A 72,089-nucleotide genomic window follows, 5' to 3' on the forward strand; every position below is an offset into this window, starting at 1 on the left:
ATCCTCTCGAGTAGCCTCAAGGTATGGCCAGGGACACCCACTCTGAATGCAAGGCTTGGCGCTGATGAAGGCGAAGGCTGGGGGCGTGGCCACCGGGTGAAGAGGCACCAGCTGTGAAGAGCTAAGGCTGCTGGTCCTCGCAGTCCCCCGGTAGGCTTACCGCTCTGTTGGACCCCGCTGTGCTCAACCTGGGAGCGGAGTTAGCTTTCCACCGACTGTGGACGCTCACACCAGGGAGAACGGGGTCGGGCAGGAAATGAGCGGCACCCGCGAAGCGGGTGTCGCGAAAGGTGAGCGTTCTGTGCACCAGGAAATCCTCTCAAGTAGCCTCAAGGTATGGCCAGGGATGCCCAAGAGGCAATCATTAGACATTTGCAAAGAGAAGGTGCTATGTATGATTTCTGAGGATGCGTGGAGAGGGATATTGTGTGGCTTTGGAATGATGGGGATTATATGTGATCAAATGCCATGATGAGAACTGTAAAACAGGTCTTTTAGATGTTATTACTTTTGAATGATCAGCTATTTCCAGAGAAGAGGATGTATTGTGATTTTCAACTGATTATTGCTGAGTTTGGGGATGAGGTCAGAGGGAGGTTTGGAAGGCCCTAAAAACTTCCCTAATTAGCTATCATCCTACTGGAGTCAATGCCTACTCGGTCGTGGTAGGATCTTTGGCTCGATTGGAATTTTTGAGTAATGGAATAAAGTGAAGGTGTGAAGTGAATTTACGATAGCAAATGCTGATTGCATAGGCTTTGCTGACAGTATCTGGAATTCAAGAGAGTAGATAGGGTTTTGATGAGCTTTGTTTAGAGTAGGGGTGGGCGTAGCTTCGCGAAGTAGCGCTACGCGAAGTGCACTTCGCACTACGCGAGCTACGCGTAGCACTTTGTGAACTGCATAGTAGCATGTTCGCAGTGTGCAAGATGTCGTTTTCAATGATTGCACAGCGCGGACAAGCATCCGGCACTGTGCAATCATTGGAAACTGCATCTTGCACAGTGCGAGCTGTACTTTTCTGCCGCTCGAGTAGATTTTTACTCGAGCTGCAGCTTTCTCAACGCGGACTGGTAGTTTCTCATCGCGAGCGGTCGCGAGCATGCGCGACCACTCGCAATGAGAAACCTCACCTCCCCACATTGAGAATCTTGCTGGGAGGTTTATTTTCCATGCTCGCAATCGCAAACAAGGAAAAAGTCTCGCGAGGATGTCATTTTGCTTGCTCGCGGTCGCCAACTTGACGTAGAGGACCGCGAGCAAGCAAAAAATGACCGCTGCACTACGCTACGCTACGCATGTTTGCACTGTGCTATGTGCAGCTCGCGTAGTGCGAAGTTGCGCAAACTCCGCAAACTATGCGAGCGTAGCGTAGTGATTTGCCCAGGATTAGTTTAGAGGCTGAGCTTTGAGTGAAGTGTGAACTTAAGTTTGTTCAGGGAATCATGTGGACTAGTGATTGAAATTGATTTGAATTCCTTGTGCTTGCTAACACAATCAGCCTCATCTTAATGTATTTAGAACTATTTGACAGCAATCCTGATTAGTGGAAATACTGTTACTGCATGGTGAAAGTTGACCCCAGACTGGTTTTATTATACAATTCCAAGATTCTCAGGTCACAATGGGAAGCAACTCACAGATTTTTTTCAGTACAGTAAAACTGTTGCATGTTATTCCTCTCTCCGATCTATTTTTGCCTTGCATAGTCAATCTGGTAATACCTGTAAGAATTTCTGTGTGGGAAGATCACAGGTTCAAGAGAAAGTGCACCTGAGTTGAATCTACGTGCTGATTACCTGCTTCTGGCCCCTAACTGCGACAGGCTGATTGTCGCATTGAGCAGGACACTGCCCGAGCCTGGGGTGTCTCCACTGTAACTGGAGGTGTCTTTCTCCAGGCGCATCGTCCTGGTGGGACTCGCAGTCCCAGGGTTCACCGTCCTTCATCAACTGCCCACAGCTGCTGCATGGGGAGGTGTCACCACCGCGCTTTAAAGCGCCGCCTTGCCCCACACAACGCGGGACACGTGCGGGCGACGCCCGGGCATAGCCCGGGCCAAGGGCTGGCCCGTCCTTGCCCGTCATCGCCAGGAAGAGGTAGGACAGGGCCACCCCCCTTGATTTAATCTTCACACCAGACGACCCTAAAGACCTGCTCCCCGGACTACGCAACTGAACATCATTTGAAATTACTTCCTACCGCAAGTAAACTGGTTGCCTCTTGGTGCTCTCCTTATTGCCACTAACTATAAATGCTGCATGTTTACGGGGATTGACAATATTTGTGCGGACTCTAAGGGGAATAGGCTAACAGGTACTTCCTCCTACAAGTATAACGATCTACTTGGGCACCCTTCCCGAGCATTTTATCAAAAGCCTTGTATGTTTGCCTGCTGCCCCTCGGTCTGTTTGATCTGTACATAGGGTGGTGCTAACATGGAGTGCCCTTTAACATTATAATATGGGGTAACGCACTTGTACTATTAAAAAGTCCCGGGCCCAAGTTAATCCCTCTTCTCCACCCCTCCCAACATCAATAGATAAAATGCTGCAAAGGGCCATAGGTGCTGTTACAACGGAAATTGAATGCACTGAAAGGTGATTGTCAATTACTCCTGACCTTTTTCCTCCAACAGCAGACCGGCCCACTTCTAATACCTCTCCTGTAGCACTCTTATCTACTGGAAATGTTTCCCCGCCCCCTCACTCCAAGCAGATGATCCGACCAGCGTAATTAGGAAGGGAGAAGAGGGCGCAGGCACACGTAAGAATGGGAAACAAAAGCAAATAGTTGGTCGGGCAACTAACAGCAAGAAGGCAAGAAGAGGAATTGACCCAAGGGCAGAAGATCCATTTAATATAAACCCAATAATAGAACCTGCAGATGCCACTAGTACAGACCCATAGTATCTAGCCTGGGCCCAGACGCCATTGGCAGATATCCTGACCCAACTTAGAGCCATACTAAAGGAAGAAGTTACCCCCCTAGTCGACCAACTAAATATCCTGACATCTCTAGGGGGTTCGAGGCAAACGTAAGCCTGTGCTAGCGTAACACAACTTCCACTGAGGGAGGGTGGCTTCAATTCCCAGTCTGATACTAACTCCCGGGTCCCTTTTGACAATCATATAACATCCAGGTCTCACGTCCCCAATACTCAGCAGATCACTAATCGAGACACTAGTTGTACTCCGAAGTATTCTGATGCACAGCCAGATCTAGAGCGGACACCAAATACATGGCTAAGGACACCACGCAGAGTGGGCGAGAGTAACGCCCCAATCGCCAATATGCGGAGTATTCACCAATCCACCATTAGTGTAGCAGGGCTGAGTACAAGTAGAGAAGAGCTGAGGAGGGAAGAGTGTCCTGTGGGCAGGATGGTAGCAGTTGCCCTGCCAACTATAAATCTCCCACCAGCATCTTCTCCCTATGTAATCATTCTGACAGGGGTCCCACCTCTCAATAACACCCAGAAGGAGTCACAGTTAAAACTTAGGAATAAGAGTTTATTCTGGTTAGCACAGCACAGGCAGTTTCTTTATGAAAGGGCTGGGGACATTTTAATGATGCGGAGAGTATATTGGGTGGGACCCATTAAAAAACTAAACCAAGGGTATTGTTTGGTTATTAATTTTAAAAACCCTCAGACTGTTCACATGCTTCTAAATTACAAAAGTTGCCCTACAGCGCCCCACAGAGAGTTCAGAGCTCTTCCGCTTGATTATTGTTACTCCCACTGTCTTAACCCTAGCAGGGCAAACGTAATCCCGGGGCATGAAAAGCACTCGATGGAACACCAGAATCCTGACCACAGACACCCTCCCACTAGACCTTTGTTTTTTAATTTGCCCTTAAACAACCGCTACAGGGCTTTGGAAGAAGTGGATTGACTATCAGCGACAGGGGTCTGGGCTATTCAAAGAGTCCCCCAACGTCCACGAGAGGACAAGTGAAGCTAGACTATGGGAGTATAAAGCGCTCCTCCCTACATGAGACAGGCACAGGAACGTGGGCTTGTGTTCTAGCTACCCTGCAGGGGAGCAAGGCCCATGCGGGCCCATGCTACCTATCGGGGTCTATATCCCCCAATCCTCCTGCCCCTTCCAGTAACATCGTACAGGGCGTAAACCCCTCAAGCATAGTCACACCCTGTACCGATTTCCCAGGAGGAAACTCACGCATAGGTAGTGAGTTGAAGAGCCTCTCTTGGAACGTGGCTGGCAATAAGGGTAAACTCTCTTGCCCTGAATGGGGACTTTTCGTGGATCAGTTTGACATTTGTTTGTTCTAGGAAACATGGGCAAGAGATGAGTGTGCAAGGGTGGGATTTGCAACATTTAATATTCCAGCTGTTACCAGAGAGAGGAGCAGACCATCCGGGCGACTATCTATTTGGGTCGCCTCACACGTGGGTTGCTCAGCCAGCCCCTGATCCCCTCCTCCAATGACATTCAATGTGTAATGCTTAGTTTTGCTAATGATTGAAAAGAAAAGATGCTTAAATTAAACATGTTTTTTCCTTTGTAGTTTTTTGATGGCATGCAATACCTGCTTTGCGCTTCGTCTCTGGGCGCTGTGACAATATAGTGGAACCACAAGGAACCACCAATCTGATTCCCTCAGGCTGCACTGCCAAAGTTTGAATCAAATGAATCAATTACGTTATGTTTACTCTCTTTTTCTTCGTAGTTAAACTGTCCATTTTACACTTTTAGTCTAATGTCATGCTCAATTCATTTTACTCAATATTTCACAGCTTTCATTTGTTCAAAAAAGCTCAGGATTCTAGGATAGGTTCCATGTGCTATGATTTCATTTTGGCAGCCCAATGCATTTCGAGAAATTAAATTCCCTTCATCAGGGGCATCTACAAACACAAGATAAATGTTTTTAGCTAACATGTTTCTCTATGTGAAATACTCAATAACATTTCAGCAAATGCAATTAATCAGTTGTGCAACAAAGACGTATTTACAAGCCTTTTGGAAATTAGTTTAACCCACAATTAGAAACATTTTAGTTTCCTCCTTGATCTTACCCCTCACCTTCAGTACTTCATTTCCCTATGTTTTAACCCCTCTTAAAAAAACATATTACCACGATTTTCTCTCTTTAACAAGCCTCTAAACATGAACTATTCTGCGCTTACCATGGCTTGCAAATCCCGTATTTATTTAAAATTAGAGCCTCCTCCCTTTCTTTCCGACGTGTAACCACGCTCTAGTACAAGTGAAGTTTTCTAATGATCGCAGCATCCTCTCTTATATTCCCGCCCATTTTCATTTCACGTGTATTTAAAAAAAGGCTCTACACTAACATTAAAAACGGACTTCCACCGTTCCCATTCATTGATCATTATCGTGACACTACAATTCCCAGAATGCTCAGTTTTCCCACCAAGCAGAAGTTTGCCATTATTAACGTCTACTCCTGGCCCTAATAAAGCACCCTTGATGACTTAAATTCCTTTATTCCTACTGTACCGTTGAACACAAGGTTAATAGTGGGGGCAATTTTAATTGTCAATTGAGCCCCTTTCCGGCACTCATGATTTGATTACCAATGAGGAGGACCTTCAGTGGGCTATTACGGACCCACAAATTCAACCGGTTAAGTCCTGGTACTCCAAATAAATTCCACTTTCCTAAACCACTCACTGAGAGCATGTAATGGTCGTACAACCTCTGATAGGCCGGTTAAATCAACATTTAATAGAATTGGCCAAACCTCTCTTCTGGACTATATTTTAGTGGAGTCCAGATCATGGCATAGGGTCCTTGACTTTGCTGTTGTACCACGACATGATAGTGACCATAATGCCCTGGCATTGACATTGAAGTTGCTGGATTCAGGTATCCTCCATGTTAGTAATCCCCCCCTGGAGAACAGGTTATTACTTACCAACAACAGATGTAGAATCAAGTGGGGGGTAATTAAACAAACACCTGAGGAGCTGGGTGCTCTTTATGAAGCAGTAATACCAGCTTTGCAAGAACTCAGCAGTATTTCTGCCGATTGGGGCAACCCAGCTTACATTACCCAGGTTGGCGAACTCCATAAGAGTTTGGCAACTCAATTAGCCGACATATTATACCCAATAGTACGCCCCCCAAAAATAAAAATTGTAACCCAGGCGTGGTTCAATGATAATTACCGCAAGGCAAAACGGGCATTGATAGCGGCCATCAAAGAAAAAAAAGCAAATGAACCGAATATTCCCGCAGAAAAGTGGGCTGACCACTTTCGGGCGCTATATACAATGGAAACCATTACCGGTTCATATTGTAGCAGCTACACCGCCACTCAAGGGGACTCGGGTGCTGTTACCGGCCTGGCAGTGGGTTCAACTACTCCCTTACCTAGGCATGACGACGAGGTGTCTGTTGGGATAACCCTCCTTGAGGTCATCAAGGCAATTAAGAAGCTCCCAGCAGGCAAAACACCTGGACTAGACAGGCTACCAGGGAATATGTTCCGAGAAGAGCCAACTATCTGGGGTCCCTATTTGTGCGTACTATTCGGCACCATAATGAATGGCACCTGACACCTGGGCTGGGGCAGAAATTGTCCCGGTCTTTAAAAAGGGCTCTCCTCTATTTCCTGCAAACTATAGACCGATCAGTTTGATCGATGTCACTCAAAAACTGTTTGCACGAGTACTCTTAGACAGAATTCAGAGGGGGAAGGAAGCGAATGATGTTATAAGCCCCTAACAAGCCAGATTCAGGAAGAACACTTCCACCATGGACCAAATGTATAGACTCCAACTTATATTTTGGAAAACAGTGTCAATGGAGGATGGCAGCCTCTATTTGATTTTCGTGGACCTGAAAATGGCTTTTGATTTGGTACCCAGCGAAACTATGGGGGGTACTGAGAGAACGGGGGATTCCCTCTTACCTGTTAATCATGCTTATTAAGCTGCATGACACCAATTATGCCCGAGTAAGATGTGGAAAGGGGGGAGAACTAACCACCAGACTCCCAGTTGGCAGGGGAGTAAGGCAGGGTTGTGTGCATCCACCAACCCTGTTTTGCCTCTGTGTCAAAGCACTTATTGCCCACCCTACAGAGGTCAAGGACAATGATGCCCCCAAACTAGCAAACTCAAAGGCTCCGGCATTGATGTTTGCAGATGACACACTTTTGATGTGCAAGTCACCGATGGGAATCCAGAGGATACTGGACAGTTTTGTCATCTTTTGTAATAACAGGGGCTTGGAGATTAACACCATGAAAACTAAGTTCATGGTAGTCAATTCAGCCAAGAAAGAAGGTTCAAATCCCCACCTAACTGGCATAGCACTGGAAAGGGTTTCTGTATTTAACTATTTGGGGGTCACCCTTACTGAAAACATGGATTGGGGGCCTCAAATAGCCAAAGCCAAGCTCAAAATAGCACAGACTTCCAGTGGGATAGCTAAATTGTCTAGGGAATCCCCCTTCAAACCTATAGTCCCTGTTATTGAAATTTATAGGGCACAAGCAAGGGGTGCCCCGTTGTATGGGGCGGAACTCTGGGGCCACTGTTCTTCCACCCTTCTAAGTAAAGTTGAGAACAGTTTTCTAAGACAAATTCTGAGCCTCCCGCTCAGTACCCCCTTAACCCCATTGCGCCTAGATTAAGGTATAAGGCCGATTGAAGATGAGTTTTCCCTATGACCCTTAACCTTTTGGCGTAGGAAGTGGGTGACCCCGGAAATGGTAGAGTATCAGGTAGAAACTAAAGAGCTACTAGTTCTCCCGGGGTAGAAAATAAAATTGCTTGGTTTGCACATATAAGGGATGAATCTGCAAGGATAGGTAAACCAACCCTCTGGAGTAATCCAGAAGAAACGTGCTTTACAGTTTCACTAGCTGAACTGGTGAGAACTTATCGAATCCACAAATTGGAAGCCATTTATGGATATCCGAATTTAGGTGTTCTGACAGTAGAATTTCTCACTGTAAAAGATAAGTATAAATTAGAACCCTTTTTGGATGATATTCTACCATTCTCAGCAAGAAAATTATACCTTCAGTTCAGATTCAGTACCCTTCCCCTCCGGGCCTTTACCTCCAAATGGTCCGGATCAGCCCAACATGGGTGTCCAGCATGTAATCATCAGGAGGAGTCAGAGTTGCATGTACTGTTCTTCTTCCCTGGGTATAAAGTGGCTAGGCGGAGCTGGCTTATTTAGGTGTGTCGGAACTTGTGGTTCGTGCAATTCCAGTTGGCATTTAGAGTTTTGAAGCACGACACCTCTAAGCCCATTGTCTTTTATGTGTCTCGGTTTTTTTTAATGCTATGTGGCGCAGGCGAATGGCATTTTGGCAATAAGAAAAAATGAAAACTCATGTAACAACAATAACCCAAGCTACTAGTGGATAGATTATTTTATTGTTGTATTAACGGAGAGAGGAAAATATTTTTTTTTTACTCCTTTTAAAGGTTTTTATACCTTTTATTATGAAATGATGATTTTTAATCAAGATGCATTATGTCCAATCCTCTCCAGTTTTATCTATTGTGTGGTTTTAGCAATTGTGACGTACACTGGTTGATCTTGTTAATGAATTAATCTGCTTTCTTGTCTTTTTTTGTGCATTTTCTTTTTCTCTTTTTTGTGCCACTATTGCATTTGCACTTTCATTGAACTAAACGCCATGCTGGCCCGTGCAGTCAATTTGCCCTTGTTCTCATAGATGTTGCAGTTTAATTTTTATTTTTGCGTATGGTGTTTTAACTTCATAATGTTATGTCTTTGATGGTAATGTATGTTTACTTTTATGGTCTTATTGACCGAAATAAAAGGTCTTTGAACTGTACTGAATCCAAAATCTGATATAGATACCTTTGTATGTACCAATACTATTTGCACCAGTGCTTAATTTGTAAAAAAAAAAAAAAAAAGAACCAGGACCCTCCTTAGAAGGCTCCTACAGCTTGCACCATACATTGCACCTGCTAGCACTGCCAATCGCATTACCAACACAATTACTAATCATCACAATCTTAAAGGTGTGACAATTCAGGCTACTCTAGGCATCCAAAGCTAAAAGAAAGCCTTGGGCTGCAGTCAATCTTCATTGTTAACACTTTTACCACGTGGCAGGCTGGTAGAAGCCGCGATGTTAACTATTAAGTGCCAGTGCTGAGCACCGGAAACCACTGGCTCGAATTAAGCACTGATTTGCAACCAACTCCAACTTCATTGCAGGGCTCAAAATGAGCTCATATGTGCTTTACTGTAATGACATCATCTTGTGCTGACTGTTCAGTGTTGTCTACTAATACATAATATTTTATAAATGCTTAAAATATCGTATTCGCTGTGCATTTCTCCCATGATTATAAACCTTTTAATGTCTATACTTTAAAGTAATTGTACATATTAAAAAATGATGGACCATATTTTCTAAGTTTTTTCATAGTTAGGTTTTATGTAAGGTGCATTTATTTTAATGTATATGTGTTCCATATTTGTTCCATCGGATGGGTCTGCCTTGCATATTTCAAGTCAGCTCATTTTTTGTTCTGAATGCCGATCGGATTTTCAACTGAAAACAATAATTTTCTTTCTCCCTTTCAGTTTTTCATGAACATGAAACACTCCCTTCCAATTCAGCATGTCTGGTGGTGCGTTCATGATCATGTATAAAGTACATTCCCCAGCTTTTATTGGTGAACACTATGATTATATAGTTTGTATGTCATTTTCTTGTTTGTTCCCATAAAAACGTGGGAAGTCATGTTTATATCAACGCCTCACCACTAGGAGCCATTTTCTGAAATGAATTGTGCCTCTGACATGGTGCCTGCAGTTATCAGTTTCTTTCTGTCACTGCTATCTGTGAGGGGTATTAGTAGTTCTTTAAATAACATTAACCCAGCACTTTCCATCTTTAGGCAAGTTCTCATTGTGTTTCTTCTCTGAAATACTGATTATTTTTTAAAGCAGTTGGGTGAACAGACGATGCACCATTTCCCCAGTCAAAGCGTTGTTTTCAATTTCTGCAACAAAAAGGCAGCTGTTTATAAGTGCCCAAGATGGAGGTTGTAAAATTGTAGGCATGTGGTGAAAGGCGAACTGGAAAAATTCTGCATAAATCACCAAAGGACATATACATATGCGGCCCCCTCACCGCTTCCAAGTATGGACACTGGCTCCCAGCCGTGAAACTTCCAGCCTGTAAGGTTTACTACGGACTGCCCTGAACAAACAAGGGGATTAGCTACACACATACAAAAGCACAATTTGCAGAGCCTGTCAGAGAAATGGTGGAACTGCGCTTGTGAAGCACATTTGTCATTATATGATTTGTACATCGGATGGAGTCCTCTGTTTTTCACCAGTTTAGGGCAAGAATATGGCTGCTGCTCGAATCGTTTAACGCATGGGCTAAGGCACCCTGCTTAAATGCTGCCTGGATGCCGCAGGTTCCTGGAATCACAAAACTAGCAAAATATTGTTTTACTCCTGCCTTTACTGCTCCTCAGTGGCTTCTTACGAAATCAAGCTCTGCTTCCAAACTACTCTTATTCAAAGGAGGGAGTCCGAAAGTTGTTTTTAGTGGAAGAGGCCTGCAGAGAAATAATCCTGCAACGAAATTTACAGCAAAAAAAAATCGCATTTGGCAGTCTCAAAATATAACTTGAAGTTAGGAAATTCTGTGTAAGAGCAGTCTACTGTACTGGTCCATCTTCTTGGAAACATTGTTGCATGCCCTGTTGCACAATGATAACAATATTAACAACAGCAATTCTACTACTAATAGCACTCCTATCCAAGCTAGGATTACATTCAAATCTTTATGTATGGCTCACAAAGCCATGAATTGTAAGGGCCCAGCCCTACAATTCCGAAAGGTCTCTTAGATCCTCCTCAGACCTGCTCCTGAAGACAACAAGGATAAAGAGACCCAGATGGGGAGGAAGGTAGTTCTCGCGCCTAGTGCCAAGGATGTGGAACTCTCCATCCAAAGAAATGAGACTGCTAAATAATGAACTAAGTTTCAGAAAAAAAACTAAAAATGTGGCTGTTCCCCGAATGATCTTCTAATTCCCTCACACTTCGCCGCCTTCTCCGCAGCACTGGGGAGCCCCTGGGCAACTATGCACTTTATAAATCCATAAACATGCTCCTACGATTAATAACACTAATAATAATAATATCTGTTGTTACATCCAATGTTGTCTTGGCCACTGGCATGACATCACATGCCCTTTCACCTCCACTTTCACTCACACACATGCTCACATATACAAACACATTCACACTCACACACACACTTTCACATAAACACACTGTCACCTGCAAGCATGCACACAACCTACATTTAAAAGCATTTTTTACATTCCACAGCTGCTAGTGAGGGTCATATTTCAGCTAATTGAACTACATTTTTACAACACTAAGGGCCCGATGTAGGTAATTCCTATTTACCTACTCTTAAATACCGAATCATACCGATTCGGTATTTAAGAGTAGGTAAATAGGAAGGGGGCAGATGTAGGTAATTCTTATTTTAGAATTACCGAATCTGTAAGATTCGGTATCTACCGATTCGGTAAATAATCGGTATTCCCTATTGACTCCTATGGGCCCGATGTAGGTAAACGCGATTTTCCGATTTCAAAATACCGAGGCGGGCCGAATCGGTATTCTGAAATCGGAAAACGAGATGTAGGGGAAAAAAAGCGAATGAATACCGAATCGGTCGGCATCGGTAATGAGAATCGGTACGTTCCGATTCGGCACGGTCCGAATCGGAAAGTACCGAACCGGCTAACAACGAATCGGAAATTACCGATTCGGCTACCACCGAATCGGATAGTCCCGAATCGGCGAATACCGATTCGGTAAAAGCCGATTCGGTAAAATCCGATTCGGCAATCATAGATTCGAAGCCATGAAAACACACCCATGGCGAAAAAGCCCATAGGAATGCATTGAAGGAACCGATTCGGCTTTTACCGAATCGGATAATACCGAATCGGATTTTACAGATTCGGCTATTACCGAATCGGTAAAATCCGATTCGGCAAAAGCCGATTCAGCCAATGAGGTGGCTCCCCCTCCCCCACCCAAACAGGGAGTGGCAACCCTGGCAGGTGCAGCTAATTAAGAAGTTTCTGGAGAGCCAGCCTGAGCTCAACACTCACAGTTAGCAGCAGTGGGAGTAGGAGGTTGCCAACTGAACTGGAGAACATGGCAGAGCAGTCAGGAAGCCAGAAGTCCTCCCAGAAGAGGAAGCCGAAGTTCACCACCACCGAACTTCAGGTGCTGGTCAAGGAGGTGGTGAGGGTGCACCGCCAGCTGTTTGGCAAGCTGTCCCTCAACGTGCCAGACAGCACAAAGAGGAGGATCTGGGCCGACATCGCCCAGAAGGTGAATGCTGCGGGTGTCACCCCCAGGTCCATAGAAGAACTGAAAAAGAGATTCTATGACATCCGCAGCCTCACGAAGAGGAAGCTGGCTGACATACAGAGGCAGGCTGGACTCACTGGAGGAGGCAACAACCCGGCGCCACCCCTCACCGAGCTGGAGGACCTGGTCTCCAGCACCATTGAGAGGGAGAGTGTCAGTGGAATCGGGACCCTGGACAGCTCTGCGAGAGCTACAGCTACAGGTAAGAAGCATGCGCATCATGACACACCCTACCAGACACCTCCCCATTAGACACAATGCATAGGCAAACCCCAGCACAGTACTGTCACCAACATACAAGAGACAAGCATCATGGTACATGTAGTCAGCAGAAGTTAGCTAAATATGGCAGTGCAGAATGACAAGACAGGAAACAGTGTGACACAGTGTAAGGAGATGCAAGGACATGTGGAATGCTACAATTGTACTGACTGTAATACATCGGCACTCAGTTAACAAATGCTTCTTTGTACCTAGGGGCCCCATCAGGCGGAACAACAGTGACAGCAGAGGGAGCAGCACCGTCCGACACTGCAGTCGCAGGGCCGAGCACCAGCCAGGCTGGCCAGGAGGAGGAGGAGGAGGAAGGAGACACCACAGGGCTAGGTATGGAGGGAGTCCTGGTCATTGACTACGATGCACTGCACTCCCCAGTAATGGCCAGCACACCCCCCTTGCAGTTCTCCCCAGAGAACTCCCCTACAAGGGACACCATCCCGCCTACACCAGCTCCTGCCACAACCGTGGCCTTGCCACCTGTTCAACCTGTCCTGGGAGCAGGGGCTCAGGGACCGGCCAGCTTCACACCCCCACCAGTGGCACCCCAGCCCACTCAGCAGGCCGGAAGCAGCAGTGCCCGGCGCCGTACCATCACCACCACTGCTGCACCAGCACGGGAGGGCAGTGTATTCCTGGGCCTGGAGGGACAGATGGTGAAAATTCAGAGGCAACAAGCAAGATCCACTATGGCCTGCCAACGCCAGCTCCTGCAGCACAACATGCAGATGGGAGAGTTGGTCAAGGGATTCCAGGCCGTCGTGGAATCGAACAAGGAGGTGGCAGCAGGGTTAGGCAGGCTAACCACTGCCATCACCCACTCATCAAGCAGACAGGAGGAGCATGAGCTGGTGCGCAGGCGGGATGCCCGGGTTTTGAACCGCGCCATGGGCCGCCTTGCAGCGGCGACGGCACAACTGTGCCATCGCAGCGCCAACCAGGAATCTGTCCTTAGTCAGCATACGGCTGAGCTTACTAGGGGGATGGACCGGATCACCACTGCCATGGAGGCCATGATAATTTCAAACACCGCCTCCAATCCGGCCCTGGACCCGGGTGATGCTGGGGACAGCAGCAGCCGCAGCAGCCCGGCCAGCGCTGCGTCTGAGCCACGGAGGAGCACCAGGCGCTCCGCTGATGCTGCTGGGCATTCAGAGGGGGCTGAGGGACACCCCAGTGGGTCTGGCAAGCGGGCAAAGAAATAGCCTGGCAAGGGCGGGTGAGGCAACCAGTACCTTGGACTTTATTTTATTTACCATACTCCATTTTTTGTTGCACATCAGTGCTGTAACTGTGGTGCAACACTATTAAATTTGTTTTTTCCAAGCAACATTTAGCTGTCTTTGCATCTGTACTCAGTCAGAAATAGTTCTCAGTGATCTCCTCACGTCTGTATCTGCCATCACTTGGCGTACACACCCCAGCTGGCTGTGTCAGTGGCACAGCTTCGTCGTCGTCATGGTCCTCGTAGTCAGACAACTCCACCTCAGTGCCCTTCTTCACCGCAAGGTTGTGTAACATTGCACATACAGCTATGATCTTGCAGCAGGTGATGGGGGTATACTGCCTTGCACCTCCACTCTTGTGCAGGCATCTGAATCTACTTTTCCAGATGCCAAAGGTCCGTTCGACAACATTCCTTGTGCGTATGTGGGCCCGGTTATACCTCCTTTGGCTGGGTGTGGAGGGGTTGAGGTAGGGGGTGAGTATGAATGAGCGGAGGGCATATGCACTGTCGCCTGGAAGAGAAAGGGGTCACATTAGACACATGCATACATGTATTCCACCTACCTACTATGTGTTATGGGGGTCTGATGATGTGTCTCACCTAGGAGGTATCCTTCTCCAAATTCGCCAGCCATCAGCCGTGCATATATGCCGCTCTGTTGGAAAATATAGGAGTCATGGGTACTCCCTGGAAATTTTGCTACCAGGTCTGTGATGGTGCACTTTGCATTGCAGATCACCTGCACGTTGATGGTGTGTGTAGACTTGCGATTGCGGTATATGTATTCGGTGTCCGCTGGTGGGCAAATCGGAATGTGCGTGCCATCTATGCAACCGATGATTTGGGGAAATTGTGCCATCTGGTAGAAGTCAGCTTTGGTTTGTAGGAGTTCTGCGTGGGTTGCAGGGAAAGAGATGTATTGGTCCATCCTGTGTATCATGGCGTCAAGGAATGTGTGGAAGAACCTTGACAGGCTGCTCTGGCTCACCCCTCCTGCTGCTGCTACACCACTTTGATAGCTGCCAGACGCTAGCAGGTGTAGGCTGCATAGCACCTGGATGTGCGCAGGGATGGCGTGTGCCCTTGGGGTGTGGTGGTCCAAGAATGGCTTGAGATCCCTGATGAGCTCAAGTATGGTGTCAGAGTCCAGCCTGTATCTCTGTAGTATCTCTGCCTCTGTGAGCATGAACAGGGTTATCCTCTGTCTGTAGACCTGTTCATTTCTGAGCCATTCCCTCTGTCCTTCCTGCTGTAGCCGTAGCCGCCTCGCAATGACATAGAAAGCTGCCATCCTGCAAGTTGCAATGCATTTTGGGACTGTTTATATGGGTTGGAGTTGGTTACCACTTGATTGCAATCCATGGTAAATACCGAGTGAATTCTACCGATTTTGAGCCGATTTCGGTGTTTCGGTGCCTCCCTACATCTCCCCAACTGTCGGAATCGGGGAATTTCCCGATCGGCGATTCCTACGAATCGGCATGTTTTCCGATTCGGCTCATGTCCGAATCGGTCTTTCTACCGAATCGGTACATGGACCGAATCGGTGAATTCCCGAATCGGTGTCACTAACGAATCGGTACATGGACCGAATCGGTGATTTTCCGAATCGGTGTCACTAACGATTCGGTACATGGACCGAATCGGTGATTTTCCGAATCGGTGTCACTAACGATTCGGTACATGGACCGAATCGGTGATTTTCCGAATCGGTGTCACTAACGAATCGGTACATGGACCGAATCGGTGATTTTCCGATTCGGTGTCACTAACGATTCGGTCAATGGACCGAATCGGTCTTTGCATCCGAATCGGTGTTTTTCCGAATCGTTACATATCCGATTTTCGGTATGTACGTATCGGATTCTTTCCCATTCAGTACTCATTCCGATTCGGTTTTCACTCCGATTCTTTATGTTTTTCGTTCCCTACATCTCGATGGCTGTTTACCGATCGGTAAGGGCAAAAAATCGGTATTTTCGGCCGTTACCGATCGGTAACGCCCTACCTACATCGGGCCCTATGTGCCTTGAAGCCCATAGGAATCAATGGGAAATACCGATTCGGTATTTACCGAATCGGTAAATACCGAATCCTGCAAGGGTGAACGGGGTGTCACTTTGACACCCTGTAGCACCCCAATTCCAGGCTTGTGTGCCATGTGGCACACATACATGCCCTAAGGGCATGTCTGTGTGTCACATGGCACATGTGTACATGCACAGATGTGCATGTACACCTGAATTCGGTATTTTACCACCCAATTGTATTGGTTGATAAAATACCGAATTCTGAAGGCCTGTAGCACTGTAAACAGTGCTACCTACATCTGGGATTTACCAAATCGGTAAAATTACCGATTCGGTATTTTACAGAATCGGTAAATTTACCGATTCGGTAAATGTACCGGTTCTGTAAAATAATGGCCCCTACATCTCAATCACCAAATACCGGTCGGTAACGGCCGAATTCAGCCGTTATCGACCGGTATTTGGTGACTTACATCGGGCCCCTAAGAGTGAAATATATAATATATATGTATGTTCAAGTCCCCAGGTAGGGATGAAACGCGTTATGGCTGCCGTCTCTGTCTGTGAAATCTGAATTAAACAAAACGGTATTCAAAAGAATCTTGTGGTCCGTGCTCTTCATACTAAAGTCGAGAAAAAGTGGAGAGGAAGAGTGTTTTTTTATATATATACATATATAGACACATAATGCACTATTAGTGTAATAATATGAATGACAGAATACAAAGAGAGTGCAGCCCCAACTGACGTCCATAAGGATGAGCTGCTACTGTGTTCCTAGCACTGATGTTGCCATCTTTGAGGTCAGGGGTCTTAAAGGCAGTGCCAGGGGTAGCAAGGGGCAAGCCATGGGTCACAGTTGCGACCCTTAAATGAGGTCCATGACCACTGGGTACACCATCTTCCTCCACACTCTAGATGAGTCAGAGGAAGGCAGAGGTAGGCAGTCTAAACATCTGAGGTTTTTGGTAGATGTACTGCCACCACCCACCTTTAAGTGATAGCCTGCATTGAATGAGGGCTTTTACATTGAGGCACAGCTTCATAGCAATAGCTGCCCATAAAGCTGCCTCTATGACAGCAGTGGAAAGATGGCTATCATTGATTGGTAAGCAGAGAAGGTTGGATGTAGGTGCCAGCACTAGAATTGCACAGATGTTTGTTTGCCTTCTCACATTGGTGCTGGCATCACAGCATCTACGTGGAATGCAACTCAGTATTCCTGCAGGGAGGTGCCCGGAGTGGGGTTAGTCACAGCAGTTCTGTGTTCTGCTTCATTGCAGTTTAGACCCCTCAGCTTTTTCATACATATGGATTTACTTTTATCGAACTAGGTATATCGGCCAATGCATGGTTGAAGTCCTGCATGCTGTCTGAGAGAACTCCTCAAGCGTAAGTGTGGAATTTGGTGTTGCTCCTTGTTGACATGCAAGGTGGTGGGATGCTGAGCATCTAACTGCACTTTCTGGTATTATTTTTGCTGGTGCCAGCCATTGGCGACTGGCATGCACCAAGGGTGGTGGGGCTCAAAAAAGTGAGACCTACTCACCTTTAAATATAATATTCTGGTTCACAGTTTACATTTGTGAGAAGCAAACTATAAGGGATTTGACACCACTTGGGAACGCCAGAAGGAGGTGTTTTTCATAGGTGTAGTAGACACCACCGTAGGTTTTTCATATTTATTGTACTTTTACATCAAGATTAAGATTTTCCCACATTTGGGCTTGCTTTGCTCATAGTAGTACTTGCTTTGCTGTTCGTGTGTCTAGCTCCTCAAAGCTGTCTCTTCCTACCACAAAGTCACACTTGTGTGCCGCCTGCCACTAGAATCCCTGACTCATTCCTGATCCTATTAGATGGAGGAAGAAGCGGAGGAAAAAGGCACGTGCTACATGAAGGGAATCATGTAAGACAACACAAATTGGGAGATTGATACAGATCTTAAATATACGGCTCCTCTTTGGGTCCCTAAGATATTGAGCAAAAAGAAAATACATGTGTAGGCTCTAGGTTCACAGTTAGACCACATCACTAGCTAGAAAGCATTCTGAAAAGCTCAAACATGTTGACCTATTTGGCAAGGCTTTCATATGTATTGTTCATGTTATGTACAATTCAGACCTAACTGTATGCTAACATGATTTGTGTTTGTGCCTTTAAAATTGATGCAGCTCATGGGTCAAGTATAGGGCAAAGAAAGCTGGCTAACATGTTCTTTGTGAAACTAATACATGTGTGTCTCAATTGCCATGATTTTCTTGATTCACAGTAACAAAATATAGAAGAGAGATTTCCATTCTATGGCGCACAGTCTGTATATAAATGTGCCAACTGAGATATGGCTACTGTTAGATTTGGGGGTCTCTAGTTGGCACAGGTAGGTACGTGTGACAAATAGGGACCCACTCCTCTAGTCAGGATAAGGGGATTACACTCCTAAAATAATCCCTGCTCACCCCCTTGGTAGCTTGGCACGAGCAGAAGGGCTTTACTTCAGAGGCGTTGTAAGTTAAGCAGTTGTGAACATATACAGTAACCCAGTGACAACACTACAAATGGACACCACAGAGGTTTTATATAAAAAATAAGTAGACTTTATATAGAGTTACCACAAGACCATAAACGACAAAAATGCACACTAAGATTACTTTAATATGGTAGATTTAAGCTTAGTTCAGTTCAGTTCTTAGATGCGACACTCTGCATCAATGTACCTTAGGTTGCGTTGCGCTTCCACGATAAGCAATGTCGCAGAGAGGGAAATGCGGCAAAGTTCAGGTGCAAAGAAATAAAGACGTGAAGATCTTCCCGATGCGACATGCTTCTCGGGGATGCGAGAAGGTCTCGGTTCAATGCGTGGACAGCAGTGGCGACACCCTTACGATGCGACGATAACAGCTCCAGCGGCGACGCTGTTTTCCCACGATGCGTGAAGCTTCCGCTCGATGCGACAACTACAGCAGCGACACCCAAGATGCGATGGCAGCAGCTCAGATGGGGGCGCGCTTCTCGGGGATGCAAGGTGCTCTTGGTCAATAGGGTGCAATGCAACAGTTCCCCTCCTTCAGAGTTGCGACGGCAGGCACAGCGACACGCTCCGACCTCGTTGTGAGATTCTTCTCCAGATGCGGTGAAGTGCGACAACTACAGCGGCGACACCCTCCCTCGGAGTTGCGACGCAGCAGCAGCGACGGCGACACGCTTCCTCTTCGTTGCGGCCCGCTTCTCTCCGATTCGGTGCAGTGCGGCAATTCCAGTGGCAACACCCTCCTTCGGAGTTGCGACGTCAGGCCCAGCGACACGCTTCTTCTCGTTGAGTCGATCTTCCAGCTCCTTGCGACATGCAGTTCCTCAGAAGGCCCAAAACAGCAGCGGGCACTTCCAAAAGAACTCTGGGGTGCTGGGGGTGAAGTCTGTTGTCCCTGAGACTTCAGCAGGAGGCAAGCTCTTTTCCAAGCGCTTGGAGATCCTTCACAAGTTGAAATCAAAGTACACAAAGTTCCTTTCTCCTTCCTTTGGCAGTAAGGCAACCACTGCAGGCCAATCCCCCAAGCAGCACTTCAGCTTGGGAATAGTCTCTCCTCAATTTCTTCAGGTTCCTCTGCTCAGTAAAGGTTTCTTCTTGTAGTCCAAAAGTGATCTAATTTCATGGGATCAGGGTCCCAATATTTATACCCCAAAATCCTTTGTTATCTGAGGGGAGAGGGGCCTTTGCCCAGTCCAAACCAGTTCTGAATCACTCTGTTTACCAGACTTCTTCTTTCCTTTCACAGTGCAGGGCATGCACATCAGACACCCCACAGGAGGTGGAGCCAGCATTGTGTAAGGCAAGTACAGTCCTGGAGCACTTTGTTTACAGGACTCCTTCTCTTCTTTCAGTGTGCAGGGCAGAGACATCAGCTGCTCCCCAGGGGGTGGGGCCAGCATTGTGGAAGGCAGGCACAGCCCTATTCAAGGTTCAGGTGCAACTCCTCCCTCCAATCTAGATGCAGATCTCTCTATTCACCACTGGGTGACTCAGCCTGTCTCCTTGAATTCCCCAGCCCTGTCACTCACAAAACCAGACATAGGAATACACAACCTAGCAGATGCAGGTTTGAATGGTTAGACAAGCTAATACCTACTTTCTAAAAGTGGTATTTGTAAACACAGACTATTAAAATAAACTTTACTAAAAGATGTATTTTATTATTCGGAGTTCAGGCACACTAAACTCGAATTTCTACCATGTTCTCTGAGACAGTTAGAATTATAAAATGTAATAACTCTAACAGCCCATTCTGGCCTGTGGAGAATAGGAAGCCTTGCGATAGTGAAAAACGAAAATGGCTGTAATTCACTATTAGGACATGCCATACAGATCAGGGCTTGTCCTACCTTATACTTACAATGCAACCTGCCCTTGCGCCTACCATAGGGATGACTGATGTGAAGAAAAGGAAAGGTTTAGTGACTGGTAAGTGGGTGCACTTGCCCAGTCAGCATGACAGTACCAGACTGCACACAGGCTCTGCAATGGTAGACCTTAGGCACATTTTACAAGGCTGCTTCTGTGGGTGGCACAACCAGTGCTGCAGGCCCACCAGCAGCATTTGGATTTACACGCCCTGGGCACACTCAGTGCACTAGACTAGGGTCTGACAAGTAAACCAAATAGCCAAACATGGAACCACTGATTAATACATCAATTTACAATAGGGAGCACTTGCACTGTGGCACTGGATAGCAGTGGCACAGTGCCCAAAGCACCTAGTACCAGCAAAAATACATGAGGCAACAGAAAAAATGGACGGGAGATCCATGCCAATGGTGCCAGGTCTAACAGCTACAAAGGAGGATGATCTTCTGTGCTCCATCTTGTAGGAAGATGGAAGTAAAATAGAAATGAATTTTCATGTTTATTTTGTACAGGTACAACTGTTCAAATATTCTGTCAATGTTAGAGGAGAAAAACATGAGCCGACCCCTCCTAAGGTATCTATAACATTCCAATGAAATTGGTGGACAAGATACAAGGACCTATTGTTGGTTGGATGGGGATGCTGAAATACAGAGCTCTGATTTCAGGTCTGATGGCACAATAAGGTATGCCGGAGAGATTATATAACTTGGCGTATTGTGAAGAACTAGGCCGAGGATGCTGTTAGCCAGCAGGTTAAAGCTAAATATGAGAGGAATGTGTGATGAAATATGGTTGGGGCCTATTTAACCTTTACCCTAATATATAAAGTTATTGTTGAACTGTTTTTAATACCTACACGTTTTATAATACACTTGGCTTATGGGCGAATAGCGTACAATAAGTTATCATACAGTGTGAAATACCAACTATTTAACTTGAATACTGATCTCGAGATGCATGGGGAGTCTCTATGTATACCATCTGTAAAAGAGAGATTCTATGAGAGGTGTGTCTGACTGCTAACGCTCCAGCTTCACACAGCACAAGGCTGTAAGAGAGGAGTGAGCAGTGGCGGCTGGCATGGCTCGCGGCAATGCTGTAAGAGAGGAGTGAGGAGTGGCGGCTAGCATGGCTCGCGGGTGGAGGGCAGGCGCTAGTGGTCATGATTGCTGGAGTGAGCCAAGTTTTGAAAAAAATATTAAAAAATCACTTACCTTGCTGCCCCCGGGTCCTGCAATACTGCTCCTGCTCGCCTGACTCTGACTTCAGGGACAGGAAGCAGGTAGTCAGGCTCCCTCCCCTAAGCCAATAGTGTTGTCATTGGTCTGAGCGCCATGACACAGCGCTCAGCCAGGGGCTGGAGGGGTGGGAATCCACTCCATGCAGGCTGTAATGCAGCCTGCATGAAGAATGGGGAAAGTACTCATGACTGGTTTGAATGGCCCGGCCTGGCCGACCAAACAGTCATTGCACACTTAGGAGTGGGCAAACCACTGCTCCCCTGCCCAGCTCCGAGGGAAGAGCAGCCTCACAAGCCCGAAAGGCAGCACAAATATGAAATGATAATAACTGAAAGTTATCATTTTATGTTTTTGCTTCTTGCACTGCTTGAACGCAGTGGGGCGATGCTCTTCCGCCATAGCAGAGGAGCCACCACTATGAGTGAGAGACTCCTGCCAGCTCTCTTTTTCTCTGAAAAGGAAACTTTTACTATTTTAGACTTAGGTGATCTACCAAGTGTGACTGCAATACCTCCAGTGTTTTTTATGGTTTCACTATAGGATGTGGAGATTGCATTTACTGAGAGTTTTTAGCCAGTATATATACACCATTCACCTGAAATAAGGGGATTTGTGAGTCATAACAATGATTTTCTCCTGATCAAACATCTTACGCTTTTACCTACGGTCAAATGTGCCCCCCTCCCTTGACAAGTAGGGCATACGTTTGTATTTTCTTTGAGGTCATCATCATAGGGACCATATTAAACAAGTAACGGAAAGGCCAATTTAAGATTTTATTTAATTTCCCAATTTGTATTGCCTAACATAAGACTCCCTCCATGTGAACTTTGTGCATTCTTTCACCCCTCCTTCTTTCTCATAACAGGCTCAGGATTGAGTCCAGCATTCCTGTCCCCCCACGGGGTAGGCAGGGACAGCTTTGGAGAGCTAGGCTCAGGGGTAGTTTCTCCTTGTGTTATGTACACAGTGAAAGGACACCAGTGAATAGAAGCCTGTGTTGTTAAATGATACATAAGTGAAATCCCTTTTTTCTAGAGTTCCACTTCCTGAAGTGAAACATTTGACACTCATGTTTCTGTGACTCTGTAGATCTGGACATTTTCTGCCACTAAAGTAAAAAGAATCAGTTATTCCCTCACCTCAACTTGGCACATTTTTTTCGCTATGGGCCTTTGTTGGTTGTAATCTTTTCTGCATCTCAGGTTAGCCTACTGTTAAAACGGTCAATCATTATTGTGCATGGGTTGTGATCTTCTGTTGTGAAATGGAGCTGTCACCATCCACTACAATCTATGGCAATGTAGGTCCCAGCCACTTCCATCTGTGGTATGACCTGCACAACATATGCTGTATTCAATGCTTGTTCCCGTCCCTGATTTGTTGCAACACTTTCTTTTCCTACACAGAGGAGTTTTTGGTACTTGACCTTTGCGACTTCCGCAGTTTCCCTGATCATCTTGAACATCGCTCTTGCAGTTTTCCTGCTTTTCGTTCTGTGAGGATGCACATTCTTCACTTGCCATTTCGTGAGGGAACAGGGTGCAGCTTTCCACATCATGAATATTTTCAGACCAACAATGGTTGGATAATTTCTGTGTTTCTTCTCGACATGATTTATGTGGTATGTTTTACTTTTTTTCTTCTTTTCTATTTGTATTGGCATGGCATTTAAAATAAACATTGTCGCTTACAATTTACTATAGAAGCTCGTTTACGTGTATTCCACCAGAGATTAGCTGTCCAATATACATTAGGACAATAATAGGATACATTATCGTGTTAAACAGGTATCTAATCAGTGGTAGACATGGATAGATATAATCTTCCATGTGTGTGTCATCATTTACAACATTATCCTCTGTGTTGGTGTGTGCTGTATGCGAGGTATCACGCCATCGCCCAACTTATCTTGTATCCATACAATCTCTTTTGTCCGTTGATTGGACCAATCAGTATATTTCGGTACTCTCAGACTCAGAGCCAAGGTCACTGGAACAGTCACGTTTATGGTGGCAACAGTATAAACAATGAAAAAACAAGGATTACATTATATTTCCATATTCACCCTTGACATCCATTTGAGGACTATGCATCGTCTTGCTAATATCAGTGGTAGGTCTATGAATCGGGTGCCATTCTTGCTTGCTTTAGGTCTAGGGAAGAGGCGAGTGTGGTATGTTTTACTTATTTATTTAATTGCCATCTTTTCATATTCTGTTCATTTACGTGCAGACATTGTTGCTTTATAGTGTCAAAATATGATTCAGTTATGTGCACATTTTACATATATTTAGCAAAGCACTTAGTCGTAAGAGCTCTGGAATTATACAGGGGAGGCCGGCATGGCTCGCAGGAGGGGGGCGGGTGCGGGGGCTGCGGGTGCAGCAGGTGTCACATGGGTTGTCACGGGGATTGTCACGCGGATAGCAGGGTTTCCGAAACTTACAACAACAAAAACCTTACCTCGAGGCCGGGTCCTGCGTCTTCTGTGCTCCTGCTCTCCTGAGTCTGCTCCAGGAACAGGAAGCAGGCAGCCAGGTTCCCTATCCTAAGCCAATCACAACGCTGCAGTGCAGGGTTGTGATTGGTCTGAGCGCTGTGACACTGCGCTCAGCCAGGGGCTGTAGGGGTGGGCATGTTCTCCATGCAGGTTGAATTGCAGCCTGCATAGAGAACAGGGAAGTGCGCATGACTGCTTTGGGTGGCCCGAGCGGGCCGACCAAACAGTCCTTGCGCACTTGAGTGGTGAAACCACTCCGCCTCTGCCCTGCTCCGTGAGCAGAGCAGCCCTGCCCACCTTCCCACCCGCAAAGGAAACTTTCAGTGATTATCATGTTATATTTCCTCTTCTCACACTGCTTCAAAGCAGTGGGGGCGACGCTCCTCCGCCATAGAGGAGGAGCCGCCAATGAAATTATAAATATAATTAAGGAACATAAACTTGCACATGTGCCGTGAAAGAAACAGATTGATAATTAGTGGCTGTCATGAATTAAAGGTGTACAAGTTACACTGCATTTATGAAAGTTCTAGAGTGGGTTCAGTCAGTGAGCCACAACAGCTTACTTTGTGGTCGTCTGTGCAATTTACACACCCTGTGATTAGTCTTAAAGTATACCTGTAGGCATTCCCAGGGCTGTATCAGAAGAGTGGTCAGGTATTCACAAACAAAAATTGTAATTGCATTTCCCATACTTATTTGCAGCCTCGACTTACATCTGAAAGGCCCAAGTATAAGTGCTGCTGGAACTGTGGTAATGTGCACCTGTTACCCATATTTTCATAGGTGACATGTAAACATGGGCGTCCGCAGGGGTGGGGGCAAGGGGGGTCGCTTGCCCCCCCCCCCTGGATCGCCGGTCTGTCCTCTGCTGGCCCAGTGACAATGTGGTAATTACAGCAGGCTGTGCTGTTCTCGTGCGAGAAGCCCCAGGAGTTGAAACGTTCTCTCACTTGGGGCCTCTCGCACTTCTCTCTGAACTCTAAACCCCTTCCGAATCTCATGCAGACTGTGGCGTGGCCCATTGTCATTCTGTCAGCTCCTGATCATCACATAAAGAATGACAATGGGCCCTCTGCCTTTAAGGTGCCTTGCAGTGCAGACATCCTACCTGTGTTTTTAAAAAAAAAATTAAATAGTGTCAGCTGAGACCAATGCAGCAGTGCTGCGATTCACAACTTAGCCCATTAACAAGTAAATGGTCTTTTAAAGACTCCCTGTCTGTCTGTTTCCCTCCCTCACTCTTTGTGATCTGCGGGCCAGGTGTCACAAAGGCAGTGTTATGGGTTGAAAGGCACGAGCCAGGGGTCACAGCCTCGGCCCCTGGTGACCCCAATATGACGTCCATGGTGCTGTGGCAGGATGCAGTGTGCAGAAACGCAGACCTGATGGAACAAGAGAACGCTGCAGACGAGTCTTGAAGTGGCCATGTTACGTGCCTGCAACAAGCGGTGGGGTGAGGGGGATTCACTGGCATGCTTCACTGCAATGGCAGCATCCACATGGGTTCAGATGTGTGGGCAATGCACGGACCGCACAGCATCCTTCCACAGAAGCAGGCCAGAGCCTTCCAAGTCACCTTCCTTTTGTTCCTAATTAAAAAGACCAATTCGTTGATCAGATCTGCTCTTCTTTAACAGAAAACACTTTGATAGGTGAAGGATTAGGAAAAAGACATCCAGGGATTTATTAATGTACTAGGATTATATTTTATGAATAGATCCTGAAATAAATAAATGGCTTCTGACGGAGGGAGACAGAGGGCGACAGACAGAGGGAGGGGGCGACGAAGGAAGGGAGACAGACGGAGACAGATAGAGGGAGACAGAGGGAGAGAGACAGATAGTGGGAGGGAGACAGAGAGAGAGGGAAAGAGAGGGAGACGGAGAGAGAGGGAAACAGGGAGGGAGACAGAGGGAGAGAGGCAGAGGGAGGGAGACAGACAGAGGGAGAGAGAGGGAGGGAGACAGAGGGAGGGAGACAGAGAGAGAGGGAGACAGACACAGTGAGTGAGAGGGAGAGCGAGAGGGAGGGAGGGAGACAGATAGAGATAGAGACAAAGACAGACAGAGAGAGATGGAGGCAGAGACAGGGGCAGACAGGCAGAGAGAAACTGAGAGGGAGACAGAGGGAGGGAAACAGGGACAGACAGGGACAGACAGGGACAGGGACAGACAGCGGCAGGGACTAAGACAGACTGAGAGGGAGACGGAGACTGAGGGATAATTAGAGAGGGAGGGAGACAGAGGGTGATACAGGGAAGGAGAGGGAGGGAGACAGAGGGAGGGAGACAGAGAGAGAAAGACAGAGAGAGAGGGAGACAGAGAGAGGGAGACAGAGAGAGGGAGACAGATGGAGGGAGACAGAGACAGACAAAGAGGGAGACAGAGAGAAAGGGAGGGAGACAGAGAGAGGGAGGGAGACAGGGGGAGAGACAGAGAGAGAGGGGGAGGAAGACAGAGAGAGGGAGAGAAGAGAGATAGATAGAGGGAGGGAGGGAGACAGAGAGAGAGAGGGGGAGGGACACGGAGAGAGGGAGAGAAGAGAGATGAATAGAGCGAGGGAGACAGATAGATAGAGGGAGAGAAGAGAAGAGAGATAGATAGAGGGAGGGAGACAGAGAGGGAAAGAGGGAGAGAGAGAGATAGGGAGAGGTAGAAGAAAGAGAGGTAGGAGAGAGAGAGAGAGAGATAGAGAGAGATGTGTGTATGCTTGGTCTGGTGGCCCAGTGGATGAAGGCGTCCGCTGCAGGGGCATGTGTTCAACCTCATGGTCATAGTTTTTTTGTTGCTCTAGCCCCAACCCCCTCCCCGAATGACCCCGCCCCCAACGGTGCAGCCCTCGGCCACAAACCACACTGTAAATTTGCCCCCCCGAGAGAAAGTTTGTGAGTACCCATGCTCTAGAACCACGTCAACCTGATTTAGAATTTTATTGTTTTTTCTGGCCACTTTTAGTTTTTCCCTCTGTGTTATGGTAGTTGCCACGTCATCTGCTGTGGCGCCTCACAAGATTTTTCTGTTCCCCCTATCGGTTTCTTTGTTTATTTAAGCTCTTTGTCTTATTAGATTTTTATTAAATGTATTTAATACTTGTGCTCAATCATGTCGGAGGATGGTGATGAAGTTAAAATTTTGCCCCCCCCCCCTTGGAAACATTTCTGCGGATGCCCATGCATGTAAACCCACTGGTGTAAGGCTACTGCCAAGTTAAATGTTTCTTTACTAACAATAATCAACCACTAGAACGGATGGCCATGTTTGGCTATCTAGGTATCCATTTTGATAGCAAACTAAAATAGTCCTAAAAAAGCTGCTACTCTGAGATGTAAGCAGAAGATTGGGGTCAATCCTTTTCCAACCTGCTTTATCGTCTCAAAGACATATCAGCAGCCTCCCACAGGTCTGAGTTATGGAGCCTTATGGGTACCTTGACACTGTAAAGATTAAGAATCAATTTTTACGATCTCTCCGGAATTTAGGTACATGCACCCCCTGAAATGTTATACCTGGAAGGGTTTACGTATTTTTCTGATATTATTTCCTGAATCCCAATGTTACGCATGGTTCTCCTGCAAAGGAATGATCAGGAAGGTATGTGTCTGAATTATCATATATATAATAATGGTGGAAATCAGGTGCTCTGATAGAAGAACTACATTGTTGTGTCAGAAGCATATAGCAAGGGCAGTGAAGCTATGGTAGAATCCCTCCATTATCAATTCAGATATTCAAGAGAATTTAAAGACGCATTTGGGCATCATGGAATAAGATACATTTATAATAATGCAAAGATAGGCTCTTTGCTACATAAATTAGTTTTTTGTCTGAAAAACGCACGTTGATTTAGCGGCCTTCCTCAACAAGATATATCTGCAGTGCGTTGTGGGCTGTATATCAATTTCAGGCGCGCTATTCTGCCCAATGAATCCTGCACTGCGAAATGGGGGGGAAAAAAAGCTAATAACACGCACTGGACCGCGACAGTAGGGATATTGAGTCCATTATAGATTACATATTTTACTGCCCTCTAAAACTAAAGCCCCCATCCACACAGGAATGTATGTCCTGTAATGAGTACATATAATCTCACTAACTACGATGACACTCTGTACATATGCCGTAGCACTGAATAAAGAACGTATCTACCAAGTAGTGTCTGCTTACATGTGAGCTACACAGATTAAAACTGGTAGGATATTGCATACATTATTTTAAATAAAAGGATTGAAAATCTATGCTTCTTAGGGCGCTTTTAAATTATAGTTTTATTGATAATTTTAGGATAGGGAGAGGTGTGACGACGGCCAGGGCGGCTGATTCGGGAGTGTAGGACTCACGGTTCGATCCCCAGCGCTGGAGGCAGATGAACTCAGTATCATGTGACCCTGGGCAATAGCTTACTCAATCTCCCTGACATCCCCCTTTGCCTTGAGACCCTTAGCGGTGATTAGCATGGACAGTGATTGGCTGCCGCCCCCCTCCCTATGACCACACCAACCCACGAACGCAAACATGAAACAGGTTATCTTTGGAAGGCGGGGGGTCGCAAGACCCCCCGGCCGTATTTATTAAGATATAAAACAATAAATTTTTAATTGAACGATAATCAGTTTATACAAAAATCAGCAGGACATTAGATACATGATTGTCAACAGGTGTGAGAGACTATCCTTAACAAAAACTCTAATACAGCTTGTTTCCTAACCAAATCTAACATCCTCATCTGAATTTTGTATACTAACATTTCTGGCCATATGGCAAGGTCGCTAACCGGTGTCAGATCCTACTAGCTGCGCCTCACCTAAAGATGTGCGCATGGGCAGCCGGGCCCGGTAATTACCCGGTCCACGCCGTGAACTCCATTTACCCGCTAAAGGAGGGCCCTTACTCTGCGCCATCTGTTGAGGTCATAAGTATGCGCGCGTGGGGTGGCTACCAGCCTAAGGAAAGCCTGACTCCTCCAACCCGCGCCCCTTTTAAGCACCAGTTACCTTGCCCCTGAAGTTCTAGGAGGGGCCAATGGCCCCTCCCCCTGGGCGGGGACCTCCATAGGATGATGCCCGCCCCCTCAGACCTTAAAATAGCTGCTCACCGGTCATGACCTTACCGCATACCCCATACCTAATAAATACGACGACCTAAGGGAAAAAATTCTAAAGGACAACTACACTGACTAATTAAACCATCACGCATAACACCGTAAAGCTAAAAAGAGGGGAAAAAAGGCCTACATAGCATTACAATCCAATAACATATTACAATACCATTAACTAAACGGGGAGAAAAGGCCTAAAAAGAAGAAAAACATTACAAGCAACATACACAAACCAAAACAGTTTTCTATGCATGGAAAAATTGCCTAACAAACATCACAGCAAATTACAGACTGAATCAGACAAAAAATTGCATCCTACACCGCATTGTTCCAGGGATGGTGGGTGGGAAAACAAGAAGCCCCGAGCGCGGGGCACCACCAGTGTGGGGGAGCGTACAGGCAACAAGGAGTCCCCTGGGCGCTCCCCGCTTCTTTATCCACGAGGGGCCCAGGGGGGAGGGCGGCACGCCCCCACCTCCCGGCCCCTCCTGCAGCCCGCCCCCCTGACCCGGATGTCGCTTAATGCCATCCGGGTCAGGGAGGGCGCCGACCAATCTGTGGTAGAGCGCGCCCCAGAGGACACGCCCCACCACCGAGAGGTATTGAAAGAGAGGAGCGGTCGCCACACCGCCATGCGGGCGGGGGGGCCAAGAGCCCCCCCTTTTCACATGGTCAGTGATTGGCTGCCGCCCCCCTCCCTATGACCACACCAACCCACGAACGCAAACATGAAACAGCTTATCTTTGGAAGGCGGGGGGTCGCAGGAAACTTTCAGTGATTATCATGTTATATTTCCTCTTCTCACACTGCTTCAAAGCAGTGGGGGCGACGCTCCTCCGCCATAGAGGAGGAGCCGCCACTGAAATTATAAATATAATTAAGGAACATAAACTTGCACATGTGCCGTGAAAGAAACAGATTGATAATTAGTGGCTGTCATGAATTAAAGGTGTACAAGTTACACTGCATTTATGAAAGTTCTAGGAGTGGGTTCAGTGCCATCCGGGTCAGGGAGGGCGCCGACCAATCGGTGGTAGAGCACGCCCCAGAGGACACGCCCCACCACCGAGAAGTATTGAAAGAGAGGAGCGGTCGCCACACCGCCATGCGGGCGGGGGGGCCAAGAGCCCCCCCTTTTACCATGGTCAGTGATTGGCTGCCGCCCCCCTCCCTATGACCACACCAACCCACGAACGCAAACATGAAACAGGTTATCTTTGGAAGGCGGGGGGTCGCAAGACCCCCCGGCCGTATTTATTAAGATATAAAACAATACATTTTTAATTGAACGATAATCAGTTTATACAAAAATCAGCAGGACATTAGATACATGATTGTCAACAGGTGTGAGAGACTATCCTTAACAAAAACTCTAATACAGCTTGTTTCCTAACCGAATCTAACATACTCATCTGAATTTTGTATACTAACATTTCTGGCCATATGGCAAGGTCGCTAACCGGTGTCTGGTCCTACTAGCTGCGCCTCACCTAAAGATGTGCGCATGCGCAGCCGGGCCCGGTAATTACCCGGTCCACGCCGTGAACTCCATTTACCCACTAAAGGAGGGCCCTTACTCTGCGCCATCTGTTGACGTCATAAGTATGCGCGCGCGGGGTGGCTACCAGCCTAAGGAAACCGTGACTCCTCCAACCTGCGCCCCTTTGAAGCACCAGTTACCTTGCCCCTGAAGTTCTAGGAGGGGCCAATGGCCCCTCCCCCTGGGCGGGGACCTCCATAGGATGATGCCCGCCCCCTTAGACCTTAAAATAGCTGCTCACCGGTCATGACCTTACCGCCACAGGCCAGCATTGTTAACCGACGATCTGGCCTCCCCCTTCCTAAACCTAAACCAGGACCGACTTATTTAGCAAATCCCTCTAACCAGGCCCAGAGATTATTAGACCACAGGACGTTCCCTGCCTCAGTCAAGTGCACCCCGTCCCCAAGGTAAAACTGCTTGCCCCAGATACAACCATGTGGAATCGTCTGCAACCGGGGGGCTCGGAATAATTTGTCCAACTGTGTGTTGATCCTCTTTACCGAGTGATTCAACGCCCTGACCGAGTCCCCCCCTCGCCACTGCCACCGAGGGATAAGTTGCGACCATACTACTGTGCAGCCCGGGCAAATCCTAGCCACCCACCCAGCAGTGGAGATGATCTCCTCAATAAGGATGCGCCTCCCCAGTTTGGCCAAATCATTCTCCCCCAGGTGAAGTATTACCACTGACGGGGGGCGGGCTGTTGAGCTAAGAGTCCCTGGAAGAAGTTCCTAAACTGGCTGAGGCACAGACCCCCTATTCCGAAAAATGAGATATGCAACCCCTTTTGCGCTGCCCTGTTCCTACGGTCTCCTGAAAGAAAAACATGTTCAGCACGCCTCACATAAGAGTGGCCCACAATCCAAGTCACCAATTTCCCGTGCTCTCCGTGCTGCTCGTGCTGCGATGGTACAGATCGTTGACGCCCGGCGGCGAGTTCCTCCCCCGCGTCACAGGTTTGAGAAACTGCAAAAAAACAGACATATACCAGGCGTGAGCACCATCCTGTCACAACATGTCAATTCGTACATATCATTTATAGCATTCTGACGACTATCTCCCTATTTTCTTCACATTCTCCAGTGGGAGACCCCTTGCCACTGCTTCAGTTGCTGCCCCAATTCTAAAGGAGTGCGTGCCAAATTCTTTAGGATCAAAACCTGCCTGTATGACCGTCAGTTCCAAGACTCTCCTAAATTGGTACCTGGTCAATGGCGTCCCATCGGCGTGACACAACAGTGCACCCCCCGCCGTGCCCTCGCGCTGCCTGTGAAAGACTTCCACATGAGAAACCGGGCAGCAAGGATTGGCCCGGGCCCGGTGGAGCACTATGGTGTGACCCCTCGACTCCTGGTCAGTTTTGGATCTCTGAACTGTCACCCTCATAGTATCCTCCCTAATCTTTACACAGGCCTCCTGTAGGCTGCCCAGCTTATCTCCCTTTGACGCTGCAACCAACTCGCCGAGTCTCAGAGCCCCATAGAACGCCAGGGCAAATGCTGCCTTAAACAGAAGTACCTCCCACTCTGAGCTACAGACACAGTGAAGCGCCATCAATAAGGCCGTCAGCCGCGCTAACCCGATGGGCCTCCTTCTATCTGCGGAGTGACCTTGTAAACGGCGCCAACCCCTCAAAGCTTTGCGCACCATAAAGGTATTAGTGGGATCTCGCATGCCCTTAGCCTGCGCAAAGAAGGAGACCGCCGCCATATGCCTGCTCGCAGCCGCCACTGAGCGCCCTTCCTTGTGCATCCATTCTAAGTAGGCCGCAAAGCTGTCCTCCTGTGCCCACCTAACCTCCCATTCCTGCCCCAAGAAAGCACGGTAAGACAAAAACGCCCTTTCGAAGCTGTCTTGGTCCTGGGGGCTAAGCTAGCAACCACGAGGTCCTGTAATCTGGGGCACCAATCTGCCAAAGTACTGCCGTGAAGTGCGCTGGCGAGGGGTCTGCTGTCGGAAGATGTTCCCTGAAAACCTGCATTTTAAAGCGAGAAAGGGAGTCAGCTGCATTTTTGAGGACGCCTGGGACATGCCTGGCTCTGAAAACCACGTTCCATTTTAAGCATTGTAACACAATCTCTTTTATCAGGCGCAGTATGAACGGACAGCGTGCCCCCTGTTGATTTATACATTCCACAACTGTCATGTTGTCAGACCAGAACACCACTGATTGATTACACAGGTGCTCCGGCCAGACCTTCAAAGCCACCCATATTGGGAATAGTTGCAGGAAGCCAATATTGGCGGTCAGGCCCCATGCTCTCCATTCTTCCGGCCACCGCTGGGCGACCCACTTGGTCCCCAGTATGGCGCCGAAGCCCACACTACCAGCAGCGTCTGTCCATAGACCCAACTATGCTGATGTGGCAGGAGGACCGGACCACACTACCCTGCCATTGAAGTTCTCCAGGAATGCCATCCATATAAGCATATCTTGGCGAACCTCAGATGACAACCTTGTGCGGTGATGTCTTTCCCGCAGCCCTCTCATAGCTAGGGCAATGGAGCGTGAGAATGGGCGTGCCATTGGGATGACCCGCAGAGCAAAGTTCAGTTGCCCCAGCACTTCCTGCAGCTGTTGCAAGGAAACCTTGTCTTTGCGTAGGCATTGACCAAGTGCTGCTCTAAACCTAGACACTTTGTCCCTGGGCAACTTGAAACATCCCTCCACTGAGTCAATCTCGATACCAAGGAATTCCAGGCAGGTGGACGGACCGACCGTCTTACCTGGCGCCAGCGGGACCCCAAAAGCCCGCATGAGCACGCAAAATTCCTGCAATACCCAAGCACACTCCTGAGAGCTCGCCGCGCCTAAGAAAAGGAAATCGTCTAGGTAATGCATGACCTGCTGGTGGCCCGTCGCCTGTCGCATGACCCATTCTAGAAATGAGCTAAACGTCTCAAAGTAAGCACATGATATGGAACAGCCCATGGGCATGCATTTATACATGTAAAACTTGCCTTCGAAATTGAAACCTAGGAGGTGGTGATCCATAGGATGGACTGGGAGGAGACGGAAAGCGGATTCTATGTCAGATTTTGCCATCAATGCCCCTGGCCCCAGAGCACGCAATAAATCAACAGCCTGGTCAAATGAGGCGTACTTTACACTACAAATCCCTTCATCAATCACATCGTTCAAGGATGCTCCTCTTGGTGCCGATAGGTTGTGGATCAGTCTAAATTCGCCTTTCTCTTTTTTGGGTACTACTCCAAGCGGTGAACACACAAAATTGGGGACAGGCACCTCCTGGAAGGGACCAGCTATCCTTCCTAGAGACAGTTCCTTGCTAATCTTATTGGCCACCACCGCTGGATTATGTTTTACTGACAGTTGGTTCCTGCAATTTGCGCTACCTGTGTAACCCATCGCCGGGATCCTAAAACCTTGTGAAAAATCTTCCTGAAGTAGAGTGGCCGCCGCGTGGTCAGGGTACCTATTCAACCATGGGATCATTGCTAACACGTCTATTGGCGTGGGGGGACCCGAATCATCTGAATTACTCTGGCTTCCCCCTTCCCCTCTGACCGTGGTTGCCTTATTTGGACCTGCAAGTTGTCTCGGGGTGGGATGGGTGACCACAGACTGCACATGCATGTCTAAATCTACAGGTTCCCTGGGCCCTTGTGCTGGAGCGTTTATTAAAGTCCCAGCATACCCCTTTTCTCTCTGACCCCCCCCCCTATTCTTCCCCGGGACCTCACTCCCCTGGGCTGACCGGAAGGGCTGTTGGGGTCTGGAGGAGAACACCCTGACTGCACTGGTGGCCTGGGTTGGGGCTGTGTCCCCTGAGAACTGCTTATACCACGACATAGATTCTACCCTGTCCCACTCCAGTGATGTGTTAAATTCCTTGGCTTTCCTAAAATTAACATCATACTCCTTCCATGCATCCCCAGTGTATTGGTCGCTCCACCCCACAATCCTGCTCTGGTAGCAGGCCATTGCTGCCTGCACATTAGGGGGACGCTCAGCCGTGATGGCCGAAAGGACGGAAAAGGCCCTGATCCAATTCTTCAAAGTCTCCTCTACCCTGAACCTGGAGCACTGTGCTCTCCATTCACTCGGATGCATCCATTCCTTCATTAACTTGGCCTGCTCCATTTCCCTATTGTCTAGCAACAAAGAAAAAATGTATACATATTTTCCCGCCCAAATCAACTCTTTCACAGCCTGGGACACATGTTGCCCCAAATTTTCACTCCTGGATGGCACTGAGCCGTCCCCCAAGAGAGGCAGCGCCACCTCCTTACCATTTACAGGCACCTGGGCCGGTAGAACACTATCTCCATTCGACTGGGCGGGACTGGAACCTGTAAGTGAAGAAGATGAGGGCACCACAGTACTGTCAGCCGCCGTTGCAGCCTTAATCTTTTCTACCAACTTCGCTGCTTCTGCTGCATGATCTGATGAGGCAAGAACCACACCCCCCTTTTGCAGCCAAGGCAATGAGGCCTCTTTCTGAGATACCAACTCAACAGGGACAGGGTCCAGGTTACCAGCTGACACACCTGGGACACCAGGGGGCATGTGCGGTGGCACTGGAGTGGTAGGCAAGAGCGCAGGTGTCGGTGGCACACTCGGGACTGGTATCGGCCCCACGGGCGGGGGGGTAGGCGCCGCAGGAGGGGGCACCGGCGGCATGGCAGGAACCAGTGCCACGGGCACCGGAATTACCGGCAGAGGTGCCAGAGGAACCGGTATCGCAGGTACGGGCATACTCGGGACAGGAACTAGAGGTACGGGGGCTGGGGCACTGTACCTCTGCTTCTTGGCCTTAGATCTCTTTGGAGGGGTAACAAAATCCCCCCTCGGCAAGGGTGCTGCTCTCTGCCGCACAGGCCTGCCTGATGGGCCTGGGGGATCAGGAAACCTCTCATTTATGCAGGCCTCTAATTCATCAACCTTCCCCAACTTCTTATTAATATCAACCATTTCACGCATCATGGCCTGCATCATCGCCTCCATGCTAGACCCTCCTTTACCACCCTTCGGCCCCGGCATGATTAGCACGCCACTGCCCTACACTCCTAGTGTTACGACTCAGGTGACCGTGCGCTTTGTACCTTCACCAGCTGGAGGATTCACAGGGGGCACCATGCAACCGTAACCGCAACGCCCCGGCATCTCCGGTTTGTCAGGGGTGAGTAAACTCTAACGTAGACCCACCCGGCGGCTACCAGAGGCAATGAAATGCAAGCCCCCCGCTCTCCTCTTACCGATCCAGTCCTGCGTCTTCCACTGCCAGTGTCGGGTTTGCGACCAGGTCCGCCGTCCCCCACTCCGGGCTCACCGTGTACAAGATGCTGCGGCTTTTATTGTAAACCCACAAAATTGCGATTGCCTGAAATAGAAAAAATGTTTCATATCTGGGAGTAGCTAGCTAAAACAGTTGCTGAAAATAAAACTGAAGATAGTGGCACCCTGGAATGGAGGATGGATCAAACCTATGTTGAGCACCCCTATGCAAAACGTGGCTGTTTAATTAAACTAAACCATAGCACCACTTGTAATTACACACATATTGCTAAAACGATGTATTCACAGAAACACTTGTAATTATAAACACATTGCTAAAATGATGTATCCTCACTCAGGTCTCCCATCCATGCCCTGCCCTAGTCGACCCTGCTTCGCCCCACCACAAGAAATTCCGATCGCGAGGACTGTCTGGTCCGACCTGTTCTCCCGCTCGTTTATGCAGCAGGAAAGGCGGGGGTTAGCCGTGTAAAACCCCTCAAGGCCGAGTGCAGTGCCAGCTCCGGGGTAAAGATCCCTAGCCCTCTTTTAGTCCGCCGACTGGCTTACACCCGAGCAGCAGCAGCAGGCAAAACTCGTCCGCGCTGCTCGTATCCGCCTGCACCCGCCCCGACAAATACCTTCTCCAGACGCTGGGAAACGGTCGCAGGAAGCGCTTTCCCTCTTAACCTGGAGCACTATTTCGACCGAAACCCCTTTTCCTCCTGTGAATCAATGCTCCACGAGGTTGCTGCCGCCTTTGAGGGATGATCGCCGAGCGGATCCAAACACCGCGCCTCCTAGAAGCCAAACAGAAAATATTAGTAAAAAACAAGAAGCCCCGAGCGCGGGGCACCACCAGTGTGGGGGAGCGTCCAGGCAACAAGGAGTCCCCTGGGCTCTCCCCGCTTCTTTATCCACGAGGGGCCCAGGGGGGAGGGCGGCACGCCCCCACCTCCCGGCCCCTCCTGCAGCCCGCCCCCCTTACCCGGATGTCGCTTAATGCCATCCGGGTCAGGGAGGGCGCCGACCAATCGGTGGTAGGGCGCGCCCCAGAAGACACGCCCCACCACCGAGAGGTATTGAAAGAGAGGAGCGGTCGCCACACCGCCATGCGGGCGGGGGGGCCAAGAGCCCCCCCCCTTTTCATTTTGCGCTTTACAAATACCAGGTTATTATTATTATATCAATACGCTTTATAGCTAATAGCATATATTAAATCTGATTATCTACATGTATTACAAAAGAGACTGGATATACTTAGTATTTTATTTGAATTTTATTTTATAATGATACCATTTTTGGAATCTTGGTGTTTCAAATAGTCTTTTCAATATAAAAACGATGGGGCAGATTTACAATAACTGGCGCATCCCCAGGGATTTCCCCAGTTATTGTGCGCTGCAGCTCCGCCACCCATGGTGCGCTGTATTTATTATGCACAACAGGGAAGAAGTGCCAATACTGATCCTCTATTTGTCTTCTTAATCTAACACCCTAAACAAAGTCACCTTATCCAAGATGGGGCATACTATTCAATAGATCTTTTATTTTTCTTCTGTGTTCACAGGTGACATTCATTCCTTGATCTCTGGATAATCTCCATAGTGGTAAGCAGAGGCTACTCTGGGTGTTGTAGTGCTCATTAGAGTTCTCCTTTTCTGTTAAAACAAATGTACACAAAGTTCTTTTCCTCTCTCTCTTTTTCCAGAGCGACCTGGCCCTGATGAGAATCCCTTCCAACCCTTAGGGATTCGAAACGCTTAGGCCCCTTCACGTTCAGCGTCTGCTCTTCTTGGTTTTGCCCTAGTGTTAACATGCTGTCACACTAGATGCTTTGAATTCTCCATTTATTTTTACCTATTGTTCACTTTATTATGATTTATTGGATTCAAATCTAAAAAGAATGAGTATATATTTTACAATTCACTGTAAATAATTTTGTATTTACGCAGCAGACCTAATACCTAGCCCTTTTGTTTATCCGTATTCAATTGAGCTAAGTATTGTGGTATGAATGTATGAATGTTTGTGGTATGACTGTGATATGATTGATTTTGGAATGTATGGTTGATTTTATTGCCCTATTTTTGTGTCCTATTTTTCTATTTTGTACAAAAATGTTCTGTTTTTTGACAATATATGATGAAAGTTGAAATAAATGTGCTTTCAAAATGATTTTGTAAAATAAAAGAGCTATTGAATAGTATGCCCCATCTTGGATAAGGTGACTTTGTTTTGGGTGTTAGATTAATAAGACAAATAGAGGATCAGTATTGGCACTTCTTCATTGTTGTGTAGTTATTACGGCTCAGCCTTACTGATTAGAGCCAGGCCCGGTTGTTTTTTGGATTGTGATAGCGGGAGTTGTCCCGCGAGGTATTTGCATTGGATATCCCTACTGAAGTAGGTCCAAGAGGATTTAAACTCTTGTCTTTCAATTGGTGGCGGTCTCAGCTGTCTCTGTCCACCTTCTATTATTCATTGTTGTACATGTCCTTTTTAGGTTTCGGCTACCGTCCCACTGCATAAGCAGTGGGTGGGCGGAGCCGAAATCTTTTGTTAGTAGTATGGGGGCCTGAACACGACCCTCTTCTCCATTGGCTGGCCTCGTAAATGCTGGCCAGCCATTGGAGGAGAGGAGCGTCACTGAATTCAGGGCCCTCCTTGACGCGATTCGGGGGCGTTTCCGTGTCTTTTTTTAAGTCACGCCCTCTCCTCTTCCCATTGGCTGGAATTTTACCTTCCAGCCAATGGGAAGGGGAGAGGGCGAAAAACACCCCCGAATCTCACACTGACCTTGTTTATTTTTTTTTAGATAAGACGCAGTAGCTCAGTAGGAGCTGAAACATGCAGAAAGTTCACCTCAACCTTGCTTGGTATTAACCAGACATTAAAAAAGACACGTCATCAGGTATGCACCCACCTACGTGTGAGCCCATCTCACGAACGGGCACGAATTACGAAAGGTTGTCCACGGGCGTCAGAGTCCGTTTTTTCTTTCTTTCAATTTCATGAAAGCACTGACAGGTAACCGAGCGCAAAAGTGTATCCATCACAATTCACTTGAAAGAGGCCTTGAAGCAATGCCCCTCCTCCCCCCCCGCATGGAGACAGCCCCCCCCACCCGGCCCCCCAAGCACTGAGACCCCCGCCCCCACGCAACGCCCCTCCCCCCCGCATGGAGACCTCTCCGCCCCGGGCCCCCAGGTATGGAGACACCTGCCCGCCCCTCCGCATGGAGACCGCCCGCCCGGCCCCTCCCAAGCATTGAGACCCCCGCCCCCCCTCCCCTGCACCAGACTGACCGCCAGAGCCTTCACCAGCAAATGATGCCCCCCCCCACAGAAGCAGCAAAATACTGGTTTACGCGTTTATAAGCAGAGCCCTTAATTCCATCGTCTGCGCCCCTCTGAGACCCCCAGTGTTTTCATCCCACTTAACCCGGCCCTCCCTGCCTCTGCGGGCTGGGGGGCGGAGGGGGGTGGGGGGGGGGCTGAGGGCGAAATCCAAGAATTCAGGAATAGGCAGGCTACCAAAAAAGAATCTGAGACGAGCATTTAAATAACCCCTCATTTCCCAAAAGCGGACATTGCATTTAATGCATCTAAAAAATATTTACAGGGAAAACCGCTCTACAAATGACAGCATAATTCCGCCACCGAAACCACCCCGCACCACTGTTCGCTACACACCACGGTGCTCCCCGCCAACATCCATAGATCTCTGCTGCAGGTGCCTCAACCCCCTGTGGTATCTCACATACAGCCTCTCGGAGCAGCGTTCCTCGCACAGGCGGTGTCACGGGTTCAACGCTGGCTGCTGACAAGTGCAGTCATCAGCATGGGCCGAGCTCGAATCCCTCTTACAATTCAGGCTTCTATTACCCCTTCCGGAAAGGAAGAGACGGTTATTATTTACTGCATTTTAAATGCAAGTTGCTTTTTCATAAATTGTCTGATGTTCAATTCGTGCTGCTGGTTTGCTTGCTCTTCCTCCGTGAGAAGCAGGACTGGTTCCCATGGGTCCTCCCCCACATCCACGGTGCACTGCAGAGTCCACCTCCCACATCTGGAGCAGGTGTTCTTTCATGTCTTCTGCTCTAACAACGTAAAATAACAAGCTTTACCTGTCGCTTTCTAGACTGCTCGGTGGTTCTACATCTGGCCTCATCCAATGAGTAAAGGGACAGGAGTTGTGCCAAAGCACTGATAGTTTAACAAGTTCAGAGAGTTCACTCACTTCAATTCGAGGCAGGCGACGAGCAAAAACGTTTATTTATCTTATGCAACCAACAACCATCGCCAAAGCCAACAGTCCTTGCTTTTTTGAAGTGTAATGCTCCGGGTTATATTCTATATCTGGATGCAATGACCGAAGCAGCAAAATACTAGTTGACGCGTTTTTAAGCAAAGCTCTTAATTCCATCGACTGCGCCCCTTTAAACCCTCCCCCCCCCCCCAGTTTTTCCATCCCACCTAAACCCCTGCCCGCCAGATCTACCCCCTCCTCTCGCCGAGCACCTTTGCTTATACTTACAGACACTCCTGCTCTTCTCCATTCTAAATAGGAGGGAACGGAGGCTGCAATGTCTTCTAGCGCCAGCTCTGCAAGTTTGCACTCCTGCTGAGGAGAACTGTATACAGTCTGTATACAGTTGAATTAACTTTGATTCCCCACTCTCTGACATGCTGTTATTTAACCAACACATCGGAGTCGTGAAACAATTTGCGGCATCGCCCCTCCAGTCTCCAGCCCGCCCCCTCCCAGCACAAAAACACACAATGCTTTTAGCGCTGTCACTGGTGATTGTTATCCGAGCAGCGCCACATTACAGGCTGCTGTGATAATACCAGGGCGCTCGTGTGTGAGGGGTTGTGGCGTTGCCCCTCCTGCGGCAGGAGACCGGTACACTGCAGGGGGGTCGGGGGGTGGGGTTGGCAGGCTTGCATACTCACTGTGGCTCATTCGAAAGTGGGGTGAGGGAGGGGGGTTTCATCATTGAAGAGAGGCGGGCCCAGTCTGAAGAGATGGCAGAGAGGGGCTGTTTATGTAACACGGAGACATCCCTGACACCAATCACAGTATCTGCTTAGCTGGCTGGTGAGGCTGTTGAAGATCCACTCCTATGTCAGGAAGGCCTGACATGCAACTACGTCCTCTGCACACGCCAACGTTAGAGCCAGCTACCTGTCAAGCATTATCTCCGTTTCTCCACAGGCAGTCCATTTCTAGTCTCAGCCTCTTATTTGTTTCGGACATCGTTCGGATGTGGCTGAGCATGCCACCCAATGTGGTGCTAATGGTATCCGAGCAAAATCCTTTGGGACATGGAAAAGGTGTCATGCGTCATACGGAATGGAAGTTTGTGCGAGAGCACGCTTTGTCCCATTGATTCTTCCATTGTTGTCTGTCCGTGTCAGGTGTGCCTGCTGCATTGTTAGTGACTGCAGAGGCTATTGGCAATGTAAATGACAATGCCACTTATTTATGTTTTCAAAACCAACACATAAATGCAAATTTTGTCATTTACAATGCCAATAGCTCTAACTTCCAAAGGCGAAACCATTGCATTGTAAATGCTTGTTTCTGTTGGTTGTACTTTCTTATTACTATTATTATTTTTTTCACCATATTTTATAAATACACGATACGGCAGAGAAGGACACCTTTGCTTATAGCGAAGATCATATCAGGAATCTTTTGAGCGCTCCACCCATATTTTCCTCAGTATCCCTAAGCACATCGGCAACTTCACAGAACGAATCAGATAGACTTTTGAGATGAAAAAAGAAACAAATAAGAACTGACCTACACGGGCATTTTTTGCTAAAGCATCTTCATGAGGGTACCATCCCAGGAGGGCTCCAGATAAAAAATATCCCTGTCATATTCACTGAGGATCCCTTATTCAAGAAGGGATTCAGTTTCATTGAAACAAAGTGCAGTAGGGACCTTATGGTCCTTACAATTGAAACAGCGGCTAGGATTTCTAAGAGTGAAGTTGAAGAAATCGCTAAGGTAGAGGAAGTAATAAGTAACAATCAAATGATTACGGATTCAAAGTCTCTACTAGAAAAATTAGAAAAAGAAATTCAGGAATTCAAGGACTTCACCAACACACAAAAATCAAACCAATTTGAGAAAGACAAAAAAAACTTTTCCATTGAAAACATGTATCCTTTTCTTCAACCGGATTTTTATACAAAAACGGACTCTAGGCGATACCTCCCTGATAACCGAGGTAGGTCTCGCAATAAGTTCATTACATTTTCGGATACATCATCTTCAGGGGAAGACAGTGATACCAACAACAGCAGACAGAATAGGAACCAAAAATGGAACCAGACACACCAGCCTCTGGGACAATCTTCAAACTCTTTTTTAGGAAGAGGCCAAACGAGCTCAAGGGGAAAGCAAAGATACAATCAACCATGGGAGATGACCACCCACCGCCAACACTACAAAAACTAGTGGTATCCCCAATTTTCAATCTCTCAAATAGTCAAGTCAAGTCAAGTCAAAGGATTTATATAGCGCGCTACATACCCGGAGGGTCTCAAGGCGCTTGAGGAAGGGTGGGGAGTTACTTGTCGAATATCCAAGTTTTAAGTTGCTTTCTGAATGCTAGGTGGTTCTGAGTGAGACGAAGGTGAGTGGGGAGTGAGTTCCAGGTTTTAGCTGCGAGGTAGGAGAAGGATCTACCTCCCATGGTGGTTTTATTGATGCGGGGTACGGTAGCAAAGGCTTGGTTGGAAGATCGTAGCTGGCGGGAGGGGGTGTAGAAGGAAAGTCGTGTGTTGAGGCATTCGGGTCCAAGTTCGTAGAGTGCTTTGTGTGCGTGGGTTAGGAGGCGGAAAGTAATCCTCTTATTGACGGGGAGCCAGTGGAGGTTTTTCAGGTGGCTAGAGATGTGGTCTTTACGCGGGATGTCTAGTATGAGTCTAGCTGATGCGTTCTGGATGCGTTGGAGTTTTTTCTGGAGTTTTGCGGTGATACCGGCGTATAGGGTGTTTCCGTAGTCCAGGCGGCTGGTAATAAGAGCATGGGTGACCGTTTTTCTGGTGTCGGTGGGGATCCAGCGAAATGTTTTTTTGAGCATGCGAAGAATGTTGAAGCAAGATGATGAAACGGCGTTGACTTGTCTGTTCATAGAGAGTGAGGAGTCCAGGATGACGCCCAGGTTCCGTGCGTGGTCCGTCGGGATGGGTGCCTTTCCAAGGGCCTCTGGCCACCAAGAGTCGTCCCATGCGGAGGGGGAGGTACCTAAGATGAGGACTTCTGTTTTGTCTGAGTTCAGTTTCAGACGGCTGTGCTTCATCCACTCGGCTACTTCTTTCATTCCTTCATGTAGGTTGCTTTTGGCGGTGTTAGGGTCTTTGGTGAGTGATAGGATCAGTTGAGTGTCGTCCGCGTAGGAGATGATGTTGAGGTTGTGTTGGCGAGCGATGGCCGCGAGGGGGCTCATGTATACGTTGAAGAGGGTGGGACTGAGTGAGGACCCTTGGGGTACGCCGCAGATGACTTCGGTGGCCTCTGAGTTGAATGGTGGGAGGCGGACTCTCTGGGTTCTTCCGGTGAGGAACGAGGTGATCCATTCCAGTGCTTTTCCTTGGATTCCGATGTTACTGAGGCGCTGTAGAAGGGTGCTATGGCAGACTGTGTCGAAGGCCGCGGAGAGGTCGAGGAGGATGAGGGCGACTGTGTCTCCATTGTCCAGTAGAGTTCGAATGTCGTCTGTTGCTGCGATGAGGGCGGTCTCCGTGCTGTGTTTGGCTCGGAAGCCGGACTGTGAGGAGTCGAGGGATTTGTTGGTTTCGAGGAAGGCGGCGAGCTGGTTGTTGACGGCTTTTTCGATGACTTTGGCCGGGAATGGAAGGAGTGAGATGGGGCGGTAGTTTTTGAGTTCGGTGGGGTCAGCTGTGGGTTTTTTCAGAAGGGCGCTGAGTTCGGCGTGTTTCCAGCTATCCGGAAAGGTGGCGGAGTTGAGGGAGCAGTTGATGACGTCTCGGAGGTGTGGTGCTATGATGGAGTCTGCTTTGTTGAAGATGTGGTGAGGGCATTGGTCTGTGGGGGATCCTGAGTGGATAGAGTTCATCAGGCGGATGGTGTCCTCAGTGGAGATTGGGTTCCAGTCATTAAGGATGTTCAAGGGGGATGAAGGTCCTGCAGAAGGTTGGGTGGGTTGGTCTCCGGGTCGGTTGTCGAAGCTGTTGTGGATGTCTGTGATTTTGTTGTGGAAGAACGAAGCTAGGGAGTCGCAGAGGGCTTGAGAGGGGGTGATGTCGTTGGAGTTGGCTGAGGGGTTGGTAAATTCTTTGACGATGTTGAATAATTCCTTGCTGTTGTGGGCGTTGTTGTCTAGTCGGTCTTTGAATGCGGTTTTCTTGGCAGATCGGATTAGTTGGTGGTGTATGCGAATGGCGTTTTTGAAGGCGTCCCTAGTGCTGGTGTTTGGGTCTTTTTTCCAGGCCTTCTCGAGGAAGCGACAGAGTTTCTTCGATTTCTTAAGATCATCGTTGAACCAGGAGGCGTTTTTGCTGCCTAGTTTGATTTGACGTTTTTTCAGTGGTGCTAGGATGTCGGCGCTGCTGGATAGCCATTGGGTGAGGCCTAACACTGGCCGAAGAGAGTATCTTGTCCAAAGGACTGTCGTTTGTACCGTCTAAAAGAACTGATTTTGTTAAGATGAAGACTGAATTCATAGAGTTTTGCCATAAATTGCGCCTCAGTATGTTCTTCTCAACAAATCCTACCCCAATGCCATCCGAAGTTACAGGACTTATAAAAAAAACTACTTTTTGCCCCCCCCAGGAAATAAAGTACCAAAGGAAATTGTAACTTTTGAAAGGACAGTCCTCTCGGCCATCTCCGAGATGGAGAATCAAAAAAAGTTCATAAAATTCAACATCTCGAAAGAAGAAACGAAGGCCCTAACAACTTTAAGAAATAACAACACAGTAACAATCAAACAAGCTGACAAAGGCGGCTCAATCGTCATTTGGGACACCAACGATTATACTGCCGAAGTCATGAGGTAACTAGACGACCACACTTGTTACCGCAAAATTGGTAAGGACCCCACATCAGAATTCCAAAATCTTTTATTTCCTATCTTGAAAGAAGGATTTGAGGAAGGATTTCTAGGCCCTAAAGAACTGGAATATTTACAGAATAAACATCCTAAAAAATACCCATGTTCTATGTCCTACCTAAGGTCCATAAACATCTGACTAAGCCACCTGGTAGGCCTATTGTGGCAGGATGCAATTCCTTACTTGAGCCAATAGCTAAGTATGTAGATTGCTTCTTAAAACAATTCATGGACTGTGTTGCTTCGTATTTACAAGATACAACTGACTTTATCAATAAGTTGGAAGGTGCTGAATTCGATAGAGACAATGACTTGTTCGTCACTCTAGATGTCACACAACTTTATACGCAAATACCCCAAGATGAAGCTGTGGCTGTACTGGAATATTTTTTGGACTCAAGACCTAGACCGGTGCAGGTGCCAACTAAATTCCTAGTGAACCTAGCAACATTCGCTCTAAAAAAGAACTACTTCAGCTTCGGAAATGAATGTTACCTCCAAATAAAAGGAGTCACCATGGGGTGTCCCTTTGCCCAAGAGCTGGCGGTGCTGTTCATGTCGCTCCATGAAGACACCTATGTTCACAATAACAATCCTTTCAGTGAATACATAGCCACATGGTGGCGCTTCATAGACGACATCTTCATGATTCGGACTGGCGGAGAAGAAAATTTAACATCTTTCTTCAATTGGCTTAACACGAGAACAATAGACATACAATTCAGCATATCACATTCAGCAACTAAGATCTCGTTCCTGGATGTAGAAGTTTTTCCATCTAATGGTAAATTGGCAACATCTTTATTTACCAAGCCTACAGATCGCAACAAAGCATTACTTTTCTCCAGCAACCACCCGAGGAGTCTAAAAGAAAATTTGCCATTCGGCCAATTTCTACGAATTCGTAGAAATTGTTCTTCCAATGAGGACTACAAATTCCACGCAGAAAATCTAGTATCCAAATTGTGTGATCGCGGCTACCCAAAAAAATTGGTCCGCAATTCAATGAAACGGGCAAGATGGATACCGAGGGATAGTCTTCTTGAACGGAAAACAAAATCCAAGCTCAAGCGGCAGGTTTGTGTAACCACCTATTGTCCCAATGCGAACAATCTTGAAAAAATTATTGGACTAAATTGGCATCTAATTAAAAAACTTGGATGAAAGTCTACACGCACCCCCGCTGTTCGCCTTCAAAAAGGAGAACAGTGTTGCCAACCATATAATAAGAGCAGGAATGAAAAAAGAAGAACAACCATCATTAAGACGAATGATGGGATTGGCCCCCATTGTCGGCCACCACAAGTGTGGCACGTGCTTGTGTTGTGATCTGACCATGGAAGGATCATTATTCCAACATCGGGGTATCTCATGGAAACATGAAACCTTCAGCAATTGTAAGTCCAAGTTCGTAGTATATGGAATTGTTTGCCCCTGTGGACTCCTATATATAGGAAAGACGAATCAAGAAATTCACCACAGAATTGCCCAACACAAATCTAGAATAAAAAATGGAGTAGAAACTGTACCGCTGGTGAACCACTGGATACGTTGTAAACATCACATAAATGACATCAAATGAACTGTCATCTCCCGTGTCGAAAAAGACCCACGTGGTGGAGACTTGGATCAAAAACTTTAAAAAAGGGAAGCCTATCTAATCGTGAAGTTCGACACAGCAATTAGGGGACTTAATGAATTATCAGAGATATATAACTTTAGGACTCCAGTGCTTGGCTTGTTGCTGTGAGCTCACCTGTTTCTGTACAATTTTTGTTTTTAGTTTTGATATGTAAACTACACAAGCACTGCACTGATCGTTTCTTGAACAGTGGCCCACCAAGATGCATTCCCGATAAATTAAAGCTTTCATCCCGTAATACAAAGGCTGATCTTTGTATTAATAGACCATGCCGCTTTGGAAGGCTCCTGAGCGTGCAGCTGCACCGTAGGAACAGACCATGCTCCGTGGATATATCTGCCCATTCCTAAGCCCTATAGATCTTGACACATAACAACAATACGCATGCGCCACAAAGCAGTGCCTCCGTTAAACAGAGAAGCCCCATTCCAGCCGACACACTCCACGCATGCGCGAGGGAGTAGTGCGATTTTGGACGCCGGTAGGACTCGGCAATGAAGACTAGGACTTCACTAGCTGGTAAGCCCATGCCGCTTTTAGATCCCGACATTTTACTAAAATATTCCGTGTGAAACCGAAGTCTGACATGTTGTCCTTCTCTTCCCCCCCCACCTTACTTCAGAGAGGCAATGAGAAAACCGTCTTGCTTTGACTTTGGAAACGATTGAATTAATAACAGACCCCCGTCTTCCAGCGCGGCTTACGAAAACTTCCTGGTAAGAAGATCGTCCACTAACGTCATTCAGAGGGTTATTCATTAAAATCATCTAGGCACTAAATCGCATGCATTTTTTACAGGCTGCCTTGACCTTTCTGCCCTAAAGTCATACGCCTGGACACACCACCATTTATATCTGAGGTAAATTCTTGAATGTGCCTATGTTTTGGGTATGGCATGTATACAGAGCTGTAGCTTACGCACACTTCTTTTCTATTTTTCTTTTTCTTCTGTGTTCACAGGTGACATTCATTCCTTGATCTCTGGATAATCTCCATAGTGGTAAGCAGAGGTTACTCTGGGTGTTGTAGTGCTCATTAGAGTTCTCCTTTTCTGTTAAAACAAATGTACACAAAGTTCTTTTCCTCTCTCTCTTTTTCCAGAGCGACCTTGCCCTGATGAGAATCCCTTCCAACCCTTAGGGATTCGAAACGCGTAGGCCCCTTCACGTTCAGCGTCTGCTCTTCTTGGTTTTGCCCTAGTGTTAACATGCTGTCACACTAGATGCTTTGAATTCTCCATTTATTTTTACTTATTGTTCACTTCATTATGATTTATTGGATTCAAATCAAAAAAGAATGAGTATATATTTTACAATTCACTGTAAATAATGTAGTATTTTCGCAGCAGACCTAATACCTAGCTCTTTTGTTTATCCGTATTCAAGTGGGCTAAGTATTGTGGTATGAATGTATGAATGTTTGTGGTATGACTGTGATATGATTGATTTTGGAATGTATGGTTGATTTTATTGCCCTATTTTTGTGTCCTATTTTTCTTTTTTGTACAAAAATGTTCTGTTTTTTGACAGTATATGATGAAAGTTGAAATAAATGTGCTTTCAAAATGATTTTGTAAAATAAAAGAGCTATTGAATAGTATGCCCCATCTTGGATAAGGTGACTTTGTTTTGGGTGTTAGATTAAGAAGACAAATAGAGGATCAGTATTGGCACTTCTTCCCTGTTGTGTAGTTATTACGGCTCAGCCTTACTGATTAGAGCCATCCCCGGTTGTTTTTTGGTATTTATAATGCGGCGCACCCTGGGGAAAAAACGGCACAGATGCGTGAAGCATCTGTGCCGTAAAAGTAGCGCATTGCTGGAGTTGCGTCGCAAGCACGACGTAGCTCCAGCAATGCTCTGGGGGGGCCCTATCTGTCCAATGCTGCGTCAAGCCTTACGCCTGCTTCAAGCAGGCGCAGGATTTTGACGCGGCATTGGCCTAAAAGTGACTGAGTGAAATCTTGTAGATTTCACTCAGCCACTTTTAGGAGGCGTTCCTGCGCAGGAACGCCCCCCCCCTGCGCCGGGACGCCTCCTTATGGCGCAGGGCTTTACAACGTGACGCATCTCCCGGATGCGTCACGTCGTAAATACCCCGCACCATGGTGCATCTTTTGCGCTGCCGCTGCGTCACAAAAGTGACGCAACGCCGGCGTAAAAGCAGCGCAAGGGGCTTGTAAATCTGCCCCTCTATTTCATCACAGGTCTACTTCAATGGCTTATTTTATGTAATGCATATATTGTTAAATGCCGAGAACAAATAAATTAATGTGTATAACTGGTGTAAGGCAGCTTAGATTCTTTACTGCTACAAGATCAAGTGCAAGCCAAGGTGTTTTTTTTCTTTTCGGTAAAGAGAGAAATATAAGAAATGTGATTGAATAATAGAAGTAGGGCTCTCCAACAGCCAAAATCATTTTAGGAGTTCACATCTACCTCACAGTGGTCTGACCATGTATCTCATTCTCCATTTTCTGTCACTGGTGCTGAAAATGACCTACAGTCCATAGGCCCTGACCCTAAGACCACAGTGCTGCTATTTCTGCAGAATAAATGTTATTTTTGAATGACAGATAAAGTTAAAGTTTATTACAACAGAATAAAATCAATCAATCAATCATGGTATTTGTAAAGCGCACCACACACCCCGAGGGTCTTAAGGCGCTGGGGGGGAAGCTGCTACAGGTCTTGAGAAGTCTTCTGAAGGTCAAAAGGTCTTCAGTCTGCCACAGGAGGATGAGAAGTGTGTTCCATGTCTTGGCGTCGAGGTGGGCGAATGATCTGCCGCAGGAAGTCACTCTTCGGATGCGGGGGACGGTGGCAAGGGTGCGGTCTGCGGAGCGGAGCTGGTGGGTGGGGGTGTAGAGGCTGAGAGGGTTGTTGAGGTACATTGGTCCTGTGTTGTGGGGTGCCTTGTGTTCGTGGGTGAGGAGTTTGAAGGTTATCCTCTTGTTGATAGGGAGCCAGTGTAGGTCTCTCAGGTGGGGTGTGATGTGTCTGCGGCGAGGGATGTCAAGGATCAGGCATGCAGAGGCGTTCTGGATGCGTTAAAGCCGTCTCAGGAGTTTGGCCGGGGCTCCTGCGTAGAATGCATTTCCGTATTCCAGTCTACTGCTGACGAGGGCCTGGGTGACCGCCCTTCTTGTTTCGGTGGGGAGCCACTTGAATATCTTGTGAAACATGCGGAGGGTGTAGAAGCAGGAGGAGGAGACGGCGTTGACCTGTTTCGTCATGGAGAGGGTAGAGTCGAGGATGACCCCTAGGTTGCGTGCATGGTCGGTGGGTGTTGGGGGTGTTCTTAGTGCAGTCGGCCATCAGGAGTCATCCCAGGCCGAGGGGGTGGATCCGAGGATGAGGACCTGCGTCTTGTCCGAGTTCAGCTTCAGTCGGCGGACCCTCATCCAGTTGGCGGCGGCCTTCATTTCTTTGTGGAGTTTGGTTTTGGCGGTGTGGGGGTCCTTGGTGAGGGAGAGGATCAGCTGGGTGTCATCGGCATAGGAGATGATGTTGAGATTGTGCCGTTGTGCAACGTGGGCAAGCGGTGCCATGTAGATGTTGAACAACATTGGGCTGAGGGATGAGCCTTGGGGTAAGCCGCAGATGATCTCGGTGGCATAGGAGCGGAAGGGGAGAGTCGAACTCTCTGTGTTCTGCCGAAGAGGAAGGAGGTGGTCCAGTCCAGGGCCTTCTCTTGGATTCCGGCGTCGTAGAAGCGTGTTCGTAGTGTGCAATGGCAGGTCGAAGGCGGTTGACAAGTCGAGGAGGATGAGGGCCACGGTTTCTCCGGTGTCTAGCAGGGACCTGATGTAATCGTGGCGGTGATGGGGGCAGTTTTGTGCGGTGATTGCTGCGGAACCTGGACTGGGACGGGTCCAGGATGCTGTTCTCCTCGAGGAAGGTGGTCAGTTGTTTGTTGACGGCCTTTTCAATGATGATCTTCGCTGGGAACGGGAGCAGGGAGATGGGTCGGAAGTTCTTGAGGTCCTTGGGGTCCGCCTTGGGTTTCTTGAGTAAGGCGTTGATCTCAGCATGCTTCCTGCTCTCCGGGAAGGTATCTGTATCGAAGGAGATGTTGATGGTTTTCCTGAGATGGGGTCCGATGGTGCTGCTATCTTTGTTGAAGATGTGGTGTGGGCAGGCGTCTTCTGATGATCAGGAGTGGACGGTGTTCATGATCTTGATGGTGTCGTCGTCATTGATGTTGGTCCAGGAGATCAGGTGGTTGGTGCTGGTGGTGGTTTTGAGAGCGGGGTCTCAGTGGCTGCATGGGTGGTGGAGGCGTTGAAGCTGTTGTGGATGTCTGTGATCTTGCGATGGTAGAAGGTGGCCAGCAAGTAGCACAGGTCTTGTGAAGGTGGGATGTCGTTGGTGTTGGAGCTGGAGAGTTCCTTCACGATGTTGAAGAGCTCTTTGCTGTTGTGTGCTTTGTCTTCTAGGCGGTCTTTGAAGGAGGTCCTTTTGGCAGATCTGATGAGGTGGTGGTGTCTGCAGGTGGCGTTCTTGTGGGTGGTGTAGCTTACCGGTGTTCGTTCACGGATCCAGTTTTTTTTTAGTTTTGGGCAGATTCGTTTGGAGGCCTGGAGGTCTTCGGTGAACCAGCTGGCTTTCCTGCTAGTGTGGGTGTGGGAGGGCTTCTTGAGGGGGGCGAGGGTTATGGCGCAGTCGTTGATCCACTGTTTGAGGTTGCAGGTGGCGGTATCGGGGTCGGTCGTAGCTGTGGGTGGGTTCCGGGCAAGGGAGGTGGAAAGCTGGTCTTTGGTGACTTTGCTCCAGCAGTGGTACAAAAGGGGGTGGTAATGGACAGAGCATCTGAATCAATCAAACACTCACACCCAGTCAAAAGATCTGGGTTTAATCCATCACCGTTCTTTAGCCCACTCTGCCACCCCAGTTCAGACATGGCTATATGCAAATCAGTCTGACCCTGTGCCTCATTGGAACAGTCCAGCCCGAACTGCCAAGCCATGTCTTCCCTGGACCGGAAACAAGCTTCCGAGGACCGGTTTCTGGCATTCCAGCCGTCTTCAGCCCGGCTTGCTTGAATCCAGTGGCAAAGTGAGCAAGGGACTCACTTCTGAGCATACCCTGCCACACTTATGGCGGCCAACAGCGGTAAAAAAGGGGGTGGTAATGGACAGCGCATCTGTATCAATCAAACACTCACACCCAGTCAAAAGATCTGGGTTTAATCCATCACGTTCTTTAGCCCACTCTGCCACCCCAGTTCAGACATGGCTATATGCAAATCAGTCTGACCCTGTGCCTCATTGGAACAGTCCAGCCCGAACTGCCAAGCCATGTCTTCCCTGGACCGGAAACAAGCTTCTGAGGACCGGTTTCTGGCATTCTAGCCGTCTTTAGCCCGGCTTGCTTGCATCCAGTGGCAAAGTGAGCAAGGGACTCACGTCTGAGCATACCCTGCCACACTTATGGCGGCCAACAGCGGTGGCGCAGCATTTGTTGGGTGCTGTGGTGCGTGGTGGGTTTCTGGAAGGTGAAGAGGATGCAGCGGTGATTGGTCCAGTGGAGCTCGGTGGTGTGGTTGAAGGAGACGTTGGTGTGAGAAGTTGGCCTGATATATGATGTCTCTAATTCTGGGGACACCTTGTATCAGTCCAAACAATCCCTTATGGTGGTGGTTGTAAGTCAACCTTATAGACAAGCTATCCTAGGGGTAGCATGGACTAAGCAGCCTTCAGGCTAAACTCAAGAGGGCATGTGAAGCCAGCTGTTTTACCAATCACAATCCTGTAATATCAAATGAAAGGACACCACACAAGTTATATATTATAAAAATATATGTATTTATTCTCAGAATAATCCTCTATACTCTTTATGAGTCTAGAAGCACAAGCGTTTAAACAAAAGCACAGTAAAACATATGAAAGTTGCACAATTTTGGATGAGGCCCAGGGGCCACTCAAACCATATACTAAAATAGTGGTATAAGTATCACTAATCGTACAGTGGTAAGGCCTGAGGCCTTGGGAATCGCTGGGGCTATTCGGGACTAGTAGTAGTGAAGTCGGGAAAAGCCTGCGGGACTCGGGTGCAGCGCTTAAAGCACACGCATGCACCAATGCAAAGTCAATGGTGCGTAAAAGTTACAAAGTTACTGTTTTAGGAGTCTTCCGACTGGACTAGAATTACCAAACTTTAGACTTAGACACTAGAGGTGTATACCAATGCAGGAGCACCGGCGTTCACGAGTTACCTCACCCACAGGAAGCGAGTGCATAGGTGCCAAAGTGTGTCGGGTTTCGTCACGCAGTCTGATGGTGCCTGGAGATGAAGATGCTGCAGGCGTCCAGAAGAGAAGTGTCCGGTTGGATCCAAGGGTGGATCGAAGTTGTGAGGTACCTGAAAGCAGAGGGGACAGAGTCTGGATCACTCAGCAGTGACCAGGGTGGAACCAGGAAGGAACCAGGCAATGTCCGGCGCAATCCGGTGGTTGTCAAGAAGCTTGTCTCCGCTGCCACGTGGACTCTGGGGTACCGAGGATGTCCAGGAGTGGATCTCGAGCTGTCCCACAAAGACTCTCGCTGTCGGCGGTGTTGGCTTCCGGATCGGAGCAAACAGAACTTGGCAAATGCAACCCACGGAGGATTCGAAGATCACTTCTTATTCGGACCAGCAAGGTTAGAGCGGGTGCTCCTTTTCAGGGGAGCGAGGGCCAGTCTGGAGCAACCAGACTAGAGCAAATTCAAAGGTTCGTCGGTACTGGGGCCACCAGCCAACGGGCAAGCTACTGGACCAATGCATCAAGCAGGAAAATGCAGAAGGGCCCCACGCAGCACTCGGAGAGTGTGGAGGGGTGAGCTTTGGTGCAAAAGCAGCTCGGGTCTGGGGTTTTTCAAACCCCAATGCACAGCATCGAGGGAGCCTCGGGAGCTGCACGGTCAGCACTTTGTGGTTTTTCCAAGATGGCCGGCCCCATGCTTCAGGTCGCCTCCACAGGTCTCACATTTGCTGGGACTGTGGATTGGGCTGTTGGAAGGCGGGAAAGCTGGGTCTAGTTGATCTCTGTTGCTCGAGTTCTGGCGGGAACTGCAAGACAGCAAATGGTGAGGCGCTGGATGGTGCCTGTTTGCACAGGGTGGTCACTCCTTGACCACAAGGGAGATTCTTCCATCTTCCACGTCGAGTGGGATGTCGAAGGGTCCAGAGTTCTGTATCAAAGTTTCAGTCAGGATAATCTGATGTGCGCTGGCACTGCTCCCACCTTTATTCCAAATCAGTGGGTTGGATTACCTGCTAGGTCCCTCCTATGGGTGGGACCAGGGAAGGGGGTGGTTACACCCCTTTCCCTTTGTCCAGTTTTGCACCAGGACTGGGGCTGGTGTGCCGCAAAACCAGTTTGACTGGATTATGCAAGGGGAAGCCTTGTGCTCCCCATGCCATGTCTAGTTTCTTTCAGCCCTCCCTGCTCCAATCCACTATCTAATGTCTGGGGTGGTGTAGCACCTCCCCGCGACAGGAAACCCTTTGTCCAGGCCTCCTCTGCCAAGTTTCGGTCAGCAGCAGGAGGTCAGACTTGTGTCGGGCAGCAGCATCCATTTTGTGATGCTGAGGCTCTGGTTAGGATTAACCGCGTTTCAGTAAAGTAACATGTCTTCTCCCTCTAGAAGGGTGGAATGCTACCCCAGTCACCAGGACTGGCGAAGGGGTAGTATTCTAAATCGTATGACACCTTACACGACATGTTTTGATAAAGCCAAACCAAAGTTAGCACATAACCCCGAGGATTATAATGCACTTAAGAGTATATGGTATGGCAATATCCCGGAACAGCTAAGGGAGTTGGTCCCTACAGCTGCAGACAGGCTCAGCTCATGCTAGAGCACCATCTCACATAAAACCAAGCACTCTGCCTCCAGGATTGTTAAGGCCTGCCATAGGAGTGACTTACAGGGGTGGCAAAAGATATGCTGCAGCCCCTGGTATGCCTTGGATGCACCTATGCCCTGGGCACCTATAGTGCACTGTACAGGGGCTGATAAGGTGTCCAGTACCAGATTGGTTATGCACCTAGGGTAAATGGAGTCCATTTTACAGAGAGAGCAGATAGCATGGGGCTCTGATTAGCAGGGTCCCAGGCCAACTAAGTCGAAAACCAGCTAAACACTAGGCAAAAAATCTGGGGTAACCATAGTCAGGTATCCACCCTCCTACAGTTGGAGCTTGCAGAGAAGATGGGCCAAGCGTGTGGCCAGCGGAGTGGGTGGGTTTAGTGACGAGTTGTCTGAGTCTGAGGTTGGCGAGGTTGTCGATCAGGGTTGAGGAGTTGGTGTTGTTGTTTTCCTCCAGGAGGAAGTTCAGGTCCCCCAGGAGGATGTAGTCCGTGGGGGCGAGGGCGTGTGTGCTGACGAGTCGGTGATGGAGTCTCTGAACTGTGCTCATGGTCGTGGGGTCTGTAGATGAGGGTTCCTCTGGGGGTGGTGTTCGAATCGGTGAGGATCTGGAAGTGCAGGTGTTCGGCGGTGCTGAGGGTGTCGTCGGTGTTGGTTGAGACTTTGAGAGTGTTCCTGTGGACGATGGCAATTCCTCCTCCTACTCCATTGGTGCGGTCCCTGCGGGAGATCTTATAGCCTTCCGGGATGGCTATGGTGATGTTGGGTGCCGAGGAGGGGTTCAGCCAGGTCTCCGTCAGGAAGGTGACGTCTGGGTTGTTGGAGTCCAGTAGGTCCCAGAGTTCCATGGCGTGTTTGCTTGCGGAGCGGGTGTTGAGAAGGATGCATCTGAGGTGGTTGGGGCCTTTGGTAGGTGGGTTGGCGGGCCGGATGCTGGTGAAGATGCAGATCCGGCAGGAGAAGGGTCCCTGGGTGCGCTTCGGGGTGGCCAGGAAGCAGGTGCGTGATCGTCCGGTGTTGAGTGCGTAGAGGGTGCTGGCGTCGTAGCAGAGGTGGGCGTCGTGGCATTCGTGGGGGTCAGGGGTCCTGGCGCTGGGCGTGGTCCAGGCACAGACGGGCGCAGACGGGCTTGCCTTAGGCGCGCATTTGGTATGCCAGCGGCGCGCCCTCTGCGCATGGCCGCTGTATATGGGGAGGAGGGAGGGAGGAGCAGCTGGGAGGCAGGGGCAGCGAATGGCAGTCAGGGGACGGGTGACAGGGTATGCAGCGGCGGGAATGGGAGTGATGGATGGCGTGCGCGCAAGGGCACAGTATCACAGGGGCACAAGGGAGAAAACGGGGCACAGAGCAAGTGGCACAGAGGAAAAAACAAGGCACAGAGCGAGTGGCACAGAGGAAAAAAAACAGGGCACAGAGCAAGTGGCACAGAGGAAAAAATGGGGCACAGAGCAAGAGGCACAGAGGAAAAAACAGAGCACAGAGCAAGAGGCACAGAGGGAAAAATGGGGCACAGACCAAGTGGTACAGAGGAAAAAACAGGGCACAGAGCAAGAGGCACAGAGGAAAAAACGCAGCACAGAGCAAGTGGCACAGAGGAAAAAACGGGGCACAGAGGAAGAGGCACAGAGGGAAAAAAGGGTCACAGCGCAAGTGGCACAGAGGAAAAAACAGGGCACAGACCAAGTGGCACAGAGGAAAAAATGGGGCCCAGAGCAAGTGGCACAAAGCTAACCTCAGCAGCAGCAGCTGAGGCAGGGACAGGACACACAGGCGGTGCTGTGCGGAGGGGGAGCGACCAACCTAATAAATAGCTAATTACTAAAATAGCTAATTGCTAAAAATACCTCATAAAAGGGGAAAAACATAGGCATAGACAAGAAACAGTATACTAACAAGCTATTGAAAGTGGCCCAGAGACAGACATTAAGGAGTTACAGTGGTCTCACCTGGCAAGTTCGGAGAGCTGCGCCAAAGACTCTTAATCATTACGTGTGGTTAGAATTACAACAGCGAGTTTCATCCCATGCTTCATCTTACCTCCAAAGCTGCCTGATCAATACAGGGCTATCACAGTTCTGGGAAACACCCACCAATAACACAACATTAAAAAAAAAATCGTATGGAACAGTCAAACTTCTATCGTTGACCGAGGACAAAGCTTCCCTATCAAGGAGGGCCCTTGGCTGGATGACCCGGAGTATTTACATGGCCCTTGCCCCTCAAAAATACTTTGACTTGGGGTATGTCAAAACTATCAAAACCAAATTTCTTAAGTACCGACTAGGCCTGTTACCTTGCATACAGCACCTCGCACATTGGGTCAAAGAACGAGCAGGCTCCACCTGCCGCTTATGCGGCACAGCGCCGGAGTACTTGCTGCACCTCTCATGCACATGTAAAGATCTTCTGAAGGAAAGGAAATAACTCTGAAACCTTACTTCAATCAACAAGGGATTCGCACTTGGAGGCAAGCCGTGCTGGCCTGCTTCACACCAGAAGACCCCCAGCTGAACTGCTGTTTGGTAAAGTTCTTGAGACTGGTGGCAAAAAAATGCCGGAGCACTAATCAAGGGCCTTCCAGCCGGAACAACCAAGTAAACCTAAAGCTATTCTGAGGATATCATTGGACTCACGTCACTGTACCCCTATGTAATGGCCCCACAGCACAACAATACTAAACAAAACAGCCATGTCCCTAAAGATGAATAGAAAATTACTGCAAAAACACAATCCAAAATTAAAAAGGACAACAATATTATTTTAACTATTTTTTTATAACTTTTACAAAATTTTAATGATGTGTCCTGATGCAATGGTTTTAGGTAACTATGCTAATAAAACTGAAACTGAACCTGGCAAGTTGCACTCCTTGACCAGTGGCAGATTTATTAATACTTTGCAAACAAAAGTGATGCACACTGGCACAAAGTGTAGGTTTGAGATTTACTTTCCAGCTGAAATCCTGATTTGCATTGTAAAGTAGCCCTAAATTAAATCAAAGTAGTTATTTGTGTCACTTTTTATTACTTTGCATCTATGGGGCGCTCCATGGGTGGTACAGGGCCATACCCATGCAACCACCCATGGCATATGGCTCAGGGCCCTAACTACTAAAAAAGGTAAAAAGGACTTTGCACCAAAAATTAACACCTCCTTGAGGCAGGTGTGAAGTTTCAGAAATGTTTTCTTTTCTCAAAACATTACCAACTGTTCAAGTACTCTGCAATTCACAGCACACATACAATGTTAGAGCAGTGTTGAACTGAGTCTAAGTACAATATATTGTACCAAAAGGGTCCCCTTTTAGTACAAATCCTTTGCTTGTGTCACAGAAGGGTTCCTCAGGAGCAGTACCCTCAAGAAGCCCATCTTCGCCAACACACATATCCTGCCAAGCATCCTGCCCCGAGACGACACACTCGGGAAAGAAACGGAAAGGTGAAGCAACGCTCGTACTCACCAACTGACCCGGGGGCTCCTGCGAGCTGCGGATCCGAAGCTGTGCTCCTGCTTGGTCCGGGGCCTTCGCGGCGTGGAGACCGGGGACTTTCCTGTGGAGGTCGGCCGGAGTGACGGTGTCGGCGGCGGCCCCTGGTGGAGGAGAGGGGTCGGCTGGGGGAGGCCGTTGTGCGGGTATGCCAGGGGAGACTGACCGGGCCCGGTCCAGCGGCCGGGGGGCCCCGTGGTAGGGTGCGGCACGCCGTGGATGGGGAAGACCGTGCAGGCGGATACCCCCTTTGTTGCCCTGTCCGGCCATCTTGAAGCCCTGCGCCCGGAGTCGGCGTGTGGCGTCCGTGGGGCGGTGGCGCTGGCGGACCCTCCTTTTGGTGGCTCTCCTTTCTGCACCCAGGTTGTCATTTCTGGGGCTCGAGTGAACTCCAGCGGTGGCCTTGCTTGAGAGCCCGCTCCAGAAGTTGAGGCGTGTGGAGACGCGGCTGGACCCGCAAGATGGCGGCCGGCGCCCTGGGTCACGGATTTACTCAGGGCGGCGAACTTGTGTCGGTGAAGTGCACGGGGGCCTGGTCCTGTGAGCGTGAGCCCACGCTTGGTGATGTCCTTGAAGCCCTACAGTCTTTACATGCGGCCATGGCCCCCGACGCCCCTGTGCAGGATAGAAGGTCTGCCGCCATTTCTGTTGGGCCGTCCCTCATGAACGCGGCTCGACTTCGAATGTGCGCTGCTTCGTCCCCCTCAGTTGCTGCGGGGAGTGCTGCCGCCGTGCATCGACAAGACTGTACGCCTGCGGCCCCGAATCTCCAGGTAGCTTTGATTGTGGCTGGCACGGGCGTGGGCTCCACGCTGGGGCCCGTTCCTGCTCGAATGTTCGGGGAGCGATGTGGATTGCCGATTCGAACTGCCCCGGTGAGGTCCCGTTGTTCCCTCGCGGGGGAGACTTTACTTTCCTGTGCGGCGAGACTGCACCCACACTGTTTGCTGTTCCAGTAGTCGCTAATGGAAAGTCTGGACTGCCGCGAAAAGTTCTTGCTTTGCTGCTGGTTGCCGGGGTCCTCTGGTTTGCACCCTTGTCCCGTTTTGTTCCGATCAAGCGGCCTCTCCACCTTGAAATGTTTGCTGCCCACTACTCTATCACGCATGGTGGCGATGACTAGGAAAGGACAGGGGTGAGCCGGTCTGAACCCGGAGGACTACTGGTTAACGGATGGAGATGAGGAATGCCCCCAATCACGATAATATGGACGATTCCATCAAAGGTTTATGATACCTGAGACTGTGTCGATCTCGTTTTGATGTTGCATAAATGTGTGGGAAGGCGGGGGGCAGGGGCCGAACGACTCGATTGATGGTCTCCTCCCCCCCTGGTTCTTTTCCCTTTTTGCCTCTTTTGTTCCTTTCCCTCTCTCTGACTTTTTCTATATTTCGGGTTTCCTATTTAGGGCGACAGGCACGCTGCTGGGGGGGTAGGCCGTAGCCTCTGCAGGGGTGCAGGGCGGGGTGGGTGGGTTGGGGTCTCTTATCTGTTCTTTTTCCCTTTAGTTCTATGGCTCTTTTATATCCCTTTATCGGGACGCCATGTCTGTGCGTGTCTCCCATGGTGTGATTGCAGGTGGGGATGGGGCCGAGTTGCCTTTCTTTCTACGGTATTGATTGCACATATATTATGACTTGCACGCCCTACCCCCTGATAGCGGGATCCTCAGTCACTTTGCCCGCCTTTATCGCTGTGGGGCGCGTGCAGCAGCGCGGCGTTCTTTCTTTTCTTCTTTATAATACTTCCCCTCCCCCTCCCCCTTTTTTTCTTATTACTTGGGTTAGTATAGAGGATGATTGTAACCACTGTTGCTGTTCTGGTTCCTCCGTTATGTATCTGTACGATTATTAGGTGGTCGATGGGCAAGCGACGGGCCACAGTGGGCACTGATTTGAAATATGGCGTCTATATTCTGATTGATGTGAACTGTTGCTGATAACCGTCTTTATCGATGCCTTTATGTCTTGATGCTTGATTCGAGGCCCGCTATGGGAACTCAGAGGATTAAAAACTGCAACTGATCCTGCTATACTCCCTATTATAAAATTAACCTTCTTTGATCCTGTTTTCAGTGGTCGTGCTCAGCTTTTCTCAGAAAGAACTACTTGCTTGCACAATGCTGGGTACTACCGGGAAACCTCCTTATTGATTTATGTGCTTCTCATAATGTGTCGTGGCCGGCCTGACTGGTTGTAGGCCCGTATTTGTATGCTCCTATCTGCACAATAAAGGTTTTCAAAAAAAAAAGAAGCCCATCTTCCAGTAGCTCCGACTCTGCATGGTAATTAAACAGAGGTTCAGAGTGGCTAGATGTAGGGAAAGGAATTAAGGAGGGTACTGCAGAGAGGGAGATCTGGAATTGAATAAAGGCACAATAAGTTTCAACAATCCAGTAACAACTAGTAGATATATATTCCATTCATAAGTAGGAAAGACCAATACCTGTAGAAAGAAAAAAGTACACTGCATCACATATTCAGTGTCTTGGAAATCCTTAAACATCTGTCTCTGGTTCATCTGGTTCATTGAAGAAGCTTTATTCTCTTATTCTCTAGGTTGACATCCTAATTTCAAATGGGCCAATGAAACAGGGATGGAATGTGTACTTGTTTTTAAACCTCAGATATATTGTGGATGGCCACACCTTGTCTCCAGGTTGATATAGAGATTTTGGTTGTCGTTTTCAATCTGCAATTTTTTTGATCTCTCATCTTGGTTCTCATAACATTTTGCAAAGACGTTGCACTAGGTTGGCCATGTCTTGTAATTTGGTTTGGAGATAAGGATGTGTATCCAGCCATGGGTGCAACAAAGGTAAGAATTGTGGATGACTTCCATAATTGGCAAAGAAGGGGGACCTTTTGGTTGCTGCGTGGTACAAGCTGTTGTAGGCAAATTCAGCCTCCCAAAAGAGGTCTACCCAGGACACTTGGACATTAGAAAGATAACAGCGTAAGTATTGTTTTAGGTTTTGATTAACTAGTTAAGTTTGTCCGTCTGAATGTGGGTGAAGGCTAGTTGACATATTGGATTGGATTTGTAAGGCTTTACACCATGCCCTCCCATAGTTTGGATGTGAACTGTGACCCCGAATGGATGTGATAGAACGAGGTAAAACATGAAGTTTCACAATGTGTTGTAATAATAGCGTTACCCCCTTGATGATGTTGGAAGGGTCTCACAGGTAACAAAATTAGCCATTTTTGATAGTCTATCCACTACAACTAATATGGTCGTTTTTCCATGGTCAGTAGGGAGATCAGTGATGAAATCTATGGAGATGTCTTCCCAGATGTGAGCAGGTGTCGGTAGTGGGTATAGAAGACCTTTTTTTCTTGAATGATCTGCTTTGGCATAAGCACATGTGTCACAGTTTTGTACATACACTATGACATCTCTTTTCCAGCTAGGCCACCAACAATCTCAACTAACTAATTAGCTGGTTTTAGTGATTCCTCGATGTCCTGCTAGAGGTTGATTGTGGCACCATCTGAGAACCTGCTGTTGTAAGGTTTTGCTTCAAACATATAATTGTTTGCCTTGAAAAGGTAGTTCCGCTATCATAGAATTTTTTTTGTCATGTTGTTGCCATTGTAGAATTTTGTGTAAAAGCATACATTTTTTGAGAGTTTCTAAGAACTGATTTGACATGGTCGCTCCAACTATTTGACTATGAGATACCTTAGGAGGGGCGACTGTTTGTTTATTTTCTTTCCCTGGTTCATCATAGGGAGACAGAGTATCTGCTTTGTTATTTGAACTCCCAGGTTGAAAATTTATGACGAAATGGAATTCTGCAAAGAACAAAATCCAACGTAACTGTCTTGGCGTTAATGCTCTGGCACACCACAAGACTTGTAAGTTACGATGATCTGTATAGACTGTGATTGGATGTTTTGCTCCGAGCAGGTAATGGCACCATTCCTTAAAAATATTCCGTATTACCATGAGTTCTTTCTCTGCCACTGTGTAGTTCTGTTCAGCAGGTAAGAATTCTTTTGACAAATATGCCACTGGATGTAATTGATTGGTTTTGCAGACATATCAAAATAGCTCTTGAGTTCTTGTTTTCCCCCCCCGACCACGTTTTTGGTTGAAAGGAAAACGGTGAGCTCTAATAATTTCTTTATCCCAGTCCCATCCTTTAAGGTCCGGGAAAGCGTCCGAAAACAGTTCCACAACAAAACGACGAGTGTCTCTACCCTCTGATTGTTCATCTATACCTAATAAGCGCAGGTTGTTACGCCTGGAGCGATGTTCCAGGTCTGTCAGTTTCCAATAAATATCTTGCCTGGTACTCTCCAGCTCCTTAATGGACGTTTTCTGTGAGGAGAGCTCATCTTCAACAGTAGAAATGCGACCTTCAGTCTCCTGTACTCTCAGACTTGTTTCATTGCTGGATTTTACTAATCGGCGAACAACGTTCTGCAGTTTGCGAACAGCTCCTTGGGTACGGAGCCCCTCTGCCTTAGTTTCCTCCCTATGAGCCATGATCAGCCTATACATTGAGGTTTGCAAGTTGTAAATAGACTTCAGCGTAATTTCCTCATTTGCCTCCAAAAGTTCTGGAAGTTCGACCTGACTTTCAGGTGCGGCTCCTGCCCCTTCCCACTGAGGTTGAGTTAACACATGTAAATCAACACCTGCAGAGGGGACCGGCAGCTCAGCTGCCCTACGTACTGTATTAGGGGCTCCTTCATCCAGCAAGAAACCGGAGCCAAGAAGACCTTCCTCTGAGGTTTGATTACAATCGTCCGCCCAATCCCTCATAAACGAATGGCCTTCGTTGATAAGCTCCACGCCAATCTCACCATCTGATCCCTGCGACAGGTTTGACATGGAGTAAAATTGACCCCCTGATCCAATAGACTCTACATCGGTTGTAACTAAAGTTGCACCGTCCTTCTCTATAGCACCCCCTTCATCAGCCCGAGGCGAGACTCTCACTTCCCCTACCGCTTGGCATAGTTCAGTTAGATCATCATCAATGTCTTTTTCAAAAGGGGGGGGCCCTCTGCCACCAGTCATGCCCAAAGGTAGATTTGAAGGGGTTTGTTGCAGAGGGACTACATCCTGTTTTTTCAGTGCAGCAGCAACAGATGTCAGGGTACTACCCTTGGGTAAAGTAGTTGTGTTTTTCTTCTTAAATAAGTCAGGTACTACTAGCTCTTTAGTAGCCTCATTTTGCTGACGGGCTCGAGTCTCAGGGGCAGATCTATTAAGTGAGTTAACCTCTGCAGCTGACATAGCTGTACTATTTCCAACAGTATTAGGCGTTGCATTAGCTGTGCTAGAAGTAGTAGTAGCTTTGTTTGTTTTCTGTCCTGTGCCTTTGGGCGCCATGATTATAAACAGTTATATAGGCAGTTAATTGGGCAGAAACTGTGGCAAATAGCAGCAGTCAGACAGCTATGACAAGTGACTGTAAAAAAAAAAAAATAGATCGCTAAAGTTCCATGAAGTTCAAAAAATAGGGCTAGAGTAATACTTTTTTTTAAAAAAAGTCTTGTTTTCTTTTTTTTTTCTTAATATAAAAAAAAAACTGCTTCACTTACTAGTGCTGTTACTAGTAAAAGCCAAGTATGTCCTGAGAGGTAATTCAGCAAAACGAAAGCCAGATACTAGGATTGGAAGCACCAATGTATCCACTTGAGGCTCCTTGAGGCTCCTACCGGGGGTTTCTCCATGTAGCTCCGCTCCGCCTGTAAGAATCACCGGTCCAAGCTCCAGCAATCAAGCATCACCGCCCTCAAAACGCCGGCGTCTCTCCACTCCTCTCTGCGGCGTCCAGGTTCTCCGCCTTCCCGTTTTGCCGTTTTGCCGCTTTACCACCGCCACAGACCTTAAACGGCCGGCACTAGAACAGCGGGACAATATAAGAAGCTGCATTCCGTCAAAAGAAAGCAGCAAGAACACCGCCTCAGAGCAGGGCAAGGCTGGGAAAATAACTCGCAAGCAGTCCGGTCAGACCAGGTAGGTCGCGCAGCTCCTCACTCGGCTGCAGTAGCGGCCGCCATCTTGCTTCATTTCGGAAATCTGGCTAGACCTTCAAAGACTAGAAAAGGCTTGGGTTATGAGTTTTTTGTACGGCCTGACTTTTGTCAGGCAACTGTGCAGCAACGCTGGCGGTTTAAACAACAAATTGCTCCAATTCAGTCTAAAGGGGGGCAAGTATTTTTGCTGAACCCTGCTAAGCTCAAGGTGGTGTACAAGGGGAAAACCATTTTTTTTGTTTCTGAGGTTAAAGCACAACAATTCTTGGATGCAATGTAGATGCAAATATAGTAGAGATGGGATAAGGCTTGTGTATTTTCCCATAGGTTTTCTTCCTTTTCTTCCTTGGTTTTTTGGTTCTCTTGTTCTCTTGTTCTTCCAATGTTAAGCTAATTGGGTTCAAGATTTAATATGGTTTGGTCGACGTGGTAGAGCCACGCAACTCATACTCACTTTCCATCAATGTGGGCACTAGCCCTTAAGCTTCTGGTGGTGGGGTTTTGGGAGGAGGGTGGGGTGGGGGGAGTGTGTAGGGGAGGGGTGTGGGGGGGTGGGTGCAAGGAAGTACAGCTACAGCATGCTCAGTTTTGGTGCCCAGGAAAATGTTTTGGTTGTCAGTACCAAACTTGTGTATCCTTTATTATTTGAAGTGTGATCGTAGTACTGCATTAATATATGAAAATGGCTAGAGTTTCGATTTGTTCCATTAATGTTTGTGGTTTAAATGACAAAAGAAAAAGGGGCGTAGCAGCCCAGATGTTCAGAGCTATTCGAGCAGACATAATTTGCTTACAAGAGACCCATATTTCTTGGGCAAACAGAGCTTGGCTCAAGGATTTGGGGTTGCAGGTTGTGGGGTGTTCTCGTCAGAGGACTACAACAAAGGGGGTTGCTATTTTAATGAGGTTCGGGTTGGGGAAGTTAAAAGAGTTAAAGAAGACTTACTGGGACGATGGGTAATTGTAGAACTTAAACTTGGGAATTCGATCATTGCTATATGCTCGGTTTATGCCTCCACCATCGATGACCCCACAGCCTTGCATCAATTAAGTGTGGAGTTGGCTTTATGGTCACCTAGGTTAATACTAAGTGGGGATTTCAACCTGCATTTGGATGTGACTTTTGATATTAGTGGTAATAGCGTGTATGCAGGTAGAAAAAGGAACGTATTTAAGGCAGTCAAGGGGATTGCTCAAGAGTTTCAGTTGGTAGATGTGGGGTATGAAAAACGGGAGGGAACCTATGGCTATACATTCTTTTCTGCCCCTCATAAAAGACATTTTAGGCTGGACTCCTTCTTTGTCTCTAGGGCACTATTTAACGAACTCGCCAATATAGAATATAGGGTCCTACCAAAAGTCATATCTGATCATAATCCTATTACCCTTGGCTTTGATTTAAATATTGTACATAATCCTAGGTCGTGGTTTTTTGACCGCAAGCTTTTGTTTGATTTATCCTACGTTGGGCATATGAATACCTGGATTCCTGAGTTCTTCGCTAATAATAAAGGGTCTGCCCCTGCAGAAGTAGTTTGGGATACTTTTAAGTGCGGGGTTCGAGGCGAAACCTTGAGCTATGTAATAAGAAAGCAGAAGGAGAACCGGAGGAAGGAAGAAACTGAGATGAATAATTTGAGACTGTTGGAGATCCAGCTTATGCAGTCTTGTAGCAAAGGATTAGCCACGGATACTATTCTTAAAGAGCTACTGGCTTATAAGGTTAAGATTCACCAAGGATTTGCTTTAAAATCTGCTCAGCAATTAGCTGCATTTCGAACAGAGGTATATGAAGTAGGAGAAACCTCAGGGAAACATTTGGCTAAAAGAGCCAGGCAGAAAGCGGTGTTTTCTAGTATACACAAGATTAATAATGCTGTAGGGACGACTGTTAACAATGCTGCTGATATACTTAATGTGTTTGCCGAGTTTTACTCCAAACTATACACTGAAGACATGGTAGAGGATTGCTCAGCTCAGGTAACTCAATTTACAGAACAGGTTTTGAACTGTATTTTATCTATACAAGAGAGCGAGAAGCTGGACTTGCCTATTACTTTGGAGGAGATTGAACTGTCATTGCTGTCCTTGGCGTCTAGAAAAGCTGCTGGCCCTGACGCTATTCCTTTAGAGTTTTTTAAGCTCTTTCGAGGCATACTAAGATCAGAACTGGTTGACTTATTTTCAGCAGCTCAACGTGGCAGTGCCCCTGCTTCTTGGCGGGAATCCATAATTACTGTATTTCTTAAAAAAGGCAAACCTCCTTTGTTACCGTCATCTTTTCGTCCTATCTCACTTATAAACGCGGACAGTAAAATCTTCTCTAAAATCCTTGCCTCACGTCTGTCTAATATTATTTCTTTTTTAGTTTCTAAGTATCAACATGGGTTTATTCCTGCTCGTGATACCGCTGATCATATTCGACGGGTAATCACTTTTTTGGATTGGTCTCAGGCAACTCGGTCTAATGTTGGGCTCATATTTCTAGACGCTGAAAAAGCCTTTGACCGGGTTGCCTGGGGCTATTTGTGGGATGTGCTTGCTAGAAAGGGATTTGGTCCAGGTTTTATAAAGGCTTTAAAAACACTGTACGTCTCTCCGAAAGCCCGTATTCAAATTAATGCCCAACTTTCCCCCTCCTTCTTAATTTCTAGGGGCACTCGTCAAGGATGCCCCTGTTCACCTTTACTTTTTGCACTGTATATAGACCCCTTAATTAACCGTTTTATTTCAGAGGAAAAGATTAGACATATCTGTCTAGCTAACACAAACTACCGAGCTTTGGCTTATGCCGATGACATTGTAATTACCACCACGGATATTCAGACTGCTCTTCCTGCAATAAATGATCTCTCTAAACTATTTGGATCATTCTCCGGATATAAATTAAACTTGGGGAAAACTCAGATTTTATGCTCTGGGGATAATCCATTACCGAATATTCCTATTATTTCTGAGGTTACTTATCTGGGAATCAAAATATCTTTGCCCATTGAAAAAATACCAGAACTAAAAAACAAAAACAAAAACAAAAAAACAAAGTATAAGACGTTGAAGGCAGCTTTTATAGTCTGGAAAAAAGTTTAGAAGCTTTTGGGCTTGTCTAAACTGAATGTCTATACTCCCTTAGCTTCGCCTGGTCTCTTGCCATCTGTGATTTTCTGTGATTTAACCACTCGCAAGTGGGAGCAGAAAGGAATACGATACTTGGGTGACTTATTTATGAATGCTGAAATGGTTTCATTTCAGGAATTAGAGAATAATTTTTCCTTGGCAAGAAGTGATTTTTTCAATTTTCTTCAGATCCGTAGTTTCTTACAGAGCTCTTCGGCTATTAAGTCAACCAGCATGATTAGAATTTATTTGTTTGAACTTTTACAGAAAAAGGCCCCTATTGGCTTGTTGTATTTAAGTTTGGTTCAAGAATGTGGGGATGATATGGATCAGTGCGAATTGAAATGGGCTAACAAACTGGGGGTGTCGGGAGTTGATGTTTTGTCTTCTGTTAAATTAGCCTCTGATTGTTTAATCACAGGGATGATGAAATCACAGCATTTTATGTGTCTACATGGCCTCTATTATACTCCCAGCAAGGTCGTTAAGTGGAGCACGACCACTGGAACGAACTGTAGTCGGTGTGGGCTATATGCAGCTAACGATGTCCATATGTTTTTTCAATTCCCTAAACTCCGGGATTTCGTTCAACAAATTGAAAACTTTTTGACGGTTGTTCTAAGCTGTGATATTATAATAACTGCCGAGTTGGTGCTTTTGGGCTTAGAGTCCGCCATTTCAAGAACTAAACCAATAAGGTGCTTTTTATTTATGTGTATGGCAGTAGCCAGAGCATGCATTACTAGGGAATGGATTAATCCAGATCCCCCTTCTTTCTTTACTTGGCGTGAGAAGTTACTTTCTATGTATAATTTAGAGTCCGCTATTTATAAGCTAAGAGGGGTTAAAAGAAGAGCTCTGGGGGAGAAGATCTGGGCACCCATTGCTGACTGGATTTATTGATTTTGCTTAAATTTGCAAATGTTTTTGTTCTTATTATGTATACAGTCGGAATTATGTTACTATCTACTGCTGTATTTCCTTGCAAGAAAACAATAATATTTAAAAAAAAAAAAAAAAAAAAAAGGATGTAATTGATTGGAAATTGGATCCTTTTGAGAAAGTATGGCACCTATTGGTGTGGCAGAAGCATCAGCCTCTATGCTGCGGTTGACTAACATCTGGATGTTTAAGGATCGGTGCCATAACAAATAATCTTTTTAACAGTTGGGAAGCAGATTCAGTCTCAGCTGACCAAAGGAACTTAGTATTTTTTTTGTAATAGTTTCATTTGGGGAGCTGCTTTAGTTGAAAAATGATGGATAAAACACCTATAAAAGTTTGCAAACCACAGAAATCACTGGATGTCTTTTATGTTTCTGGGTTCAGGCCAGTCTAAGATGGCTGTGCTTTCCATTATGCCATAGTGATACCCTGGGGAGAAAAGATAAAACCCAAGAATTCCACTGTTGTTACATGAAATTCCCATCTGGACAGTTTACAAAACAAACCTTGTTGACGTAGGGTGGTCAGAACTTTTTTTACATGGTTTCCATGTTCATGATTGAGGCAGAATAGATCAAGATGTCATAGATGTAGACGATCACAAAGCGGTCTAAGTATTCATGTAATGCATTGTTCACAAAAAAATTGGAATGCTGCTGGGGAATTACAAAGCATGAATGGCATGACACAATATTCAAATAGACCGAGGACTGTTCTGAATGCTGTCTTCTACTTGTCTCCGGCACCGATATGCACCAGATGGTAGGCCCCCTCAGATCTAGTTTTGAATATATAGTGGCTATTTGTACCTGATCAAGTAGTACTGGTATGAATGGTAAGGGATATCTATTTTTAATTGTGATATTGTTAAGTGTGCAATAGTCAATACAGGGGCCTAATTCACCATTGGTTTTAGGTACGAAGAAGAGGGGAGATGCCGCCGGAGACTTTGAATTTCGGATTAAACCATTTTTTAAGTATTCATCCAAATACGCTCGAAGGTTTTGGTTTTCCTGCTCAGTGAGAGCATATATTTTGCTGCATGGTATTTTGGCACCTGGGATTAGATTGATTTCACAATCATAAGTGCGGTGGGGTGGCAATGTCTCAGCACTGGTTTCACAAAAGACATCTCAAAAGTGGTTATATACGGCTGGTAATTCAATGTTCTTTTTAACTGCAATTGCTATGTAGTGTGCTTGGGTGTTTTCCAAGGATATAGGTTGTAGATAGGAGTCTTGTTGGTCCGATTTAGGGATACTAAACATTCCTGGTGAAACCATTGAGGATTAAATGCTATACTCCATTTGGCCCAGTTAATGGTATGATTATGCTGTGTTAATCATGTAATGCCCAAAATCACACTGAGCTGTGGTGCATCGATGCCATCGAAAGTGAGGACCTCCCGATGAATATGATTGTCTGCTTTACAGAGCATGATGATTTCCTCTGTAGCATGTGTGATTAACCCTGACGTGAGCAATGTACCATCCATTGCTTGTACCATTTCGGGTCTCATTTTCGTAGTCATTGGAATTTGTAACGTGGCACAGAAGGCTGCATCAATAAAGTTTCTGCTTGCTCCGGAATCAACCATTATGGCTACATGTTTGTCCAGGACGATCTGAATTATAAAGTGTACATTAAGTATGAGATGGGGGACTGAAATTTGCAAGGTATTTGCAATGGCTTGTTCAGAAGTCTTGGTACACCACTCCAGGGAGTGCTCCCATATGATCCCTGAGCTTTCTAGTTTCCCTGCTTCTTGGCATTTCCTGGCCAGAGACCTTTTCGGACGCACTGGACACTCCTTTACGAAGTGCCCATTTTTTATGCAATATATGTATAGGCCGGTTTTATGGAGGGTGTCTTTTTCTTCCTGTGACAGTGGTTTCTATATGCCTCCAATATCCATTAGTTCACTGCTCTCTTTGGCCGTATTGGTGCTTTTGTCTTATCGTGAATATTTTCTGAATTCATGTCATCGACTGTCACCTTTCCTATCTGCAAGGGGATGAACAAGCCTCACAGTTAAGGAAATAAGTACCTCACAACTTCTTGGCTGAGGGTCAACAGGTTCTATAAGGTCTGTTAACTCCTCTCATAAACCTTGATAATATGGGCCGCTCTTTTTTTCTCAGGTCAGTTTGTTTCAGCCACTAATCGATTGAATAGGGAAAGATAATGCACCAAATCCTTGTTGTCCTGTCTTAATACTAGAAGTTCTCAGTCTGCTGATCCTGTAATGGTTCGTTGGTCAAAGACTCTCTCGAATTCATTCTCAAACTGTCTCCAATTATAGAGCAAAGGGCCAAATGGGTTTACTGCTCATAATGATGCATCACCGCTTAGATATGAGATTAAAAAAGCAACCCGGGACTGGGCATCAGGAAAAGATGCTGGTTTGACCATCAAATGTATTTGGATTTGTGTTAAGAATGTTTGAAATTTTGCAGGATCCCCTGCAAAACGTTTTGGTGGAGCCAAAGATACGGACTGCGGAACAGTCACATACACTGTAGGTCCTGGCAATGTCACACCCCAGGTGGAAGGCATTTGGGGCCAGATGTAGGTAATCCCCGAATACCGACTCTTAAATACCAAATCATACCGATTCGGTATTTAAGAACTGGCAATCGGGATGTAGGTATATTTACCGAATCAATTACCGAATCAGTAAGATTCGGTAATTACCGAATTGGTATTTACCGATTCGGTAATTGCCATTGGAATCAATGTCATTTACCGATTCGGTAAAATTACCGAATTTACAAGGGGGACAGGGTGTCACTTTGATACCCTGTTGCACCCCTGATTCTGGCTTGTGTGCAATGTGACACACATACATGCCCTTAGGGCATGTATGTGTGCCACATGGCACAGGTGTACATGCACAGATGTGCATGTACACAGGAATTCGTTATTTACCATGAGATAGTATTTCATGGTAAATAACTAATTCTTAAGGGCAGGTGGCACTATTTTAAGTGCCACCTACATCTGGAATTACCGATTCGGTAAATTTACAGATTCAGTAAAATTCGGGCCCCCTACATCTCAAACACCAATTACCGGTCGGTAACGGCCGAAATCGTCCGTTACCGACCGGTAATTGGCAACCTACATCTGGCCCTTGGTTTTGTAACTGTGTCACTCTTGAAGCTAAAAGGACGGTTTACTGTCTAGCTCAGGGGTCTCCAACCTTTTCTGTAGTGAGAACTACTTCTGATCAATGAAAATCGTCGTGAGCTACTAAAGGCAAAGCATCACGCACATTTTTTTGCTGAACCCCTCCGCACACCAAGTTTCATGGACTTAAAGTCTAATTTCTTTGGAGCCCATACTGTGGTTTGAACAAAATACTTAAAGTTTCCTAGAATATACTCTCATGTTTCTAATGTTACTCTAGGGCACTTTAAATGCTTAAAAAGGTCTGCTTTATTTCAATGATTCAATAGTACTCATCCCATCTCCGATTACTAACACATCACAAGTCACCCTCACATTCAAGCGGTACATGCCATGATGATACTGTCTCTGAAGAGCTCTCTCTAGTTGAGCTACAAACAAAGCTCAGAGTGTTGTAAGGGAAAGGAAAACACCTGAATGCTGTTATAAATGAACAGAAGCTACTCCCTGACTAGACTGTGCAGCTGAGTATGGGGTTATGATCCCTGGCAACGGGACGATGGAGGCTGGTACTGAAGGTGTCTCAGTATTCCCACATTGAGTTTATTGTGCTCTCAAAAACAATAACTTGGAGCACAGCACTTATTCAACAGCAGGTAAAACAGGGTTTTTCATGTACCTCACATACACAGCCTCATGCATGCCTCTCCGCTTTGCACATGTACCTCTGTACCTGCACCTCACATTTACTGTCATGTAAATTTGTTCCCTGCACCTCACATGCAGTGTTATATTTGCTTGTTTTTTGTACCTCGCATGCACATCTTCATGTGTGCAAGCCCCTCAGGTAG

The sequence above is a fragment of the Lissotriton vulgaris genome, chromosome 5 (assembly GCF_964263255.1).
Source record: "Lissotriton vulgaris chromosome 5, aLisVul1.2, whole genome shotgun sequence".
In the NCBI taxonomy this organism is placed as follows: Eukaryota; Metazoa; Chordata; class Amphibia; order Caudata; family Salamandridae; genus Lissotriton; species Lissotriton vulgaris.